Genomic DNA, 52,524 nt, shown 5'->3' on the forward strand with positions numbered 1-52,524 from the left:
AGTTATCGAAAAAGAGGTTTATGGGAAGTCATGGTATCATGACCTTATACAATACATCAAAAGCCAGCAATACCTAGAACATGTAACAAAAAATGATAAAAGGACTATCAAAAGGTTAGCTATGAGTTTTTTCCTGGATAGAGATGTCCTCTATAAAAAGGGTCAAGATCAAGTACTCTTAAGATGTGTGAATGCAGTTGAAGCGAAGAAGATTATTGAAAAAATGCATGATGAAGTTTGTGGGGCACATGCAAATAGTCATATGATGGCTAAACAAATTATGAGGACTGGCTATTATTGGTTGACAAAAGAAAATGACTATTTGATTATGCCAGAAATGTCATCAATGCTAGATTTATGCTGACAAGATTCATGATCCTCCAACAGCATTACATGTTTTGGTTCATCCATGGCCATTCTTTATATGGGGCATTGATGTCGTCGGTCTCATCACTCCAAAAACTTCAAATGGACATAGATTCATCTTTATGATAATTGATTACTTCATGAAGTGGGTAGAAATTACATCATATACTAGTGTGACCCGATCTGTGGTATGTAAGTTCATAAAAAAGGAAATAATATACAGATATGGGCTTCTAGAGATAATTATTTCTGATAATATTAAAAACTTAAACAGTAAAATGATGAATGAAGTGTGCATTCAGTTTAAGATCCATCATCGTAATTTGATGCCATATCGTCCAAAGATGAATGGGACAGTGGAGAATGCAAACAAGAATATCAAAAAAATCTTGGAGAAAATGACTGATACTTACAACGATTGGCACAAGAAGTTACCTTTTGCTTTACATGCTTATAAAACATCGATATGAACATCTATGGGGCTACCTCGTTCTCTTTGGTATATGGAATGGAAGTTGTGCTATCGATTGAAGTGAAAATTTTTTCGCTAAGAGTCCTGATAGAGGTAGAGTTAAAAGAAGCAAAATGGATTTGGAATCGCTACGAGCAATTGAACCTTATTGAAAAAAAGAAGACTTACAGCACTTTGTCATGATCAATTATATCAAAAGAGAATGATGAGAGCACATGACAAGAAAATCTATCCCCGTCGCTTTAGGGAAAGAGACTTAGTGCTGAACAGGATCCTTTCAAATCAACATGACAATCGAGAAAAATGGACACCAAATTGGGAGAGCCCGTACATAGTGAAAAAGGTCTTTTTTTATGGGGCATTGATTTTGATAGAGATGGATAGAGGTGATTTACCTACTCTGATAAATTCAGATGCTGTAAAAAAATATTTTGCTTAAAAAAATAAAAATAAAAAAATAAAAACAAAAAGTGAAAAAGAATGATATATCTAAGCTGAAAACCTAAAAAGACAACTTGGATACAAAGGAGAAGTATCATCAAGAGAAGATCCCACAACACAAGGGTAAGTGTAATTTGATGAACTCTGAAGAATTAAAAAAGTCATTAGATTTAGTTTTAGAAAAAAAATATGGGAATATTTTGTTCATGATTATTTGGTAATCATTATTTAGGTACCTTTGTTCCTATCTATGCATTTAGTATCAGTCTAATGAAATATGTTATCTTTCCTTTAAAAATAACGCCTATCCATTCTTTTATTCTCATTTGATATTTTTTTTCACCTTACAATTGAGTAGGAGAAATGTGTGATTGTATTTTGTTTGTCTTGAACTTAAAATGAAGATAAGGAAAACAAACATGAAAGATCTCAACATTACTTTTTAAAAGTTGACAAAGAGATGGAAAAAGATGAGAAAAGCATGACAAGACATTAATATTGTAGACTTTGGAAGAAAAAAAGTATTGCTAAGGAAGAATATAATGGTCAGATGTTAAGAACGAATTGATCATATGACAGTTGTTGAGAATTCTAATAAAGAAGCAAAAAACGAGAGATTTCGAGAACCTTTTTACTACAATGAATATACATGCAAAGGAGGTTATCCATGCACAATACGAGGGAGAAGTCACTGCATAATCTTGATACATGTGTGATTGGTACTACTAGAGGTTATTATGAAGCAAACACGTTGATGAAAAACTTCAGGATGAATGGAGTCTTTGATATATCAGTTAAAAAGATATCTGGACAGCAGTTTATGATATGATTTGAGGAGGAAGAGACAATGGAAAAAATGAAAAAGTTACAGTGGTTCTGGCTAAAGGAGTGGTGTTCACCGAAGTTGAATATTGTTATGAGACGCTGGAATACAGGTATAGAACAACGTGGTTAACGTGCTATGTAGTTCCCCTGCATGCCTGAAATTACGAAACTTTCAAGAATATCGTAAATATTTGGGGTGATCTGATTTCCATGGATGATAAAACCTTGAGATAGAATGATTTTAGTAGAGGGGCCATGCGAGTTATGACATACCAAATTGGAAAAATCGATGAAACTATAAACCTAAAGTGTGGGGGAAAAAGTTATCAAGTCAGGGTGTTAAAGGTTGGGTCGGACATCATTTCATTGTTCCCTTGTCGCTGTAAAACCCACAATATTAGAATAGGGAAAGAGATATCATTGTCAAGGTACAGTGTCAGCAAAGATGAAGATTCAGAAGGTACAGAACCAGAAGGAGATGAACAAGCAAGCGAGAAAAGGAAGAACAACGGATTGGTTATGGGAATTAATGCAGATAGGATGGTTTTGGTTGCAGCACATATGAATATAGGCATGGGTATTGAAAATGGGAGTGATAATGGAAATGTCAGGAGGCTTAGGGACTTGGCAAATTTCGAGGAAAATCAGGTAAGAAATGATGGAGAAAATGATGAGGGGCGAAATGAAGGGCTGGCATGCATGATTGCAAGGCCAGGGAGTGAATGTGGTGAAAGCCCATCACACAAGATGGTGCGACAAACATGTGATAAGGGGGTAAATTGGATCGATAGGGAGTTGGCTGATACCGATTACTGGCCTAAAACTGGGATGGATACAAGGCTGGGCCGTGAGAAAAAGGAGCTAATAAGGGAAAACAACTTTGTGGGGGAAGCAAGGGAGCCCGGTTTGGGTAGCCCATTGTCAAATGGGACAGAATTGGGGCGTTGGAAGGATGCTGGGAAAAAATGAAAAAATAAAAGGAGAAGAGGATCCAAAAAAACAAATGGAGAATGTGATCGTCAATACATCATTGTTAGATAGAGACTTTCAAAACCGACAAAGGCTATTGTGCAAGGATGACGTCGAATCAACATGGGAAATAGGAAAGATGCTGGGAATGCAAGCGAGTTGTGGAGACGAGGCTGTGATTGAAAAGTTTTAAGGAAATGCAAAATTCGACCAAACAATGAAGGGGCTACAGGTATGGAATTTCATGGGCAAGTTATAATTTGTTTTGAGGCGAGATATAGCTGGGAATTGGTGAATTAAGGGGTTTGTCTAGTAAAATTGGGAATCTCCACAAATGAAAATACTATCATGGAATGTGAGGGGTTTAGGGAGAAGTGTAAAGAAAGACGTGATGAGATCTTTAGTAATTTTGAACAAAGTAGAGATGGCGTTGGTACAGGAAACAACTAACAGATGTTACAGATAAGATTATACAAGGCATGTGGCCGATTGGGAATTATGAGTGGGTGCATGTGGACGCAAAGGGAACTCAGGAAGTTTATTAATAGTGTGGGATACAGACTGTTTTAGACAAATGAGTTCATGGAGGGCAAATAATTTGGTAATAATAAAAGGATGCTGGCTGAAAGAGAACTCTGAGTGTAAAAGAACCTTTGGGAAGCTATTATGGGCAAAATAAAAGAGATAGGGAGTTGTTGGTGCGTGGCTGGAGACTTTAACACAGTGAGGTCGTCGGCAGAAAGATCTGGGTGTACTACTGAGGGTGTGGGAACACTAAGATTTTAACAGGTTTATTGGTGATAACGGCTTCGTGGATATTCGACTTATTGGAAAAAGCTTTACATGGTTCGGGCAAGGGAATAAAAGGAGCTGATTAGACAGGTTCCTGGTTTTAATATAATGGGTCAGCTCACTTAGGGACATAAGTTAGCGTGGTTGAAAGAGGTCCATTTCTGATCATATGCCACTGTTGTTACAGATGGAGTCAGTGAATTGGGGCCCCAGACCATTCAAGTTCCTAAACTGTTGGTTCCAGAAGAAAGGCTTCCTTTAGGAGGTAAAGGAAGAATGGAAAAAGACAAAGGCCTCTAGTAGAGTAGGATACCGAATGGTGAAGAAAATGAGTATAATGAAGACATTTCTGAAATGGTGGAATAAGGAAGTTTTTAGAGATATTGAAGTAAACATTGTGAAATTAGAGAATAAGATTGACCAGTTTGACAAGATAGCCAATGAAAGAGATTTACGTACAAATGAAGTGGATGAATGGAATAAAGCAACACAGGAGCTATGGGAAGCTAGATGAATGAAGGAGTAAGTATGGAGGCAGAAATCTAGGGCTCTTTGGTTGAAGGAAAGCGACGGGAACACAAAATTCTTTAATTACAAGGCAAAAATGAGGGCAAGGAGGAATTGTATACCGGGGTTGGAATATAACAGTAGATGGGTGTTGGAGCCAACAAAGGTGAAAAAGATTATTTTTTATTTCTTCAAAGCGCATTTTAAAGAAGGAAGGGGTGATTGGCAGATCTCCATTTCATTGGCTTTCAAAAGACTAACACAGCAGGAAGCAAGATGGTTGGAAGCACCCTTTTTAATTGAAGAAGTTTGAAAAGCAGTGTGGCATTGTGTGAGTAGCACAGCACCTGGCCTAGATGGATATGACTTCCTTTTTTTCAAGAAGAGCTAAAGCTTCATGAAGGAGGAGGTTATGGCATTTGTAGAGGAGTTTCACAGAACCGGGAAACTTGAGAAAGGTATAAACTCATCTTTTATTACCTTAATTCCAAAAGTGGATAATCATGTGCTGCTTAGTGAATATAGGCCTATTAGTTTGATTAGCTCACCGTACAAGTTGTTATCAAAAATTCTGGCAAAAAGATTGAAACTTGTGGTAGGCAGTTTAATAAGTCATACACGGAGCACTTTTGTAGGCGAAAGACAGCTCTTGGAAGGTGTGCTTTTAGCAAATGAAATAATTGATTCGATGAAGACGGGGGATGCAAAGGAGGTGGAGTAATCCTAAAATTAGATTTCGAGAAAGCTTTTGACTCCATAGAATGGGGTTTTCTGGATCATGTTATGGATAGGATGGGGTTTGGCAACATGTGGAGAAAATGGATATGGGAGTGCATTGGAACAGCTAGGGTAGCGGTGTTAGTCAATGGTGATGCAACAAAAGAATTCCATATGGAAAAAGGATTAAGACAGGGGAACCCATTATCCCCCTTCCTATTCATCCTTGTGATAGAAGTGCTGCATCTAATGATGGTCAAAGCAGAGAATATATGACTATTTCCAGGAATCCTGTTTCAGGTGGGGTTGGCTGTTTCCCATCTGCAGTTTGCAGATGACACAATACTGTTTTTGAGAACCAATAAAGAGGAAATAGTGAATGTCAAGAAATTATTGAGTTACTTTGAACTAGCTTTGGGCTTAAAACTAAACTTCCAAAAGACACAAATGTACACTGTTGGAGTGGAAGAGAGTGTGGTGGAAGAGTTGGTAAGTGTGTTCAGATGTAGAAAAGGGCGATTGCCGTTTAAATACCCAGGGATACACTTGGGGGCAAACCTGAAAAGATTGGCTACATGGAAACCAGTGCTCGATCGAATACAAAAAAGGCTGGCATCATGGAAAAGGAATGCACTTTCTTTTGGGGGGAGAATCACACTAATAAACCCGGTTTTGTCTTGCCTACCGATATTCTATTTGTCTATTTTTAAAGCTCCCAAAGGAGTGATAGGGAGAATAGATAAAATAAGGAGGAATTTTCTGTGGGGAGGATCGGATGCACAGAGGAAACTAGCAAAGGTCAGATGGTCTGTGCTGTGCCGACCAAAGATGACAGGAGGTCTTGGAGTCACGGATTTACATGTTAAAAACCGAGCCTTGGTAGCAAAATGGTGGAGATATGCTATAGAAAAAGAGTCTTTGTGGAGAAGGGTGGTGATAGTAAAATATGGGAAAAATATTTAACAGTGGCTGCCTTGTGAGTCAGTTGTATGGTGTGATATGGTTGGGATTGGAAAGGAGCAGGGAAACAAGAAATTGGTTGGGAATGAATCCTGTCAATGGATGTTGGGAAATGGGAATGATATCCTATTTTGGCTCAATCGGTGGTGCTATGAAAAGCCTCTCAAAGAGAGGTATCCACGTTTATTCTCCTTGGCAAAGGATAAATTAGCAAATGTGGTCGAGTATACTAAAGGTAACTCTTTCAATCACCAGGATTGGGTGGGACTATTCAGAAGGGTGCTGTTTGAATGGGAAATAGGGGAACTGGAAGATATGTGTGGTATGATACAAAACTGCTATCTTCAGGTAGGAAAGAACGATAAGGTAATATGGGAACAGGACCTGCATGGAGTATTTTTTGTAAAAAAGGCCACAAACTTTTTAAACAATTCTCTGGAACATTCCCCTTTTGAGTTCGGAAAATTATGGTCATTTATTATCCCTCCCAAAGTTTAGTGTTTCATTTGGTCAGTAACGTTAGAATGCCCACAAAAGCATTCCTAGTGCTCTGAGGTTTGCCGCTAACTCATTTAGACAGCTTATGTCCATGTTGTAAAAGGGAGCTTGAAAACACTAATCATGTGCTATATAGTTGTGAATGGGTAAAAAAGTTTGGAATTATCACTTAAGGTGGTGGAATCTGACCTGGTGCAGACGGTTGACATTGAGATCATTCATATTAAACTGCTTAGAACCCCCATTCACTGGGACTGTGAAAGCATGGTAGTTTGCTTCCTTTTCAGCAGCCTTATGGTCTTTATGGCTAGCAAGAAATGAGTTAGAGTTTAAGCAAAAGTTAATGTCGGTGCGCCAATGTCTGGTAGAATTGGTATGGTGGACTGAACCTTGTGTGGGTTCGCCAATGTCTATTGGAAAAAGTAGAAGACACATTGAATGGCTCCCACCTATAGAAGGCTCATTAAAGTTCAACGTGGATGGATCGGCAAATGAGAATCCTGGACCTGAAGGATGTGGGGGTGCTTCGAAACGACAAAGGTTTGGTGTTGGCTATGTTTTCAGGCCCATGTGGCATCCAAGAACCACAAATGACAGAATTAATGGCGATCAAAACAGCACTGGCAATCTTCAAACGTACAGAATGGAAGCACAGAACTAAACTTGTTATAGAATCAGACTCAAAGGTTGCAATTGATTGAGTAGAAAATAGGCTGACACAACCACGGAGACTATGGAATATTTTTACAGTGATTGATTGAACTCGTGGATGTAAGTTTTGTAAGTACATTGCGAGAAGCAAACACTATGGCAGATGCCTTGGCAAAATCAGGGGTGGTAAGAGTGGACATGTTTGCAGCTTGGTGGACTAGTTGACTACATTACACAAAGGGTCTGAGAATTGTCTGGGGCGAATCTTAATGGATTATGAAAATGTGCTTTTGCAATGTGAGAGACTGAGGTTGTATTGAGGTGGTTTGTAATGTTTGTAATGCGTGATATTAAGGTGTTTTGGTTTTGATTAGGAGGTAATCTGGTATTGTAATGCTAGACTTGTATCAGTAAGAGTGGTTGCACTCTTTAAGTCAATTTCAATTATTAATAAATTCTGATTTAACAAAAAAAAATGAGGGATTTTGAATTTTTGGGTTCAGTTGTCCACCCTTTTGAGCACCTATTTGAAGTTCTAAAATCAATAAAAATATCTAGAACATAGGTCATCTAGAGTAGCAAAAAATTCAGCCTCAAATTCTCATCCCAAGTGGTTCAAAATTAGCTTGAAATGCTGTTATACAGCTTAAAAAAAGTTCTGAATGAGGCTTCTGTTTTTTATTCTTTTGAGCACCAATTTGTAATTCTAAAATCACCAAAACAATTTTGAACATAGGTTATTTTGTGTAGCGCATGCTCCAAATCTGCTTTGAACTGTAACAAGTTGTAATCTCCAACTGCTCACCTTCTAGTAATGCATTGATATTTAATAAATTTCTACTCATGCATAAACAAATACATAAAATCTCGTAGAATTTACACAATTTTTTGCTATACAAGTAGGAAGAATTTAGAAATCGAAAATTTCATAGCTTAAATTTTCCGAATTAGTTCTTCAAAATTTCTTCAATTAATCTTCTAAACTCAAATCATCATATTTCATATCATCATCAAAATGAATCAATTTCCTTCGAGATGCATATTTTTTCTTAAAATTTTCATGCTCCTTAGTTTTCTTTCACACAGCTACCTAATCCAATCAATTCGATATTTCAGAATTTGATTTAGACCTTGACTCTAAGCGACGACTTTTGTCTGAAATTTATTTGCACAAAGTTAAATATTCACACTTAAAAGGTCATATCTATTTTTTTTTACACTTAAATCTATTAAAGTCATTTACTCGACTTATCATGCATATGCTTCAAGGGAACATTTCAATAGTTAGAGCTAGAGCTGTAAAAGTTTATTCGAATTTGAAAATTCATGCAATCTATCATGCACAATTTAATCAATAAAAAATCAACAATTTCGAACTTATCCAACAAAAAATAATTCAAATCCAAAATGATGTAAAATCAAATAACTTGAAAAACTAATTTAAATTATTAAAATTAAATGGATTTAATTTTAAAACTGAATAATTTAAATCTGATAACCCAAGTACTAGACCAGAAAATTTTAAATTAGTAATAATCTGAATCCAAAAGATTTAAATATGAAATTATTCAAATTTTTTTAACCGAAATTATCTCACCCGAAATGACCCAATCAAACCAGTCCCTCATATTGTCTCCTCTTGCTAGAGCTTGAAATTATAATTTAGATGATAAGGTAGGGATTTATGAGATAAAGGAATTATCTCTTTTTATTGTTATGTATACTTGAATGTACCAAGAATAAAATCATCTATACACTAGCACAGAAATACATACATTCAATCACCTTAATTAGCCACCATCCCATAATAGAACTGGCTAATTCTAATCATAAAATTATAACAATTTGACACTTAAATTACATATGGTTTAGCAAAGGTTTGGAACAATCTGACGTTAGAATTCGTTGGTTGACTCGTATAATTGTCAATTTCTAACATTGTTTTGGGAGGGCAGGCAACAATTGTGAAAAATGGCAAGAAAATGCTTGAGAAATTAATTGTGAATATATTCGTATTTATTCGTATTTAATATATTTAAAATATAAAAATTATAATATCATAATTTATGTGAATATGTTAAGTATAAAATATATTTTTTAATTTTTATCAAATTTATATATAATTTTTATTAAAATTTTAAATTTTATTATTTTGGAATCTTTTTTCATATTATTTTTTTTCATATCACTATATCTTATCAGATGTAACACAAAATTAAAATATTTTGATTTTAGATTTAATTCAATTTAAGAGGAAGAAGTGAAGAAGCACAGAGGCAGGGTTGGCGATTTTGGTTTAAGATTTAATTTAATTTAATGGGAAAAATTGAAGAACCATGAAGGTAGGGTTGGCGAGTGAAAGTGTAGTCTGGAAGCAATGCGTGAGACACCCGAAAGCAAAGGGAGAGGATGTTTGTTGTTTGGAGATCAACCAGCTCACCTCTCACGTGAACAAGTGTGATTTATGTGGCTCCCATCATCCATTTACAATGCCAATGATGGGTTTATCCCATTTTCATTTCCATGAAGCGAAGGGCCAAATCAAACCAGATCACTCCAGACTCGATGCACATGTAATACAAATATTATAATAACTTGGACTGTTTAGATGGGATCAGAGAACACCTCAAATTTATAATTTTTTTTTTTTCATTTGAAATTGTCAAAAAAATTAAATGTTGATGATTGAAACTAAAAATTCACAATTACGCTAAAAACAGATCATATAATTGTTGATAAAATTTTATAACTTATCTAATATCATCCTTTTTTAAGATTGTTTATGTAACTTTCGTTGTTAAAATTTGTGTAATTTTGACTTCAAAATTTATTGCAATACTAATTTACCAAAATAATTCTAACTATATGGATTCATTAAAGATTAAATAATTAGCGTTAACAATAGAAAAACAAATCAACATTTTTACAGAATTAAAAGATATCTAAATTTTTAATAAATTAATTCATCTTTATTTTTTACAGATAGATTTGTTTAAAAAGATATTTCATTATCAACTCTTAAAACCAAACTTCCTTTTGTCAAAATTCAAATGTAAGACGTTTGAATTATAACTCTTTTTTATTTTGTTCAATAAACAAGTATATTTTAATCCAACAGAATTGCATCCATTGAAATAAACATATCACAAATATGAACATAAAAATGGCCTTTCCTTGGTCTTTGTTTCCACTAATAACAACATTTGCAAGCTTTGTTTGACTTCACTTAAATATTATTATTACAATCATATAAGCATAGTATAATCCACGAAAAAAGCCACAATTATGGACTTTTTTTATTTTAAAAAAAAAAAAAAAGGAAAATAGGTACGTTATTTTCAGGGTTTCGGGTAAACCTTCGGCCGCTACGCGCATTGCTACTTGCTAGAAATTCCCCGACTAGTCATGCGAAGGATATTTTTACCATTTTATTCCTTCGAGACGGTGGACCAAGGATACTCTTTAAAAAGAAAGCATGTCATATATAACAATTTTAATATAATTAATTTATTATAATTTAAAATTATATGAGAAGTATCAAATTTTCATATAAATTTATATATATAAGTGATGAATTTTTATATAAAATATTATTTTAAATAAAAATTTTATTTGTTTAATAAAAAAATTAAAAAATATTCAAATTAAAAAAAATAGACAATGATTTTGTAGTATTCATATTTTTTATTTTTGAATACTTTTTATTTTTTATTATTTACATTTTAACTTAAAAAATCATATCAATTTGAAAAAGAGACATAAAAATTAAAAAATATTAAAAATTAAAAACGAAAATAGACCACGGCTTTTTAAAAAAATCATAGTCTTTTTTCTTATAGGCTATGGTTTTCTAAAAAAACCCATTGTCTCATTTTCATTTTTTGTTTTAATTTTTGGATATTTTTAATTTTTATTTATTTAAATATTAAATAATAAATATTATAAATAATACATGTTAAATAAATAAATAAAAATAAGCATATACAAATAAATAACTAATTTAATATGTTAATTAAATAAATAATTTAAATGTTGAATAAATTATGTTTCTATGAAAATCGTAGTCTATATAATATACAAAAAAAAAGTACGGTTTTTATGAAAAATTGTTGTTTATGTATCAAAAGACTATGGTCTTCAATTAAAACGCAATCTATTTAACGCACAAATTGTTTGTTTATTCATTTAATATAAATATATATTTATTTATTTAACATATAAGTTGTTTGTTTATTTAAAATATAAATTATTTAATAATTTATTTAATATGTAAATTATTTAAATAAATTATTTAAACATAATTATTTATCATGTGTTATTGATGTGACATCTATTAATAATATTATTAAAGATAATATAATAAAAAATACTATTACGCAATCTTATGTTCCTTTAATAATTAAAAAAAAAAAACAATTAATCCAAACAAAAGAAAAGAATCTAGCATTCCTCAAAATCTGTCAGCTAAATTGATTAGAGAGAACAATTTTTCTAATAGAAATATAACTTTTCATGAACTAATCTCTCTAAATATTTTTTTGCCATTGAAGACTTTATAATTTATTATTTAGAAGATGGTGCAAATACTCATTAAACATTTTATTATTCTCGTCTTATGTTTTTATGTCTATAATTTTTTAGGATATTTCAAAATAAAATATTTTTCCTTGAACACCAAATACTTTTAAATTTTGAATTTTAATTTTTACATTAAAATATTAAATAATAATATTATAAAAGTAAAATTTTATATAAAATTTTACTAAAATTATAATTTTATATATAAATTTACTAAATTTTACAAAAATAAAAATTTATTGCCAGGTCTAATTTATAGGTCCCAATCAATTGTTAAGACATCTATTCTCGAATAACCATGTGCTTCTCGAAAAATCGCCTTTTTTGTAATGAATAGATACCTTAAATGAACATGTTTTTCAAATTTCTAGAAAACTTAGTTGGATAAGTTTATCAAATTATCGATTAAAAGTTTATTTGATAGATAGTGAAATTGATTTTGATGATATTAAAAATAATAATGGAAGTAAAATTGATTATTATAGTGATAAAATTAAAATTAATTATGAAATATATGTTTAAATGTAAAAGTAATTATAATGATTTGTTAAATTGTTGTCAGAAAAAAAATTATCGTTAAGAATATTAAATTAAAATTTTGATATAATGAATTTATTTAAAGTTTGAATATAATAATTTTCATATTTAATATCTTTAATGATAATTAAATTAAAGTTATTTATTCATATTAAATTAAAAATTAATAATATTTATTTACTTTATTATTTATATAGTTTTTTTAATTAATTACTTAATTATGAGCATGTTTATTTTGTAAACACCATTTTTTTTAATTTTTATTTTTATTATTTAATTTTTTTTCTTCATTTCTGCGTTTGTCTTCTTCTTCCTTTCTTTTTTCTTTTTTTTCTTCATCCTTATCTGGTTCAAATCTGGTACACAATCTCTAAAGTCAAAAGCACCACCGATAGCTGCCAACGACCGACAAGTCGCCAATCACGGACGGTAGGTGTGATTTTTCAGTTGAAAAATGAGATTCAAATCTCAGAAAATCTGAGATTTGAATCCCAACAAGCTCTATAAATAGAGCTTGTAAACCAGACCAAAAAGGGGGGAAAAAGAAAGAAGCAACAAAAAAAAAAAAAGATTCTGTCGAAAAAAAATTTTTGCAGAAACAAAAAAAAAAAAAAAAGCAAAAGCAGTCCCCTGGAACGGGGAACCCAGCACCAAACTACACCTATAAAGACACTCAACAAAAACAAACCAAAAAACACAAAAAAAAAGTTTTTTTTTACCAAAACTTTGAGAGCAGATCTAGGGAAGTGAGGATTTTTTTTTTTGTGAAAAGAAGGTCAGATCTGTACTCAGGAGGTCGAGAGGAGTTCGTGAGAATTTTTTTGGAATTTTTTGAGACCGTTGACGGTGGCTGGAGTTCGCCGTCGGCGAAGACCACAGTGGCCGTCAAGACGGACGGCCACCGGACCCAGGTCGCCTGAAAAAAAAAAGGGGAAGAAAAGTTTTTTTTTTTGAGGAAGGAAAGAATGAGTGAAAAAAAAAATTTTTGAACCTTTTATATAAACCCTCAGAACCAAAACGACGTCGTTTCATTAAAGGCCTAAAACGACGTCGTTTTGAGCACAGGATCCGCGCTTCAACCCGCGACCCGATCCGGGATCCACGCACCCGACCCACGACCCGTTTTCTTCATCAGCTCAGATCGGTCTGACTGAACCGGAACCGAACCCCCAGACCGAACCGAACCGGTATTGAACCGCCCAGACCGAGCCGAACACCGGACCGAACCGTCGAACCAAACCGCGCGTTGACCGGTCTGGTTCAGGTAAAAAAAAATTTTTTTTATATATTATTTTATTAATATTTATGTATATTAAAATATTTATATTTGTTAGATTAAATGATGAAATTGTGATTAAATTTTTTTTAATAAACTTTAAAAACAATAATATAAAAATAAATTTAATAATAATACTAAACTAATAAAAATTAAGAGAAAAGGAAATTTTTATCCGATGATGAGATTCAAAGGTATTTCGAGTAGTGATGCCTACGAAATCCGTAGGTGAGAAGATTTTTTTTAAGTACTATCAGCGTATTGGAGTATTTATAAAAAATTTTCAATACAGTAAGGATTTTTTTTTTAAATAATAAATAAAAATTGATTAATAAATTAAAAAAATATAAATAATAAAAATAGAAAGAAAAGAAATTTAATCCAATGATGGGATTCTAAAAGTATTCCGAGTAGAGATGCTTTAAGAAATCTCTAGGTGAGAAGATTTTTTTTGTAAAATATTATCAGCGTATTGAAATATTTATAAAAAATCTTCAATATGATTAAATTCTTTTTTTTCTCTTCAAAATTTCAATTAAAATAAAAGAATTAATAAAATAATTAATAAAATTTTTGAATGAGAATAAAATGTCTGCATAAACATGAAAATATTTTGCATGGCATGCATGACATAATTTCTTACGAAAAATAAATTCGAGCCTCCAAAGATGAGATTCTAAAAGTATTCCGAGTAGAGATGCTTTAAGAAATCTCTAGGTGAGAAAGAGTTCTTTTAATGTTACCAACGTACTGGAACATTTTAAGAATTATTTCAATAAAAAGGTTTTAATTTATTTTTCTCGAGAATAGTTTTTTTAACATGACATTTTCTTACGAAAAATAAATTCGAGCCTCCAAAGATGAGATTCTAAAAGTATTCCGAGTAGAGATGCTTTAAAAAATCTCTAGGTGATAAAGAGTTCTTTTAATGTTACCAACGTACTGGAACATTTTAAGAATTATTTCAATAAAAAGGATTTAATTTATTTTTCTCGAGAATAATTTTTTTTAACATGACATTTTCTTACGAAAAATAAATTCGAGCCTCCAAAGATGAGATTCTAAAAATATTCCGAGTAGAGATGCTTTAAGAAATCTCTAGGTGAGAAAGAGTTCTTTTAATGTTACCAACGTACTGAAACATTTTAAAATTATTTCAATAAAAAGGTTTTGATTTATTTTTCTCGAGAATAATTTTTTTTAATAAATAAAAAAAATCAAAGAAATTATTTTTCGAATATTAAAAATAAGATTGTTTGTATCAAAGTCAAAGGATAACACGTTGTTAATTGGTACCGTTTTTAATGGGCATTGTGGGGGTGCTAATCCTTCCCCACATGTAACCGACTCCCGAACTTAGACTGTTTCGCAGACCGTAAAATTATTTTTTTAATTAATTTTAAGATTTCATTAAAAGGATATGTTTTAATAGGTGACCAATCGCACCTAGCCAAAAAAAGATTGGTGGTGACTCCGTTATTTTTTATTTTGTTTCCAAATTCGTCGGACGGACATAAAACCGTTACGACATATTTTTTTATTAATTTATCATAATAAAATTTATTTATTATATTAAATTAATAAAATTATTCAAAATTTTTAAATAAAAAATGAAATATATAAATTAAGGCACTTCTTTTGAATAAATGCTTTATTTGATACTTTTTTCAAAACATTTACAAAAATATTAAATAAGATGTTTTTTTTTTTTCAAACGTTTTGTTTGATAGACAATCTTCTAGAACTTTTATAAATTCATAAAAGACATTTGGCATTTTCTTTGAACAAAAGTTTTATTTGATACTTTTTTTAAATATATTTACAAAAGCAGATAAAGGGTTCAACTCTTTCAAACGTTATAATTAATTTTTTTATATTTTAATACAATAATTACTACAATATCGAGTTAAACGCCATAATTTGATATATTCAATTAAAAAATTTTAAATATTTCTTTTTTTTTTTTGTTACTAAAGACATTATTTGTCGTTTAAGTTTTTTTTATTAAAATAAAATAAAAAAATTACTTACAACTTATCAAAGAGATTATGTTAATTATACATAAATTAATAAATTAAAATTTTTTTCAATCAAACGAATAAATGTAATTACAGGATGTTCTAAAAATCAAACAATACCTTGAGTATCAAGCTTTTCTACATATTACACTTTTACTTGGAATCTAAAATTTCACAAACTAAATGCCTCTAAGGATAAAATAAAGTATGGGTAATATTGAAAAATATTGCTATGGTGGGAAAGAAGTTTTTCACATGACCTAAAAGCTTTAGTGACAAAATGGGAGTTCGATGCGAAAGTAAGTAGTTTAACAGTGCATCACCATTCAAGCATTTAGATTTCACCATGATTTTTTAGTTGCTAAATGTACCTTACCGGAGGTACAATAGCATTAACAATAAGCTTAAGAGTACATTTAAATCGGTTATAAGATTTGTCTTCAATGAGATTAAAACTAATTGTGACAGTGACATTAGTTATTATAAAGATAAAATTAAATATTATAACGATAAAATTAAAATTAGTGTTGAAATATATGATTGATCAAATTCAGCGATGTTGGTGAGGTAAAAATAAAAATAACTAATAAAAACATTAATCTAAAAATAAATTAAAAATTTATTTTGATGCACCTTTTAATTTTATTAAATATTTAAAATATTAAAAATTAATTACTTACGGTTATAATTAAACAAAAAATACTGTAAGTAGAAATAAAATATTATTTTTTAAAATTATTATGTTAATTTTAATAAAATTGTAGATGTATGAATGAAATTGAACTAAAAATATTTGAGGGACAAAAAGCTCCAAAACAGGGTGAAGTGGCCGTTTCCCACCGACGGAAAATTTTCCCTTCGTTGGTGTCACCTAGATCTAATCGAGGAACGATTTTGTTGTCCAAACAAATAGTCACGGTGCAGTTGCACCAAAAATGTTTAAATCTCACCGTGCCATGGCTGCGATCAAATCTAAATGCAGTCCATGTGTATTTTTTTCTTCGCGAGAGCAAACTCACTTTTATATTGCAACTTCGGTCACTTGAAATTCTAACTTTAGCACAATTTAGACCTCTGGCATTGCATTTGGCTCCTAAAAACGCAGCTTTTGACCGCCAATTCAATGCCAAACATAGTCTGGTTTGAACTTCACATCCATTTTCAAGTCAATTGGAAAAGCACTTGGGAAGGTGCTTTTACGTACGAGGGATTTTTTTTTTTTTTTGAGAAAATCGAAGATAGATTAGAAATTATATTATTTGGTTTAGTTTAGATTGTTCTATTCGATTTAAATTAAGTTTAAATATTAAATATATATTAAATTTAGATCAAATATCAAATCAAGAAATGAAAAATAAAATATATATATGTAATTACATATTTTTATTTGTTTATATATTTTAATATTTTATAAAATAAAATAATTATTTTATACTTAAATTTATTTAAATATATTAAAAATTAAATTAAAATAATATAAAAATTAATTTTAAAATCTAATAAACTGAACTGATAGAATTTAGTTAAGATCAATTTCAAAATAAATTCAATTCGAATTAATATCAAAATTTAAAAATTTATAATATTATATATTAATCAAAATAATTAAATAAAGACCGGAATTGAACCTTATCACCGCTAGATTTGCAAACTATATTTTAGAGCTACTTGGGATGCAAATGTACCTGTCGTGGGCCTACTTTTGCACAAAAAATGAGTAAGATCTCATTTGGATTTCGTTGCGCAACATGAATGTTAGCTTTCTTTCATTGGGCTTTATATAAGTCATTGAATAAATTATAGTTATCAGAATCAAATAGGATATTAAATCATTCAAAGTTTTAAGTTATCAAATTATTGATTCAGCTATAGGTCGATGAGTCAATTGTTGATTTAATAAAAAATATTATAAAAAATATAAATATTTTAAAATTTTAAATTTTATAATATTTATATTTTTTATAATATTTTTTATTAAACTTTTAACTAAAGTTAAAGTTTAATAATTCAATTATAAAACTATAAATTTTAAAGTATATCATAAACTACAAATTTTAAAAAATAAAATTCATAGAATAATTAATTACTAGTTAGAAATGAAATTGCTTAACATTTTATTAAAATCATATTTTATATTTTAATAGTTACAAATAATATTTATATTTTACTAAATAATAAGTAATAAATAATTACAAATAATTATTATATATATTTATTAAATATAAATATTATTTATTAATATATAATAATTAATATTTATGTAATAAAAAAGAAATATCTATATATAAAATTAATAAAAAGGAAATATTTATATTTACATGAAAATTAGTAAAAAGGAAATTAAAATCATTTTTATATTTTTATATGATTGTAGATTTTTTTTTTATTAATTTTACATATATACATTTTCTTTTATTAATTATTTTTTATCATGGTCAAATAATTAATCATTTTTATTACCATTTTATTTTTTATGAATTTTATATATTATTAATTTATAATTATTTTTAATTATGTTATCAATTAATAAAATTTTGTTAGATCATTTTTTTTAAATTCCTTATTTTTATACATATATAAGTTTTTTTATAATATCATTATTCACATGTCTAAAAAAATGTCAACATATCATTAATATAAAGATGCAAGTGTCACGGACCTAAGAAAGAATCATGAATCTCACATCGGATATAAAAGAAAGCTCATTGGAGTATAAAAGGATTCACACTATTTCTTCTTTGTGAGATATTTTTTGTAAGACAAAACTGTGAGGTCAGAGGGCCAGAGCGGACAATATCTCACAAGGGTGTGAACAGTGATAGGTAGACTGATCTAGGACACCAGATGAGTGGATGTCCGGGTCCTGAAGCCGTGTGGATTAGAGCTTGAGTCTCGATCTGTGATAAGTGGTATCAGAGTCAGCCTTAAACCGTTCGATCCACGTCAAGCGCCTCGAGAGAGGTAGGCAAAATGACCAGCTTTCGTGACGAGGACGTCACGAGGTTGGGTGGAGGAGAATGTTATGGACCTAAGGAGGAGTCTTGAATCTCACATTAGATATAAAAGTAAGGTCATTGGGATATATAAGGGTTCACACCATCTCTTCCTTGTGAGACGCCTTTTGTAGGATAAAATCATGAGGTCAGAGGGCCAAAGCGGATAATACATTACAAGGGTGCGAACCGTAGTAAGTAGATTGATCTAGGATTTCGGATGAGTAGATGCCCAGATTCTAAAGCCGCACAGGTCGGAGTTTGAGTCTCGACCCGTGACATAAAGACTTTGACAGTAAATAATAAGAATTGGGGGGATTATTTAGGTGAAATAGTAGTATAATGATTTAATTAGATTATTTTGAATACTTTAAAGATTTTTTTTCATATTTTACCTAAACTTATTAGCTAGTATTGAATTAGTCTGATTAAAAAAAATCACCTAGTTTATTGGTTTATTATGTAAACCATAAGTACATAATGATTTAAAGTGGTTTAATTACAAAACTAGTTTAATTATAGAATTGGATTGGTTTCAGTATCGGTTTACCTATTCACTCAATCGAACCGACAATTTGATTCGATTTTGATAATTATAGAATGAATACATAATTGTTTTTTTTTTCTTTTTAATTATATTATAAAGATAAAATTTTTCTTATATTTTAAAATTTTTTATTTAAAATTTTTAAAATAAATTTGTTAATTTTTTTCAAGAAATAATTTTATTAATTTAATATAATAAACAATATTATTTAATATATTATTTTTATTAATTTTTAATCATTTATTAACAAATTATTATTTGATGTAAAAATAATTTAGTGATTTTTTAAATAATTTATTAATTTTATAAATATTAAATAATTTAAATTTTTATTACGTATAATTTTCAATTTAGTATCATTAATGATCATTTCTCTTTTTATTATAATTTATTTTACTGCCAACGTCGCATTTACATCCAAACATATATTTTTATTATTGATTTTAATCCAATCGCTATAGTAATCAATCTTGTCTCTATCACTCTTTTCAATTTCACCATGGTCAGGCTCACTGTTATCAAATGCCACCTTAAAAGGGAAATAAACTAAATACCTTTTTTGTTTTTAAGTTATCATAAAACTATCCCTTAATTAATTTCTTATCGATTTTTTTTAAATAAAATTATCCCTTTTTATTGGATTTTTTAAAAATAGGTTAATGTTATGAACAAACCTTAGAGAGTATTTGATAGGGAGTGATCCATCTAAAAACTTTAGTAATCTGCACTTTGTAATTACATTATCTTATTTGCAAGCAATTTAGAAAATTTACGTAAGAGTGATCTTAAATCACCAAATGATAGATCATTATCTTAGGGAATGATTTGATTCTCAATTTAAAGGATGATAAAGTTTTATCATTGTAGAAAAATAATTTTCAATATTAATTTTCAATTAACTTATCCTCACAAAAAATATAATTAACATTATTTCAAAATACTGACGACCAAAAATTTTAAAAAATCTATTTTTTCATCACTTATTTTAAAAAAAGATTTTATATTATAAATTTATATTGACTAGAAAAAATAATAAATTTATTTAATATTTTTTAAAAATTATTTTTATTAAAATCAATTTATACTTTTATAGTTTTTTATAAAATAACTTTTAATTATTTTATAAATTATTAATTCAATAAGTATTAAATATTTGTTTTAAGATTATTTTGGATATTTTATATTATATGATTTATTTTTTCATATAATACCAAATATAATGATTTAAAAGCACTAGTGATTTTATAATATCGTATAAAACATGATAATTAAATCATTGGTGATCAAATCATTTTGATAATCTTATTACCATAGTAATTAAAATCACCATGATGATTTGAAAAATAATACTAAACATTACCTTAAACTATAATGAATGTTTAATGTAATATTTGAATTTTAAAATATTCAATGCGGTTTTTGAATTTTTAACTAACATGGAACTAACCCTAATGTGGTTAGTTCCAAATGACAACATTTAATGGATAAATAATTTTTCAAATACTATATTAATTAACAAATTCATAATTTAAGTAAAAATTTTTAAAATTTAGATGTTACATTTAACATTTCAATATAATTCAGGACCATCTGTAAGTTTATTCCTTTTTAAATATATAGCATTCCCATATTTTGTTATATTATATTTTTAACTTAAAATAAAACTTAGAGAGATATAACTATTTTATTTTCTAGGTTGAAGGCATTTAATCTTTTTATGAAAATTTAAAAATTTTATTTTTTGTATAAATGTTTAAAACTAAGTCACAATTATTTTTTGATACATTTTAATATAATATAATTAAATAATATTAAAAATGGCTTGTTTTGTACTTTTAAATATTATATCTTTTTTAGATATTTTAAATTACTACACTATTTTTCACAATAATGCCAAATATTCAAAATAATCAAGAGTTTTTTTGACCTACAACAACAATGTTAAATTATACCTTAGTTGATTAAGTTTTCAACTTTAGAGCAGATTGATAAGCTAAATAAATTTAACATTAAAAAAAATTAGGCACTGGATTTTTAGTTTTGAAAAATTTAAGTACTGAATTTATAATACAAAAAGTATTTGATATGTTACAAAAAGTTAAATTTTTAATAATTTTTTTTATAAAAGAGAGATAAGATTTTATAATTATTTTATTTAATAAAAGTTAGAAAGTTAAGAATAATTGGTTAAAAGAAAAAAAAAACATTTATATAATTAAGGCAAAAGGATAAAAGAAGCCCTAGAAGAAAAATTTTATAATCATTTAAGTTTTTGATATTTTATTGCAATCAATCGAGTTTTAAATTTTTTTTTTATTTTGAATAAGTTGAACTTTACAACATCTATTTTTATCCAAATGTGCTCTTAAATATTTATTTTTACCCTAACTAAGCTTTTGATTAGACAAAAATTGATGATAAAAGTTAATCATATTTTTTCTAATAAAAGGTTCAATCAGTAAAAATAAAAAATTTTAATTAATTACAATAAAATGATAGAAGTTTAGATAATTATTAAATTTTTGTTCGGAAGCTTTTTTATCCTTTAGCTTATAATTAAATAATATTTTCTAAAAATAAAATTAATAATATGTTAAGAAGAATTTAGTATTTTCTAAAGCTTTTTCCTTGAAAAGTTTTATTAAGTGATTTCTAAAAAATTTTGTCAAATGCATTGAAAAAATAAAACCATTAAAAAATTTATTTTTCCATATTTTAAAATTTTTCATTAATTTGTTAAACACCTTAAATCGACCGGATCAAAGACAAAAGCTAAGTTAAATTCCAGAATGCTCCAAAATGAACTTAAGGATAGTCGATTATCTTTGAGTAAAACTTTCAAACAAGCATTCTTAAAGCTTTAATCTATCATCCCTGAACACTTCTACAATTCTACTTGCTTTCTGCACTAAGTGTAGGAAAATATAACTACAATTTATTGCAGCAGAGCGCATAATTATATTTATTATTGAATAAAATACTTAGATGTGCTAGTTGGTTGAACTATCAATCAATTAGCATGATATTAAAGCGGATACTTAAAAATTATAGACTTTGAAAAAGTTTATACGTATAATGTCTTCTTTAAAGGTAGATTATTTAGGATAAATTAAAAATTTTAAAAAATAAATACTTAGATGCACTAATACCATAGGTGGACCCATAAAGTTTAGAAAATAAGAAAATTTATAAGAAATTTTTTTAAAATATTTCTATAATTCTCTCATGAATATCGTTTTTGTTGATAAAATTAATAAATATATTAATTTTTTTATATATTATAATTGAATACTTTTGGAAAATTTTTTTTTGATCCGCCATTAATCTTCTAATAATTAGATTTGACTAATAAAGTGCATACTTCAATAATTAAATTTTATTAATAAAAAGTATTTTTAAATGATATTTTTAAAATGGGATAATGTTGCGAATGACCCATAATAAAATATATTTAATGTGATATTTATAATATAAATTTATTAATTATTATGACATTTATTTTTAATATAGTTAGTTTTATATGATAACACATAAATGATAAATAACTCTTTAAATATTATATTAATTAATAAATTTATAATACAAGTAATATATTAAAAAATTTTAAAATTTAAGTATCATATTAAATATTTTAGTTCTTAAAATTTTAAGTACCGAATTTATAATATAAAAAGTATTTGATATGTTACTAAAAATTAAATTTTTAATAATTTTTTTATGAAAGAGAGATAAGATTTTTATAATTATTTTATTTAATAAAAGTTAGAAAGGTTAGATAATTGATTAAAAGAAAAAAAATAACACTTATATAATTAAGGCATAAGGATAAAAGAAGCTCTAGAGGAAAATTTAAGTTTTTGATATTTTATTATAATCAAAGTCTTAAATTTTTTTTTTTATTTTGAATAAGTTGAACCTTTAAAATATTTATTTTTATTCAAATAAACCCTTAAATATCTATTTTTATCCCAACTAAGTGACAAAAATTGATGTTAAAAGTTAATCATTTTTTTTTTCTAATAAAGGTTCAATCGGTAAAAATAAAAAAATTTAATTAATTGCAATAAGATGACAGGAGTTTAGATAATTATTAAATTTTTGTTTGAAAGCTTTTTTATCTTTTAGCTTATAATTAAATGATATTTTCTAAAAATAAAAATAACAATAATTTAAGTAGAGTTTAATATTTTCTAAACTTTTTCATTGAAAAAATTTATTAAGTGATTTCTAAAAATTTTTATCAAATGCATTGAAAAAATAAACCCATTAAAAATTTTATTTTTCAATATTTTAAAAAATTTTCATTAATTTATTAAACACCTTAAATCGACCAGATCAAAGACAAAAGCTAAGTTTAATTTAGAATGCTCCATAATGAACTTAAGGATAGTCGATTATCTTTGAGTAAAACTTTCAAAACAAGCATTCTTGAAGCTTTAATCGACTAAAATTATATAAAAACAAAAAATAAAAAGTCTATCCTATTTTGTTCAAACATCATTAAGAGTTGTGAGTTAATATTAATTCAATAATTTTTTTTTTAATTTTATAATTCGGCTCAAACGACCGTCGCTTTGCGGTGGAATTTAGGTTGCATCTTCCATCTCTTTTTGTTCTTTATATTGTTGGATTAAAATGCTGAGAACAGCGCCTTTAGGCGAATTATATATTATATCCATTAAGAAACTGTTTGACTCTTTGCTTAACTTTTATTTTGTGAAGACAAATTATGCAGGCGCTTTTCATACCATATTCGAGGAAAGCTGAAATTTACGAGGCTTCCATTAATATTTACACAAATGGATTATTGCATTTAGATACTTTGACTTAAAATGGATTAATGCTCATTGTTTAAATTCAAAGTTTATTTTTATATCTTTAAGCTTTTGATTTAATGATTAAAAGCATTTAAAAAAACATCAAAGATTTAATTTCGAGTTAAACCTCTCTTCTCTCATTTATTTATACTAAAATTGATGTAATAAAAAAATATTTTTATTACTTCAAATCTTAAATATATTATATATTACTTTTTAAAATATTATATGAATCACTTAAAATGTGATAGCTTTTTTTTTCAAAAAATGAGTGGTTTATTTTATTTAAATTTTTTAAAAAATAAAATCACGTATATCTCTTTAATTTTATATTTATTATTATAAAATGCTTAACTTTTTTTTTAAAAAAAATTTTCAATTGAATTGATGTTCCGTCCATCGGTTACATCAATTTAAATTATATTAAGATTAGTATAGATATACTGAATTCTTCTTCTTATTCCTTTTACCAAACATATAAAAATAACGTGATAGAAAAAAAATTAGACTTTAAAAGGGTTTAATTGACAAGGCATTGAATCTTGGCTGAGTTGGTGGGAAGCAACACGCGCTTGCACTGCGGCTAGGCATTGACAGTTGATCCTGCAAGCAGCATTAAACAAAAACGATAAGCAATTAATTAAATTAAATCGCCGGCTTTGTTTTGCATTTGGAACAATGCCAATCAGCTAAAATAACAACCCGCCTGCTCTGCTTCTTCAAACCCCCGCTGTCCCTCCCTCTCCCTCTTTCACAAATAACTATACAAAAACCAAAACCAAAGCCAAATAATTAAGAACTAAACACATAAACGAATCCTCCAAAGAATCAAAAACCCATTTTACAGAGATTAATCTTTTTTTTTTGCAAGTACACACAATACAAATCTCTTTTCTCTGTTTCATGTTTCATGCTATGCCTGCCCGCCCTAGATCTTATTGTCTTTTTGATTTTTGGATCTTTGAAATCCGGAGATTTTAATTTCTCTTTCATTTTCTTCAATCAGCTCCATTCCTCAGGTAACTTGCCTCTCATTTTCTTTTAGTTGTCGCCTCGTTTCAGTGTTGTTTTTTCAAAGAAGATTGTTTCATTATGATTTTTCTTTCTTTTTTTTTGGGGGAAGAGTGGTATTGACTAAGGAGGGAGATTGAGTGTGGAAATGTCTTTTCTTTTGCTGGATTTGAATGAGTCTTAGGTTTTTGGTAGGTTGGACCAGCGAGGTCTTCGATTTGGGTTGACTTTATTATCACATGTTTCTCCTTATTTTTGATAGAAATGGTTGAAAGAAGTTGTGTTTGGTTTTAATAGTTAGGCAAATCCAAGACTTTAGCCTTCCTTTCTTCAATTCATGCTATATCTGTTTTGCATAAGTTGAAAAACTGTTGCCCTTGAGCCATTTGATTACCCACCAAAAAGAGGTAAATTTTGTAATCTGCTTTTATTTATTTTGAAATGTATAGAACATTTGGTTGAATTTACTGGCTTCTTTTTAAAAAAATTGGGCCCTTCTTGAAGCTTTAAAGTTAAAGGATTTGATCGGGTTTTTTTACTTGGTATTTACGCTGATCTTTTTGACCAAGTTTTGTTTTTTGGTCTCATGGATACTTGTGTCACAAACTAAGTATTGTAACGTTTTTGCTTATGGTTTCCTTTCTCAGATCACATTACATTGATTGATTGAAGAATCTGTGGTTGGTTGTTGAATACTAACTCCTTTCTTTGAGGAAAAGAAAAACTGGAATCAGAAGAGAATCACATGAATATAAAGCTGTGGTGTTTGTAGTAGATGAAGGGAGCTCAGGCGTGGCGACTAGGCAGCATGGTTGATATGCAGATCTTGCCTGGGTCTCGCCACCGCCCTCCTTTGAAGAGGCCGATATGGATTATTTTCTTTGTTTCGTTGGTCAGCCTTTTTCTAGTGTGTGCTTATATCTATCCACCGCATGACAATGGTGCTTGTTACGTATTTTCTTCTAGAGGTTGCAAGGCCCTTAGTGTTTGGCTTCCTTCTACTCCTGCGAGGGAATTAACTGATGAGGAGATTGCATCGCAGGTTGTGTTTACAAATATTTTGAATACACCTCCTGTACAATCTAAAAATTCTAAAATTGCATTCCTGTTCTTAACTCCAAGTTCACTACCTTTTGAGAAGCTTTGGGATATGTTCTTCCATGTAAGTTATTTCTTTTTTGGCTGCTAGTTCGTCTTTCCTTTCTATAATCTATTGTTTTCATATGCTTCTTGGATATTTTGTTATCCCATTTAATGTCATGATTTAATATCCTTGAACTTGGCTTTCATGAACTGATACATTGGGAAGAAATTCATTCAAGTTTTGGTCCCGTATAACAAGGTTGGATGGATGGTATACAAAATCTACCATATAAAAGATGTTTGCTAAGATAGGAATGACATTTTTGTGTGAGGCCTCAAGTACCCTGCCTCCTGCCTGTTTTGGGTTTTTTTTTTTTTTTTTCCTGAAGTAATTTGTATTTGTTTATTTATTCATTCATTTTTGTTGGTATAGATTCAAAATTGACAATTCTTTTTTGGTTTAGAAATACTTGGAGGGGGTCATTTTTAGCCATAACATTGCATTTATGGCAGATGGGAAAACCTGGTAGAGATTTTGGGCCTGAACTGTAGTGTTAATACGGGGTGAAGCGAGGACTCTGGGTAATAAAGTTGCTATTTTATATCTGTACCATTACGAAATTGAGGGAGAAGGTGATTTTGTGTTTTGGAGTAGTCTACCTACTTTAACTGGAGCTTTTAGATAGTTTGGATCCTTCTTCATGTTTTTTAATTTTTTTTCATTATTATGTTTTTGAAACCTTTTGCTGGAGATTTCTTGTTTTAGCCTGTCAGTAATGATATTCACATCTGGAGGTTTCTCAAACCTTGATGCTATAGATAGTAGGGCAGATACGAACCATCGTGCACTGGACCCTATGTGGAAATGGTTAGAGGTTCATCATACTTGTCAAGATTTTGATATATAAGAACAAACTTATTGCCACAGGTGCTGTTTATGCTGCATAAAAATGCAGTTTGTATGTGTGATTTGTAAATTTATGATCATTATCTGAAGAAAGTGCCAATATTTGTGATATGTAGCCTCAAGATGGGAATTAATAACCATTTCAGGTCATACATTAGATATAGAAGTAGAAAAAATGAAAAGTTGAGTTGGATGAGGGACTGAAGCTGTTTTATGCTATTGCATGCAGACATGCTGGTGGAAAGGGAAGGTTGGATTACTGGGTTAATTCCTACAATAAGCAGTTTGATTTGTTTGAACTAATTAGAAACTTATAGTACCTATAATTTTTGGTGTAGGCAACATGAAGTTTTTTGTTGTATTACTTAAAAGCTACTGGCTATATGAAGCCTATTTTTGAATCAAATAGTACATGTCTCTTCTGGTTGATTCAAATAAATTAATTCAGGTGGTCAGTTTACTTTTTTTTTTTGGTGTCATGGACTCATCTAACATGAATGAGGGTCATATATATTTCATTCAAGTAAAGAGCATTTCCTTTATTGATTGTGAATGCAAATATGGGTTAATTTGTGTGGCAAAGGTGCTCGTGATATCAATCTGGCACATTGTGAATCAGTACAAATGCTAGGGTGGAGGGAAGTGGGCAGATTCTCCTGCTTTGTGTGCATTGGGATGTCTGTATCAGTAACTTTTTGTTTATATTTGACTGTTTGCTTAGTTTGGACTGTTTCTGTTGAATTCTTGCATAAAGGAATTTAATCATTATTTTTTATTTTTTCCTACATTTGTGGCTTTTAGTTACTTTTGAGATGTTATTTACCTTGTATCTTGATCAAAAGTTTGGTCATTTTTCATGGCAGGGGCATGAGGGAAAATTTTCTGTTTATGTCCATGCATCAAAAGAAAAACCAGTGCATGTGAGCCGTTACTTCCTTAACCGGGAAATTCACAGTGGTGAGGTATGCATCTTAGATTAAATTTGCTGATAGGTTGTTATTTCTCTCTCTCTCTCTCTCTCTCTCCATTTGATCTGATATTTTGTTATATTGGAATTATCTTTCCATGCTTCTGCATTTTGGAAGCACATGCCAAGTAGCCTGATTTTATAATGGTCATTACAAAAATATAAAGTGATTCATTCACTGTGAGACTTGATAATGGCTCCGGCAGAAAACTTAATTGTCAACTACTTAATTTCTGTATATCAGAGGGACTGCCCTGTATACTTCCTTATCTGCAATATCAAGATTCTGATTTTGTTCATGTTTCTGCTTTATGAGGTCTGTGATGATTTACAGTCCAACTTTGTTTGTCATTTGGAAAATCTGTCCCAAACCCAAAACATGGTCATAGCACTTACCATGCCATTCTAGTATCATGTTAAAGATTGTTGCTAATTATATTCTTCAGCATCATTTTACATTCAACTACTAATAAACAGAATTTTTGTGCTGTTAGGAGTGTGCAAGTATGCTATTTTTAATATCAAAATTTTTGGTAGAACTTTGTGATCTGATAAATTGCTATTTCAACTATTATTGTATGGTTAATTTATCTATTTATTTATTGACATGATTGTTGTTTTTTATCTCCTTATTGTCTGTTGTTTTGTGGTTGAACTGATTGACGTTTTGATACGTTGCTATCATATTTATTAGTGGTACTGTAGTCCACAATTTGTTGAGCTAGTAATCTTTGGTTTTACTGAATTTGCAGGTTGTATGGGGAAAAATTTCTATGGTTGATGCTGAGAGACGATTATTGGCACATGCTCTAAAAGATCCTGATAACCAACATTTTGTGTTACTTTCTGAGAGGTAAATATAGTTTGTCTCACTTAGCAGCCATAAACCCCTCCCCCTTCCCCCCCAAAGAAAAGGATTTTTTCTTACTTATACTATTATCAAATCTGAAGCATTGATCGTGACATTGCAGCTGTGTTCCGTTGCATAATTTTGATTATGTCTACAACTATCTGATGCATGCTAATATGAGTTTTGTTGACTGGTAAGTGAAATCTTAGAGTATTACACCCATGCGATCACACATTTGATGGATTTTTTGCACCGTTTACCTCATTTGACATGTAACACCACCCCCCCCCCCAACTTTGTTTGCCAGCTTTGGGGATCCTGGACCGCATGGAAATGGCAGGTATTCAGAGCATATGCTACCTGAAGTAGCAAAGAAAGACTTCAGAAAGGGTGCGCAGGTATGTCTTAATTGATGTGATAAAAAGACCATTGTTATCTTGATAAATATGCATTAAATAAATCAGTCTGAATGGTAAATCTGTAGCTGGGACGTGTGAATGAACTTTATGTCAGTCAACTCTGCTTCTGATAATATGAAGGCCATGCATCACTGCTGGTGTTCTATATTGTTCAAATTTGATCACCATTGTTGATGCATTTGTGTATACTTTTCATTTTGAATGTTTACTGTTTTCTTTACCCCAATTGTTCAAGTCCACGCAGTCACAAAGTCTCTTGTTATGAAATATTTCAGCATTCAGCACACCTCTTTAAGAAAACTTATATAGTTTCTTGTTGTGGCAAGTATAAATGAGTAAATTTTGTGCAGTGGTTCTCAATGAGGCGGCAGCATGCTCTGATAGTTATAGCTGACAGTCTTTACTACTCGAAGTTCCGGGATTACTGCAAGGTGAATTTGATCTTAAAATGTAGTTTGATTTTTTGTGATCTGTTTTATTTTGAATTTACAAGAACCCTCTTTGATTCATGGATGAGAGAGTTTGGTCACTTTTATTTGTTTCGATTTTAATGATTTCTTTTATATATTCAGTACTTCGAAAAATAATAAAAACATATGAAGATCAATTTGAATTTGCCTAAGTGGACTTTTTTCTCACATGATGGCAAAAGTAGCTCTAATCTAACTACTCTGGGTTATCAAAAGCATTATATATTTATTAACATATGGCAGTGAGTTGCAGGTAAATTTGATTTCAATTTTCCTGATCTCTCGTTTTGTTTCCCCTCTGACTCCATTGCTCCTTTCCAATTCATTGCTTCTCGTTTGTCAATCAAGATAAAAGCTTAATAGTTTTCAATGTTTTTGAGGAGAGTATTGAATATCATTCAATTAAATATAAAAACTTTTTGAGGGCTATAACAGATGTTTCTTATTTTCATTGCTTCTCGTTTATCAATCAAGATAAAAGCTTAATAGTTTTCAACGTTTTTGAGGAGAGTGATGAATATCATTTGATAAAATATAAAAAACTTTTTAAGGGCTATAACAGATGTTTCTTATTCTCACCATTGCCTGTTAGTTAGACTGGTCTCAATTTGCATGATCAATGTTTATCTCTCAGTCATTTTCTAGCTTAACCGGTAATATTAGCACAAAGACAACATTCCTAGATGTTAATGACTTGCCTGTGAGCTAAATGAACTCTTTCTTTTGGAAGTAAAGTTACTTTTAAGGAATTCTTTGGATTTACATAAATTTCAGATCAAGTTGGAAGTTATTTTCTGCTTAAACTAGACTGTTTAGGTTTGGCCTGGTTCTTTTAAATCTAGCTTTCCTTAGAGTTCCATATAACTGTATAACAAGGGCAGAAATCATTCTTCTTCCATGTGAACTGAATTTCATCATGGAGATGATATGCATTATGATATAAGTATCTGATAATTGCAATCTATGGAACTTTGAAATAAGATAGAATTCATGCCGAAGTTTTATGTTGCTGGCTCATAGTCATTCATTCATGTTGATTGTTACAGCCAGGTTTGGATGGCAAAAATTGCATTGCTGATGAGCATTACTTGCCAACCTTTTTCCATGTGAGAAATCCATGCCCTGGATCATGTTTCCTACTTTTCACTTTAGCTTCTCCTAATGTGTTTTTATTTGTGTGCCCTCAGATGATTGATCCTGGTGGTATTGCAAACTGGTCAGTAACACATGTTGACTGGTCTGAAAGAAAGTGGCATCCTAAATCATATAGGGCTCAGGATGTTACAGATGAGCTTTTGAAGAATATTACGGTACATGTGCTTATCTCTTTATTTTTTAAGCAATCCCATTGCAACAACCACTTGCCAAATTGCAATAACCACTTGCCAGTTTGTTCTTGATACTAATGAATGTGATGTAGTAGTATGGTCATAGGGAAAACAAACCTTCATCTTTTGCCACAAAAAAGGGAATATATGGCAACGGTCAACAACTTACCACCTAGCCTTTTAACGGATACACTGAGAATATGTGGTTCTTTTGTATGATGATTTAGGTCTTGCATGATTTGTCATCTGGTAATAGTGTAGTAGATTGGGGTTACCAATAATGATGAAATTAGGGTCTGACGAATTTTGCATTACATTTTTGCAGTCGATTGACTTGACTGTTCATGTAACAAGTGATGAAAAGGTATACATTTCTAACACATTTTGTCATGCTTTCAGGAGTTGGTAAAATTACTAGATTCTGAATGTATTTTTCCTTTTTTCTGTCGTTTTGTAGAGTGAAGAGCAGGTACAACCTTGCCTATGGAATGGTATCAGACGACCATGTTACCTTTTTGCAAGGAAATTCTATCCAGAAACCCTAGATAAATTGATGATGCTCCTCGATTTTTGACTGTGAATTCTTTGGTCGGATTGATTGACAGTCTTTTCTTGATCCCTTCACTTCGTCTCGGTTTCGCATTTAGATTATACATTTGTAAATGGCCATGTTTCCCAACCACAATTCTTGAGTGAAAGGGCAGCTGGGAGAGCAGTTAGGATGATTTGAATGAGGCTGGAGGCGAATATCTTGTCCATTTTTCCCCCCATTTGTGCCATTGATACATTATATTATATATGTGAAAGATTATTGGGGGGTTCATTTTTTGTAAAAGTTAAACAAGACTGAAATTATGCAACTCTTTTCTGGAAATATAGCTTAATTTTTAAATCCGATTTAAGTTGAGAGCCCACTCTACTGTACATAGTTATTTTCTTTAGCAGTTCCTTGCCCTGGTAAAAAAAACTATGCACTGCTCACTGATGCTGAAGGATACTTTTTCCCCAACCCCAGACATGAATTATTTTTGTTCAATATGTGATTTGAAATACACACAGCCACTTTTTTCACTGTTCAGTCTCTCAAGGTGTCAGCAATTTTGTTCTAGTCTTCGCCATTGGTGATTTCAAAGAGCTACGGAGTCTCCCATTTGCTCTTGCAATAATATGATTAAATGGTTTCAGAATGGTTTTTTTTATTCTTTTTTACATTGGTGAATAGCCTTACTAAATGCATCTCGACCTCATGAGTGGGTATTTGGTGCTCCTAAATCTTGCTAAGAGGAATAGGAATATAAAATAAATTATAATCTTTTTTTTTTCCCCCTTGTCAACTTTAACAAGCAAACTACGTTCAGTTGATTTGGGTTGGAAAAGTTCAATATCAAAGATGTATTCGTTATTAAGTTTGTGCTCAAGTTCTTTGTTTAAGAATCTAGTCAGTTTTTAATTTTTAAAATATTTTTTATTATGTATAAATAAGTAAAATATAACATTTATTTATGTGTTTACATTAATTTATAATTTGAATTCGAGCTGAATTTTGATATTTTTAGTTAAATTGATAATAATGAAGTCCAAATTCAGAGTTAATAAATTAATTATTTGTTTGATGAAGCTTTGAGTATAAAAGTTAAAGATCCTTTACATTCAATTTGGTAGGCAGGAAAAAATAAAAAAGAAAAAGATTTTTTAATATAATGATTTAGTAATAAAATTCATCTCTATTATTACTTATTCTATAAAACAAAGCAAGACGGTTTGGCACTTATTATTATTTTATTGTAATAAAAAATTATATAGAGGTTCGTAATTTATAAGTGTGAATTTAGCAAAAATTTTTTTGATAAATCTCATATAATTATAAATTATTATTATTTAATTATATTATAATAATTATAAATGAAAATATTTCCGTACGTGAAGATCTTTCCACGACACCAAAATTAAAAATGAAAACCAAATCCTCATTTATCCTACATTTTTATCCATAATCTTCTATAATTTACCTACAACTCTACGTTAAAAGAATTTTCAAAATTTTGGAAGTTTTTTTAGAAAGTTGATCCATTTAAAGAGAATTGGTGGGTCAAGGGTTTAAGCTCAAAGTTTCTAAATATGTGGATTGATTCATTTATGAATAATGTCTAAACTTTTTTATATTTATTATTTGTATTTGAAAATTTTGGGTTAAATCTAATAACAAATTAAATATTTATTAGACCATCTTTTTTTTGCTTTTTTGCTTATTTAATTTTTATAATGAATTGAATTTATCAATCACTTTTATAAACAATAGGGTAAGAATAAAAATTAAATATAATAATTCATTAAATAAATTAAATGATCAAAAACTATTTAGGAAAACTTTTTTTGTTAAAAAAAATTTGATAACATAAAAGTTGATATATTTTTATTCCATAAATAAAAATATATGTTAAGCTATATAATAAAACATAGTTGTTTATAAAAAATGCATATAAATTAAACTTTCAAATGTTTTGTATTATGTAATTTATAAATAATTAATTTTCATAATGAACAAAATATGATTATATTAATATCAATAGATATATTAAAATATAAAAAATAAATAATTATTATTTAATATAATTTATTTTAAAATTATATTAAACTGGGAACTCTTAGTGTAAAAATAATGTAACATCTTTGATTTACACCTTGAACATGATTGGATTTCGGAAGAAGATTTTGTTTGTCTAAGTATTTAGGTCAAACAATAAACAATAAAATAGAACAAGGAAAATAAGATGAAGGAAATTGCCAAATTTGCTACAAAGTACTAGTGGTATATTAGATTAACATCAACAAATTAATCAGCAAGCTATCTTGGGGACAAATTCAATCTAACAATTGATGCCATGCCATATATCGTGGTGATGATGGCTGTCATTGTCAGTATTAGATGTATCATTAGTGTTCTACTTTTGAATTAATTTTTTTAATGCTTAATTAAATTATTATTATTTTTTTATAGATATTGATCGCTTAAATTAAAAATTCAACAATCTAACATTAAATATTTTGGATAAAAAATCGCAAGCAATTCCTACTCTTTCTTTTTCGACGTGAGAAATATATGTTGGACACTTATGCTTGGGTAAGTAAATTACACTTTGATAAAAAAATTAAAAAAAAAAATTGCACATGATTATAAATTGATAAATCTATCTGAAAATAAGTAATAAAAATATAAATAAATAAATAAAGGATACCTTAGACATTGGTAGACTGAACAGTAAAAAACACAGGTTTATAGATAGAAAATGAAATCAATTTTCGACATACATGATACAAGCAATAAATAAGGATTCAACCTATAAACAAATTGTCATTCAAATCAAATAGAGTGATTGTCAATTTTCAGCATTCTGCTGAGCAATTTGTATGCATTTCAAATCACATGTTAAAAAGTGAATTCATGTTTGGGGGTTGGGGAAAAGTATGCCTTCAGCACCAGCTACCAGTGAGCAGTGCTTACTTTTTCGCCGGCAAGGGGAACTAATAAAGGAAATTACTTTGTACACAATATTTAAAGAAAGAAATGCATAGGTTCAATCTTGTTTTTCAAATTCTACAAACAAAAAATCCTCCAATACTTTTTTATAATATATATTTTTTTATATTTGAAGCTGTCAATATTTAAATCTTGATTATTAAAACTAAAAGTTCTGACTAACAGCCGACTTTTCGCAGAATCTTCCAATATTGCTTCACATATATATTAATGTATCAATGGCACGAATGGGGAAGAGATGGACAAGAAATTACCCATTTGGAAGGGACGCAACGCTAACAACTCGGTAGCCTCCAGCCGCATTCAACTCATCCTAACTACTGTTCCACTTGCCGTTGCACTGAAGAATTGTTGGTTGGGAAAAATGGCCATTTACAAATATATAATCTATATGTGAAACCAATATGGGGTGAAGGGATCAAGAAAAAAACTATCAATCCGACCAAAGAATTCAGAGTCAAAAATTTGAGGAGCATCATCAATTTATCTAGGGTTTCTGGATAGAATTTCCTTGCAAATAGGGAGCACGGTTGTCTGATATCATTCCATGGGCAAGCTTGCACCTGCTATTTGCTCTTATGAAATGACAAAAAAAAAAAAGGAAAAATACAATCAGAATATAGTAATTTTACCAACTCCTGAGAGCATGAGTGTTTGAAATGTATACCTTTTCATCACTTGTTACATGGATGGTCAAGTCAATTTGACTGCAAAAGTATGATGCAAAATTTGTCAGAACCTAAAGTCACTGTTATTCATAAACCCAATCTACTACAGTATTCCCAGATGACAAATCATGCAAGACTTAAATCATCATACTACGGAACCACACATTCTCAGTCTATCCTGCTAATAGGCAAGGTGATAAGTTGTTTACTGTTACCATTTTTTTCCCTTTTTTCTAGCCAAAGATGAAGGTATGTTTTCCTAATGACCATTCTACATCACAATCATTTGCATCAAGAACAAGTGGCAAGTGGTTATTGCAATGAGATTGCTTAAAAAATAAAGAGATATGCACATGTACCGTAATATTCTTCAGAAGCTCATCTGTAACATCCAGAGCCCTATATGATTTAGGATGCCACTTTCTTTCAGACCAGTCAACATGAGTTACTGACCAGTTTGCGATACCATCTGGATCAATCATCTGAGGGCACACAAATAAAACACATTAGGCGAAGCTAAAGTGAAAAGTAGGAAACATGATCCAATTCCAGATTATGATTCTCATGTGGAAAAAGGACAGCAAGTAATGCTCATCAGCAATGCAAATTGCCATCTAAAACTGGCCGTAACAATCAAGAACATGAGTGACTGGGTCAGAAACAAAAAACTTGCACAAGAATTCCATCTATTTCAAACTTCCACAGATTATGATTAACAGAAACTTATAACATAACACATATCATCTCCGAGATGAAATTCAGTCATTTCACATGTAAGAAGAACGATCTTCTGCCCTTGTCAAACAATATGAGGAACTCAAGAAAAGCTGGAAAAATTACCAGGCCAAACCTTAACAATCTATATCAAGCAGACAATAACATCTAACTTTATCTCAAATTTATATAAATCCGGAGAATTCCAAAAAAGGAGTTTATTTTACTAGCTTACAGGCAGGTCATTATTTTATTTGAATCATCCAGAAGAGACATGTAATATTTGATTCACAAATAGGCTTCATATAGCCAGCAGTTTGAAATAATACTATAAAATACTCCATGTTGCCTACACTAAATATTGTTGGTACTATAAGTTCTTAATTAGTTAAAACAGACTAAAATGTCTCTTATAGGAATTAAACCTTCCCTTTCCAGCAGCGTGTCTGGATGCAATAGCATAAAACAGCTTCAGTCCCTCATCCAACTCAATTTTTGTATTTTTTTCTACTTCTAAATCTAACGTATGACCAGAAATGGTTCTTAATTCCTATCTTGAGGTTATATAGCACAAATATAGGCACTTTCTTCAGATAATGATCATAAATACAGATAACACATGCAAACTGCATTCTTATGCAGCATAAACATCATCTCTGGCAAAAAGTTTGTTTCTATATATCAAAACCTTGACAAGTATTATGAAATGTCCCTTCTCCATTTCCCCATGGGGTCCAGTCATATGATTGTTCATATCTGCCCCACCATCTACAGCATCAATGTGTGAGAACCTCCAGTTGTGAATACCATTACTGACAACCAAGAAATTTTCCAGCAAAAGGTTTGAAAAATATAATAATAAAAGAATTAAAAAACCTGAAGAAAGGATCCAAACTATCTAAGTGCTTCAGTTAAAGTAGGTAGACTACTCCAAAACACAAAGCCATATTCTCCCTCCATTACCTAATGGTACAGATATGAAATAGCACCTTTATTACCCAGATTCCTGGCTTCACCGCCTATCAACATTATGGTCCGGGCCCAAAATCTCTAGCAGGTTTTCCACCAGCCATAAATGCTCATGTTATGGCTAAGTCCAACATTTATACTGTAAGCCCTTGTAACTCATGCAAGTACTTCTCAACTAACAAAATTGCCAGTTTTGTATAGACCAGCAAAGATGCTTTAATAAACAACAAATACAAATTACTTCAGGAAAAGAAGCATAACCTGAAACAGGAAGGGTACTTGAGGACTGCACATGTAAAATGTGATTTCTTTCTTAGTAAACATGCTCGTGCGTATAGATAGGCAAGAACCAATTAAGCTAGCAGCAATGACGTAATACATCATACATAAAGTGCAGAATAAAAAAAAAACGTGCAAGTTACCTCCTGGAAGAACAGAAGAAGCTTAAATGGCATGATTATCATCAGGTTTAGCTTGTAACTACATGGCTTCTTTTCCTATCTTGGGGCCAGAGAAAGTTTCAGGTTTTAGTCATGGCAACCAAAAAATCAGTAATTTGACTACAGAGTTCCCTTCAAACTTGAAAGCACTTCATTCATAAGTTTATTTGCCTTGTGCAGCTCCCCTCTTGAACAGAGTGAAGTAAGTAAGGAATAGTAAAGGTTAAAGCTGCAAAATTGAGATTCCTCTTTTCCAACATCATAATTTTCTACTAACTTCTTTATTTGCTGCGGATCATGCAATGCATAATCTAAATCAGACATTTTGTCAGGTCTTGCTGACACAGCAGAGACCGCAGAAAAAGCTTCACTCTTCAAGCAGTTGTTTAATGGTTCAGATTCTTGATAAACGGTAGACCACTTTTGAATAGGAAAATACACAGACCCAATTTCACAAAGAACAACCAAAGCTTCATGGATACTTCCTCGCTCACATAAGAATGCAAGAAAACTGTCTACTGATTCTGACTCAATCTTGGTATCAATGTTATTTATCAACTCCACAACAGATTTTGTCTGAAGCATTTCTTTCAAGATACTCCTTGCCTCTTCCATCCTTCCTTTCGCACAAAGACCTCGTGTCATATGAATAAAACCCAAGAAATCAGGAGATACACCTTTCATTTTGAACTCAGAAAAGAATGCAAGAGCCCCTTCCATGTCACCCCTCTTACAGTAGCCATAAATCAGAGCACTAATGGTGAATTCATCAGGCTTAACACCTTTGATCTCCAGATCAGACAAAAGTTTCAAGGCTTCATCCATTTGACCAAACTTACAGTAATTGTCAATGAACGAGTTATAAACACGTATATTTGGTTTACATCCCTTGTAGATCATACCATCAAATAATTTTTTGGCTTCTAGCAGAAAACCTTGCTTACATAAATGGTCAAGCAATGTTGCATATGTTACTGTAGAGGGAACCAAGTCAATTCTTTCTAATAAGTCAAATAGTCGGAATGCTTCAACTAGACACCCCTGACGGCACAATCCATTTATGACCGAATTGTATGTGACAATGTTAGGAGTAATCCCCTTATTTTTAACAAAAGCACACAGATCTAAGGCTTGATTAGGGTATCCTTCCTTGAAAAGGGCATGAACCAGGATTGAGTAATCAACCACATCCATAACAGGAAAATTTTCACTAGCTTCCAAGACAAGTTTGTATGCATCCAATACCCTGCCATCCTTTACAAGTTTTGTCAAAACTGAGGGAGGCAAAGTGACTGATGATACTTGCTCCTTCATTTTCTTGAGAAACTGTAGTGCAATGTCCATATTCTTAAGACACAAGTGGTGTGCCACAATCTTGCTAACAATAGACTCAACTAGGCCATGCTCTTTCAGGAAGAAATTGAGAAAAGGACCAACTAGAGACATTTTTCCGCCATCAATAAGCTTTTTTAGTACCAAATTATAGGAACTTTTCATCAAAGCTAAACCTTTCCTCCTCATTACAATGTACACTTCACTTGCAGCTTCAGCGAAACCTCTTTTGCACAAGAAACAGATAGCATCATCACATAAACTATTGTACATTTCGGACCCAAAATTCTCAAGTTTGTAAATAAAATTCATAACTCCCACTGCACCTGTTTGAGCAAAAGTTGCCCTGATCAACATCATTGAGATACCCATGTCCAAAGCCAAACCTTTCTCACCAAGTTCAATAATTACCTCAATGGCCATATCAACCATTCCCCTTTTGCATAGCCCAGTTATGATGCAATTATAGCATGCAACAGAAGAAACTAATGACATCCTATACTCATCAAACACCTCTAGTGCCTCCTCTATTCTGCCTGCTTTACAATAGCCATCTATCATTGTGCAATAAGTAATTGAATCTGCATTCAAATCCATTTCTGGCATTGCTTTGTAGAGTGCATGGGCATCTTCAAATGCACCAACCATAAAGAGTGCTTTGATAAGTGTGTTACATGCAACAACATCCATAAAAAGCCCTGATTCTTCCAATTTCCCTTTTGTCTTAAAAATCCCTTCTCCGTTCCCTTCTTCAGTGTAACCATGCAACAGAGTACTGTACGTTACAATATCACCATCTACCTGTTTGAATACATTATCTGCTTCAGATGTCCTCCCAACCTTACACAAACCATTGATGACTATATTATAAGTAACAATACTTGGCTTAATCCCCTTCTTCTCCATTTCATCCAACAGATGAAAGCTGCAATCAAAATCTCCTTTCCTGCAAGCTCCATCAATCAATGTTGCATACATAAACTCATCTGCTTCAATCCCCATAACTTCAACTTCCTTGAACAATGTAAATGCCTCCTCCAATTTCCCTTTCTTGCAAAAACCCAACATGATTGCCGTATACGTAACCACATTGGGCATCACCCCATCTTTCAACATCTTCTTCAAAAATCCAACTGCCTTTTCCACACAACCTTCCTTTGAAAATCCATCAATGAGAATAGTGTAGCTTACAGCATCGGGGTTGATTCCTCTTGCCACCATCTCTCTATGTTTTTTCAAAGCCTCCATTAAACACCCATTTCTAAAGTACCCACAAATCCAACTGCTATAAAGAATAGCATCCAAAGCCAGCCCTTCCTTTTCCATCTTAAAAACCAGATCACAAGCCTCATTAAATCTACCCAACATATTAAAGGTGCTTAACAAAGCCGTATAAGTAATAACATTAGGCCGTAAAGCTCCTGAATTTATAGCATTTTTGAAAAATCCAAGTGCAACTTCAGGTTTCCCAGTCTTACAAAAACCAGCAATGACTGCACTACAAACAAAATTATCAAAAGGGTATCTAATTTTGTCACCTGTCATCAATTCTAACACCTCAATTGCTCTATCCATATTTCCTTGAGATATAAAACTATGAATCAATGAACAAAATGTAGAAGAAGAAGGCAATGTACCACAATTCATTAAGCAGTTCTTTAACAGAAAAAGACCCTTTTGTGGATTATTTTGGATGACACAGAATCCTTGAATTAGAGAATCCCAAAATCGAGTTTTGGAAAAATTGGAAAATTTTGACAGCCGGGTATTCATCAAATGCTCCGCTTCTTCAAATTTGTACAATCTGAGGAGAGCCCAAATGAGGATCGAGTGGGTTTGGAAATTGGCTTTGATTTTGTTTGATTCCAACTGAGAGAAGAGATGGACAACTGAGTTGAATTTTCGGGAATAAGAGAGAAAGGAAAGAAGTTGGTTAATGGATTTGAGAGTGGGAGTGAAGCCTCTTTTTATTAGTGTTTGGAGAGGTGGAATTTTAGGAAGAACATCAAGAGAAGAAGAAAAAGAAGAACGTAAATGAGAGAATTTTGGGGGGAAAGACATGCTTCTTTTTAATGATTATTGAACTTTGGTCTTTCTAGTTTGCCCAATATTGAGCTTCTGCGAAGTTTTTTGTTTCAGCCACTCTCCGGATCTTTTCGTAATTTTCAAGGGTTTTACCTACGGAACACACCTCTTTGGTAAACAATGATTAAAAAAAGAAAAAAAAATGATATTTGCTCAGTCCCATTTTATTTATTTATATTTTTTAGGATGTTTTAAAATTATATTATATATTTTTTTAATATTTTAAAATTAAATTTTTTTAATAAATGACAAATAATATGAGATGAAGAAATAAAATACTGTATCGTTTAATTTTTTTTTCTTAAAATATGTAATTTTAATTATTTTAGATTGAATTAATCTTTTTCTCTTAGTGAAAGTTTTAATAATCTGAGATGCCATTGAATTGGTTAGAAATGTTTATTACATTCCATTCAATAAATCAGGAAAATCATTTTTGGGGACAAAAAATCGATAAGGGCGGTAATGACTTGATTTGACTTGGATCAAATTAGATTGTATTTATTTTTTAAAACAATGTATAATATAATATAGGGTTAATATGTAAAATATATCTTCTGTTATATATTTTTTATTAATTTAATATCTAAAAAAAAAATCTCTCTTTAATAATTCAATTTTAATTTAAAAAAAAAAAAAAAAACAATGGGCGATCTTTTTGCCTTCTCTAACTCCAATTAAGGACAGAAAATGGACAGAAAATTGTGGAGTCTTGCTCCAGCAAGTCTTTCACCTTTATCCAAACCCCACGGCGACTGCATTCTGTTTTCAATTTGGAGGGTCATTCAGTCATCACTCCTCACTAATCAAGGGCATTTTTTTAAAACAAACGCAACCTACTCTTAGCATCGAATGATATAATTCAATTATATATTTATATATACAATTATGAAATAATTAATAAAACTTAATAAATAAGTATATAGACATAAAAAAGAAATTATCAAATATATTAATTATAATAGTATTTTATATGGGTTGATTACTTAACAATCATAAAGATATATATACAATAATTAGATCACTGTGTTTAATAAATACATTAAAATCTTAAGTGATGATGATTTTGGATCATTAAGAGTTGAGAGTGATCAAATTATTATTTTGTGAGATGATATAATTTTCATCAAAAAAAATAAAAAATTTTATCATTGAGATGAAGTCATATTTAAAATCAATAATTATCGACATTACTCATTAACACATGAATTAAGAACTTGCTTCCTCTTAAAATTGTAACTATTTTATATTATAAATTTTTATATTTTAAAACTAATATTTATCGTGATAAGTTCAAAAATAATTTATGTTTTATTATGAATTTAATAGATTAGTTTTATTTTGTAATTCAAATATTTTTTACATCATTTATATTATAAAAATTAATTTACTTATCAATAAATATATTTATTAATTTAATAATTCAATTATAATTTATTATAAAATAAATAAAATATTATTAATATTTTACAAATTATTATCTTTAAACAAAATTAAAATCATTAACTTATATAACTATTATAATATGTATAGTTATTTTCGTACTTTTAAACAAAATAATATTTGATTTTTAATAATATTAAACACATTGATATTTAATTCTTAAGAATTAATAATTGTTAATCAAATAAAGTTATTTCAAATAATCTTTGATAAGATCACTGTACTAAAAAGATCACTTAAGTGATTATATCACTATGGTGATTTTGTAAGAGATATCAAACATTACTTGTAAGTGTAGTTTTTTAATCTTATAAGTGAAATTAACAAGATAACACATGTCTCTTCGATATATTTAACAAAATAAAAAAATTAATTAAAATAAAAGTGAGACATGTTTCACCATGTTAACCTTACTTGTAGAGTTAAAAAGCTCCATTAATAATTATCGAATAATTTCACTTAAATTATTGTAGTCATTATGTTGATCAAAGTTTGTCTAGCCTAATTGCTTGATTAAAAAGGGCAAACATTATACTTGCCAATTTAGTACATGCTTGATAGCCATTTCATTACTAAAGAAGATCAACACCAAAGTTCATGGTCACCATAAAGGCTCGCCTTTGAGTTGCTCGCCTACTAAGACTTCCTCGTCTATGAAGATAACTATCCTAATTATCTCCACTAATATCACATCAATGCGTCACCCCACGGTAATCCAACTTGCCTCAACCTGCTTTCAACTTACTTAGAATCATTAAATGTAACCAATGCTTACCCACGTAGACTCTCTTTGATCTCTATATGAAATTTCTATTAACTATCACCTATTTTAGTCATGTTACCATCCCACATCTCATATATAAGGTAAAAGGTGGTCCAAGAATACTATTATAAACTTTTTACTCTTAAACTTTTTTAGCAACTCATTTTCCTTTTTCAAAACCCTAAAATTTTAACTAACTTGAGTGTTGGAATGCACTCCAGATACCAACCTTTGACGCCTTTTGATCGTACTTTCCTTACTGTAGGTTCGGACCAAGCCCAACTCACCTTTTAGTTCATCATCCAACTTACATTCACTCAAAACACCATTAACAAGTTAAAAATAAAATCATAAATAATTATATTAAATATGTAATTTTTATTTAGCCTAATAAAAAAATCACAACACCCAATATTTAAAAATAAAAATTATAGCCTAATACATATTATTATAGCCTAATACATATTATTATTATTATTATTATTATTATTATTATTTTAAAATAAAAATTATAGCTTGATAAATACTTAGAGGAAGAACAGGACATGAGAATGATAAAAGAGTTTTTTTTTTTTTTTTTCTTTTAAAGGATAAAAATCTCTTAGTTCAACAAACAAGAAACCAAGAAAAAAGATAGAAATTTGAAAAAAAAAAAGAAGGAAAAACCAAGAAAAAGAAGAAAAAAAATAAGAGAAATAAAAAAAAAAGAAAAGAGAAAAAGGAAAGATGATTGTGGCTTTAGGGTGAAAATCTTGTAAAAGGGTAGTTTAGAGCAAACTTAAAAGATCTTTAAGCCACTCTTGATATTAAGATAAGATGCCAATCAAAGGCAACCCATACCTTTCCTTTCAAAAGATCCAAATACATTAAGACCTAAAAGCTTGAATGCATAAAAAGGCTTGATTTTGTAGATTTGAGCCTTATTTCCTCTTCATTAAATGACTTTCCAAAATTTCATGTCTTTCAAATCTAGTATTATCACCTAACGAAATGTCAAATTTGGATACTAAAGAAAATATCGAACATGCTTGATTTCAAAGAATTTATCTTCTAGACAAACATAAGTCTTATTTGTAAGCGTGAGTGACAAAGTATACATCCATTTTCCCCTCATTTAGGTAGTGAAACCTTTCTGAGTGAACTGAAATCTTCATATGCTAAAACCTTTCAATCCATTTAAAAAGAAAATTGTCACTTTTGTCATTTCTAATAGGGAACACCAATTCTTAAGAGACTTTCAAAATCACATTTGTTCAAATATTTCATTTTCTTTCATTAAGGAATTTAATTATACGGGGCAAATTTTGTTAACCATTTTTGAAAATTTATGAATAACTAGTCACACTATTTATGAAAAATAAGGAAATCATGTTTGAGAAAATTATTGAATTATGAGAATCTTCAAACTAGTTCGGATTCAAAAAAAAAAATTTTCATTAAATGATCAATATTGTTGAAAAAGAAAAAAAATGAAAAAATATTTTTAGGAATGGTGGTGTGTCTTCTTGCTTTCATAACCAGGTCTAAAACACATATTGCATGTTTCATACTGCATATTGCATGTTCAAAAAGAAAATAAAAAAAAAACATGTTGAAAAGAAAATAAAAGAAAGCTTGTTGGAAAAATAAAGAAAGCAGAAATTGGTATAGAGATTACAAGAAAGATGGGTGAAAAAATTAAAAAAAAAAAGGACATGAGAAAATGGAAAAATAGACCCTTTCGAAAAGAAATTAAAATGCTAAGAAAAGATCAGCAGAAATGGAATGTGAAAAATGAAAAAAGTTTTGGCATTTGCATTGTTATGTAGACACCTGCATTATGAAAAAAAAAATGTACATTTCCATCATGGTAAGGAGTTTGGCATTTGCATCCTTATATTTGCATTATAAGAAAGGATTTTACACTCGCATCATTGTAATACATCTGTATAACTAGGACAGACATTTGTATTTGCATGGAATATTTGCATCAGGGAAAAGACATTTGCATTTCCATAAGAAAGCAGACATTTGCATATTAGCATAAAGCATTCATCTGTATATTTGCATGAAGTAAAGTTTGCATCCGCATGATCGTAGTCTTTTTACATCATGATTATGTTTGCCAATTTTGGGTAACAAAGCAAGAAAGAGAAAATTTGTTATTTGGAAATTTAAAACATTTAAGAAATGGTGCGGAACACTTCTGAAAGATAAAATTGAAATATAAGGTATTTTTACACCTAAAAAATAATATGTTTTGAAACAAAGAATGAAAAACTTTTGAAAAAAAAAGTGAAAATTTTGAAATGAAAAAATTTCAAACTTTAAAGGAAAATGAATATATGATTTCTAAGACTTTCAAGCAAAATCTTAGTTTTTTGAACGATTTCCAAAGACCAAGGTAAAATTTTTAAATTTTTGAATGATTTCCAAAAACCTCTGCATAAAACCTCAAGATTTTTTTGCATGATTTTCAATACCTTCAAGCAAAGATTTGAATGATTTGTAAAACTTTTGGGTAGAATGTTTAAATTTTTTAAAGTTTCAAGGTCTCTGATCAAAAGAGCTTTCATATATGACAAGATTTATAAGACATTCATGCATAATCTTTAAGACTTTCGAGTATAATCTCTAAGATCTCTAAGCATAATCTTTAAGATCTTCAAGCATAATTTTTAAGATCTTCAAGCATAATCTTTTGAGTTGAATCTATTTTAGTTTCAAGATTTGTAAGATTTCCAAGCATGATCTTTTGTTTTATTTTCAAAAGTTGTTGAGTTTTTTTATTTTTATTTTTATTTTCAAGTGGTTAAATTTATTGATTAAAAAAAATAAAAAATCAAAACCAATAACAAAAAAAAAAATCAAGAAAATAAACAAAAAATTAAGAAAACCAAAAAAAAAAAAAAACAAAAACAAAAAAAATTCAAATCAAGAAAAACCAAAAAAAAAAAATCAAGGAAGAAAAAAAAATAAAAACAGACTTTTGAAATACTTTAAACTGTTAACTCTAGACAAAATTATTGTCTATGTTTATCCTATTTCAGATTCTCAGTGATGTGTAAAAAAGAATAACTATAGACACCTAATTTTATATGAGTCGATTCAATTTTACTTAATTTTTGCACTCAATTTGAATGATTTAATTTAGACTAATTTGAGCACGATAATTGAATTAACTTGTCAAACTTATCTCAAACTGATTATTTTTTTGTCATTTTATATGAATTAAAATTCAGTCCGATTTAAGAGTCACATCTTAAAGTCCAATTCAGTTCAGTCTTTAATCAAAATTCAATCACTTAGGCTTAAGACCTAATAAGAGCCCCAATCAATTTTTTGAGCTTTTATGCTTCAATTTTAAGCCTAGATTAATTTTTAAATCTCAATTTTATTTTTATTTATATAGAATTAATTAAATTAATAAAAAATGACAAAATAACAAAAAAATGCAAGAAAACAAAAAATATAAAACATGAAAAAGTGGCCGACAGCTTGCTACCATAAGAAGCCAAATTGCCTAGTTTCCTGCTCTATTACCCATTTCACCAGCTTTCACCAATCCCTACACCACCCTACAAGTTTTGTCCATTATGGAATTCACATATTAAAAATAGGATTCCAACATCCATTTTCCCTGGCAAGCACCAAGCCCATCATCGACCTCGCACATTCTTCATCTATAGTGCCAAGCCAACCCTTACACCTAACACAGGCCCTTACAAACACCACCCCTAAGCACCAGTCTTTTCTAAAACTAGCAACAGCCCTGGCCAAAACCCACCACACAGTTCCAGCAACTTTAGAGCCCCAACATAGCTCTTCATCAACATCAAATCAAGCTCTTCCAAATATTGTAACCTTTGCCCACACAAGCCACTGGCTAACCCCTCTTAAAACACCTTAACTTCATCATAACCCTTAACATCTTTCCCAAACCCTATGCTAGTCCCTGATATAATCCCAACACCATGCCTACAAGCCCTTTCGCCATCACTGACGCTCATAGCACCAAGCTTCACACCCAAGTAACCACTCTCAACACACGAGCCTGCACCAACCCAACCACCCTTACTGCCATCAATCACCATAGCTAGAAAACCAAAAAAAAAAAAAATCCTACCACGTAAACAACCTAGCTAAACCAACAACACCTCCCTTGTTCACGCCACACTATGACCACCCTTACTTTAAAATTCTTCTCTTATCAAACCCTAAATCTCCCCATAAATAAAAAAACATTGTCAAAGACAACCCATTAGGAAACAAACCCTCAAATAGCCCTTACAGCCCACCAAAAAAAAAAAAACACAAAAAGCACGAAAATAAAAATATCAACCCTCAAACCTGTTACAACCAAAAATAAAAAAAATAAAAAAAGTAAATAGTCACAATCATCTCTTAGGAAGGAACTTTAGTTGAACAAATAACAAAAAAAAGGCTAAAAAAGTTAAAAAAAGAGAGGGATTTTTCATTTGGTGCAAGAAAAATAGAAAAGGGAAGTTGTTTCGGCAACGTTGTTAGTGGTAGCATGGTAAGTAGCAGCGTCAGTAGTAGCGTGATGGTAATGACGGTCGACAGCTGGGATATGAGATTTTGCATATGGCTGTTTGATTTTTTTTTAAAGATGAAAATTTTTTTTAAGAATAAAAAATAAATGAATTAGAAAAAAGAAAGTTTTATTGAGCTAAAAAAAGGAAAAGAAAAGAGCTATCATGTCAGTTTGATCCAACCTATAATTAACCCAAAAATGACCCAACTTGAATTAATTTGGACCAGGCTCAGGTTGCTTAATCCAAATCAATCCCAAGTTACATGCCCAACCCAAGTTGACCCCATTTGGACCAAGCTTATATTGCTTGATCTGGATAAGCCCAAGTTGCAACCAACTATCTTGGACCCTTTTTTTGAATTACATTTTGATCAATTTTGAGGTAAATTTGTTTTAAGTTTGTTTATTTAATTGTTTATTTATTTTTGTATGCATTTTTTAAATAGAAATATATTTAAATACTTCTTATTATTTGTAATAATAAAAATAATAATACTTTTAAAATTCTTAAGTAATTAGGATTATAAATTTAATTTTAAGTAGAATAGTTTTTTTATCATAGAAATTTAATAAATAAAAAAATAATAAAAACATGAATTTGTTGATGATGATATTTTAAAGAAGTTCGAGCAGTGATTTTTTAAAATATCTAAGTGAGGATTTTTTTTAAAATATTACTAAAGTAATGGGATATTTAGGAAAATATTCAACACAAAATATTTTTTTTCATTCCTTTATTTTCTTAAAATATATATAATTTAGTGTTGATAAAAGGAAAAATTAAAAGATTTTTTGTGATGACTAATTAATATAATGATGCATGAATATTACTTGTGATAACATATAATTTTTGCTTAAAAATAACAATAACAATAAATAATTCAAAATTAAGTATAAATAAAAGGAAGAGAAAAGTAAATGAGCTCCGATGATAGCACTTCAAAAAGTTCGAGTAGTGATTCTTGAGAATTTTTTAGGTGAAAAAAGACATCTAAAAATTACCAAAGTATTGTAATATTTTTAAATTTTCTTCAATACAAAGAATTTTATTTGGATAATTTTTTTTAAAAAAGATAAAAATATAAAATATTTGTAAGAGTATGCAGTTTTTAGGAAATAAATTTATTTATAGATAATTATATTATTGCATAATTTTTAACTATTAATAATTATAAAAAAAATTCCAAGGATGAGATCCCAAAAAATTCCAAGGATAATAAAGTTTATCTAAAACGCTGCCAATATATTGGAGTATTTAAAATAATTTTCTATAAAGAGTTCTCATCTATTTTAATATATAAAATAAAAATGATTTTTTAAAATATTATTGGGATTAAATTATAGTTATTATATTTTATTACATGCATTATAAATATTGATTTTAGAGATAAATACAAATCACCAATGATAGGATTTTTGAGAATTTCGAGTAATAATTTTTAAGAGATCTTTGGTGAGAAAGTTTCTTTTAATATTGTCAAAATATTGGAATATTTTTTAAAAATTTTCAATACATAAGGTTCTTATTTATTTTTTCCAATCAAGATAAAAAAATCAAAATCAAAATATTTTTTCTACAATAAAAAATTTAAGAAAATTAATTTTTAAAATACCAAAATTAAGATTTTTTGTCAAAATTAAAAAATAAAACATAATTAATTGGTATTGTTTTTTAACAGGCACTATGAGGTGCTAATTTTTTCTCACGTATAACTGACTTTCAAACCCAAATTATTTTCGCAGACTAAAAAATTATCTTTTTGATAAATTTTGATAAATTTTAAAATTTTATTAAAAAGATAAGTTTAAATAGGTGACCAATTACATCTAGTAAAAAACAATTAATAACGATTCTCTTTTATTTTTTTTAAAAATATATTTAGTGGCCCCCAAATTCGTTATGACTCCCACAAATCCAACTGTTATAAAGAATAACATCCAAAAACAACCATTCTTTTTCCATCCTAAAAATCAAATCACAAGCCTCATTAAATCTACCCAACATATTAAAGGTGCTTAACAGAGCCATATAAGTAACAACACTAGGAATTTATAACATTTTTTAAAAATCAAAATGCAACTTTAGGTTTCCCAATCTTACAAAAACCAACAATGACTAAACTACAAACAAAATTACCAAAAGGGTATCTAACTTTGTCCCCTGCCATCAATTCTAACACCTCAATTGCTTTATCCATATTTCCTTGAGATATAAAACTATGAACCAATGAACAAAATGTAAAAGAAAAAGGCAATGGATCGTAATTCATTAAGCATTCGTTTAACAGTAAAAGACCTTTTTGTGGATTGTTCTGGATGACATGGAATCCTTGAATTAGAGAATCCTAAAATTGAGTTTTGAAGAAATAGGAATATTTTGACATCTGGGTATTCATCAAATGCTCCACTTTTTCAAATTTGTGCAATTTAAGGAAAGCCTAAGTGAGGATTGAGTGGGTTTTGGGAATTGGCTTTGATTTTGTTTGACTTCAACTGAGATAAGAGATGGATAATTGAGTTGAATCTTTGGGAATAAAAGAAAAAGTAAAGGAGTTGGCTAATGGATTTGAGAGTAAGAATGAAGCCTCTTTTAAGTAGTGTTTGGAAAGGTAGAATTTTAGGAAAAACAATAAGAGAAGAAGAAAAAGAATGTTATTGAGAAGTTTATGGGAAATACATGCTTCTTTTTAATTATTATTGAAGTTTGGTCTTTCTAGTTTGCCTAAAGTTGAGCTTTTACAATTTCCTTTGTTTCCACCACTCTTGGGATCATTTTGTAATTTTTGAGAGGTTTTTTTTTTTTTTTCCTTATATACTTAAGGAACACACCCTTGCTACACATGAAAAAGTTAGATGAAATTTTTTAGGTGAAGTTCATAATTTTTTTTATTAGAAATGATTAAATAAAATAAAAATAAAAAATTAAAATTCATAAATTAAAAGATTTCATTACATAGATCAAGTGCATAAAATATGAAAAATTTTTAATAAATTTATATATATATATATATATATTGATACACACATTTAAAAAAAGTTAATAGAATTTTTACCATTACATAAGTATCGATTAAAGTTAAATTATAAACAATATTTTAAATATATATTTTTTTACATATTATTGATCTTCACATTAAACTTCACCTAAAGAACTTCATGTAAGTTTTGTCCTTGGTAAACAAGGATTAAAAGAAAATACTATATTCCTTAATTACTTTTTCTTAAAGTATGTAATTTTAATTATTTTAAATCAAATTAATCTTATTCTTTTAATGAACTTAAATCAAGGTTTTAATAATCCAAGATGCAATTGAACTAGTTAGAAATGCTAATTTCATTCTATTCAATAAATTAGGGAAATCATTTTTGGGGACAAAGAATAGATAGAGATGATAATGGTTTAGTTTGAATTGGATTAAATTAGATTCATTTTTTTGAATAATTCATAATATAATATAGGGTTAATATGCAAAATGTCCTTTGTATTATATATTTTCTGTTAGTTTGATATCTAAAAAAATAAAAATCTCTCTTTGAAAATTCTAATTTCATTTCGCTAAACATTTTGATACTTCACATTATTACTATAAGTTAAGTGGCATGAATACCTAAAAAAATTATGCCACATTTCATAAATATCTACTAATCACCACGTTAACTATTGCCACGTTTGTAAATAATTATGTTTTTTTCTTTCCCCTATTATTTCCCTTTTTTGAAATTTGTTTTAAATTTTAAATTAAAAATATAATTTTAAAAGATTTAAAATTTTTATTTAAATACTTACGTGAAAAATAGATAATGTGACAATAACTAGACATTTATGTCACATGTTATGGATTTATTGTGTATTGATACCATATAAGTAATTGATTAACGGTGTTAAACTAAAATACCAAAATACTAAACAAAATAAAAATTTCAATATCAAAGTAAGAATTTTATTTTTTTAGGTATTAAACTGATAAAAAGTAAATAGTACAATGGTCATTTTTGTATTTAACCCTATTATATATTTTTAACGGTCCAAATTTGAACTTTATTTCTCTTAAAATCGATTTAAATCAAATTCTACTGATTCAATTCAATTCAGTTTATCAATATTTAAAATTTAAAATTTAATTTTTATATTATTTTAATATAATTAATTAGATTTAAATATAAAATAATTTTTTTTATTTTATAAAAATTTAAAAATATATAAAAATTAATAAAAATATTTAATTCGATTTCATTTGGATATTTTTAATACTTTTATTTTTTGATATGAAATTTAATCCAAACCTAATAAAAACATTCAATATCTTAACTTAAATCAAATTAGATAAGAAAATTTTTTTTCAAATAGAACCAAATATTATGATTTCGAACCAAATTTTTATTTTTATTTTTATTTTTCTCACCCTTACACTATGTTTGGATTGAAGAAAGGCGAAGGAAAGGAAAAAAAAAATAAAAGAAAGTAATGGAAATAGAAAATTTCTTCCTTTGTTTTGATAAACTTTTAATTTAAAGGAAATGAAAGGAGTAAAAACTTAATAACTTTTGGTTTTCTTATAATTCTCACTTTTTTTAATACTCAAATTTGGGGGAAAAGCTACGGAAAGAAAGTTGAAAAAATTTTATTTTTATAAAAAGATTATTATATTCATATTTTTATTATGACATTAGATTTGATTATATAACTAACACTCCTTATAAAAATAAATTTTTTATGAGTATTTTATATAACATCACAGTTTGTAAATATTTTATAATTTTTTAAGTCTTAATAACAAAACAAGCCAAATTATTGGTAGAATAAATTAAAAGATTAAATTAAACCCAAAATTAAAAATAAATTAATAACTAGCTAATATATCTAATTGTATTAAACATGTTCAATTTTGTTTAGAAAGATTTGTTTATACAAGCTAGGTAATATAAATATATATTGATATCTTATATGTTATTTTATAAAATAAATGATTATAATTGAAAAAATTATTATAATGAATTATTTCCTTTCCTTTTCACTATTTATCTAAACAATGGTTATT

At 29.2% G+C, this 52,524-nt stretch overlaps 2 protein-coding genes across 7 annotated transcripts; one reads left to right on the forward strand and one right to left on the reverse strand.

Moving 5' to 3' along the window:
- The first annotated feature begins 24,596 nt into the window (after window positions 1-24,596).
- On the forward strand, window positions 24,597-31,901 carry LOC111301753 (glycosyltransferase BC10-like). 5 transcript variants are annotated; one of them, XM_022897680.2, is made up of 11 exons: window positions 24,597-24,983; window positions 25,623-26,137; window positions 27,829-27,927; window positions 28,685-28,785; window positions 28,904-28,975; window positions 29,090-29,180; window positions 29,552-29,632; window positions 30,718-30,777; window positions 30,859-30,981; window positions 31,325-31,363; window positions 31,457-31,901. In XM_022897680.2, exons 2-11 carry the CDS (start codon window positions 25,751-25,753, stop codon window positions 31,571-31,573), a joined length of 1,170 nt encoding a protein of 389 aa, XP_022753415.1. In that variant the 5' UTR covers window positions 24,597-24,983; window positions 25,623-25,750; the 3' UTR covers window positions 31,574-31,901. The 5 variants fall into 5 exon arrangements, with proteins under 5 accessions (XP_022753415.1, XP_089600694.1, XP_089600695.1 ...); XM_022897679.2 differs by lacking the exon at window positions 24,597-24,983 and adding an exon at window positions 25,037-25,382; XM_089744568.1 differs by lacking the exon at window positions 31,325-31,363 and having other exon boundaries at window positions 24,622-24,983.
- A 2,650-nt stretch (window positions 31,902-34,551) lies between these two features.
- Window positions 34,552-40,839, reverse strand: LOC111301752 (Pentatricopeptide repeat (PPR) superfamily protein). 2 transcript variants are annotated; one of them, XM_022897678.2, is made up of 5 exons: window positions 40,298-40,839; window positions 37,311-40,153; window positions 35,565-35,687; window positions 35,205-35,244; window positions 34,552-35,112 (listed from the first exon to the last, which is right to left on the reverse strand). In XM_022897678.2, exons 1-2 carry the CDS (start codon window positions 40,719-40,721, stop codon window positions 37,449-37,451), a joined length of 3,129 nt encoding a protein of 1,042 aa, XP_022753413.2. In that variant the 5' UTR covers window positions 40,722-40,839; the 3' UTR covers window positions 34,552-35,112; window positions 35,205-35,244; window positions 35,565-35,687; window positions 37,311-37,448. The 2 variants fall into 2 exon arrangements, with proteins under 2 accessions (XP_022753413.2, XP_022753412.2); XM_022897677.2 differs by having other exon boundaries at window positions 37,311-40,839.
- Between the last annotated feature and the right edge of the window lie 11,685 nt (window positions 40,840-52,524).

This window comes from Durio zibethinus, chromosome 15 (genome assembly GCF_047325235.1).
Source record: "Durio zibethinus cultivar Kanyao isolate XHJ-2024 chromosome 15, ASM4732523v1, whole genome shotgun sequence".
NCBI classification, from domain to species: Eukaryota; Viridiplantae; Streptophyta; class Magnoliopsida; order Malvales; family Malvaceae; genus Durio; species Durio zibethinus.

Excerpts from the sequence above, each read along its gene's own strand:
- LOC111301752 (XM_022897677.2), bottom strand. The coding sequence starts at position 40,721 with ATGTCTTTCCCCCCAAAATTCTCTCATTTACGTTCTTCTTTTTCTTCT.
- LOC111301753 (XM_022897680.2), top strand. The coding sequence starts at position 25,751 with ATGAAGGGAGCTCAGGCGTGGCGACTAGGCAGCATGGTTGATATGCAG. Across the intron at positions 26,138-27,828 it reads TTTGGGATATGTTCTTCCAT|GGGCATGAGGGAAAATTTTC; the intron begins GTAAGTTATTTC and ends TTTTCATGGCAG. Across the intron at positions 27,928-28,684 it reads GGGAAATTCACAGTGGTGAG|GTTGTATGGGGAAAAATTTC; the intron begins GTATGCATCTTA and ends CTGAATTTGCAG.